The 72,089-nt window shown below is 37.3% G+C and overlaps 6 protein-coding genes across 9 annotated transcripts; 2 read left to right on the forward strand and 4 right to left on the reverse strand.

Annotated features, from left to right (window-relative positions):
- Positions 1-2,961: 2,961 nt before the first annotated feature.
- LOC138872667 (uncharacterized) lies at positions 2,962-3,567 on the reverse strand. The gene is made up of 2 exons (XM_070151065.1): positions 3,393-3,567; positions 2,962-3,299 (listed from the first exon to the last, which is right to left on the reverse strand). Exons 1-2 carry the CDS (start codon positions 3,565-3,567, stop codon positions 2,962-2,964), a joined length of 513 nt encoding a protein of 170 aa, XP_070007166.1.
- Positions 3,568-7,585: 4,018 nt separating this feature from the next.
- LOC104216006 (heterogeneous nuclear rnp K-like protein 2) lies at positions 7,586-13,691 on the reverse strand. 2 transcript variants are annotated; one of them, XM_009765964.2, is made up of 11 exons: positions 13,270-13,691; positions 12,271-12,372; positions 11,296-11,517; positions 10,441-10,499; positions 10,240-10,331; positions 9,937-10,049; positions 9,742-9,804; positions 9,275-9,450; positions 9,113-9,175; positions 8,210-8,620; positions 7,586-8,067 (listed from the first exon to the last, which is right to left on the reverse strand). In XM_009765964.2, exons 1-10 carry the CDS (start codon positions 13,651-13,653, stop codon positions 8,515-8,517), a joined length of 1,380 nt encoding a protein of 459 aa, XP_009764266.1. In that variant the 5' UTR covers positions 13,654-13,691; the 3' UTR covers positions 7,586-8,067; positions 8,210-8,514. The 2 variants fall into 2 exon arrangements, with proteins under 2 accessions (XP_009764266.1, XP_009764265.1); XM_009765963.2 differs by having other exon boundaries at positions 7,586-8,072.
- Positions 13,692-17,137: 3,446 nt separating this feature from the next.
- Positions 17,138-20,731, forward strand: LOC104216007 (transcription termination factor MTEF18, mitochondrial). Of its 3 annotated transcripts, none has more exons than XM_009765965.2 (2): positions 17,138-19,027; positions 20,047-20,731. In XM_009765965.2, the coding sequence occupies exons 1-2, from the start codon at positions 17,315-17,317 to the stop codon at positions 20,083-20,085; spliced, it is 1,752 nt and encodes a 583-aa protein (XP_009764267.1). In that variant the 5' UTR covers positions 17,138-17,314; the 3' UTR covers positions 20,086-20,731. The 3 variants fall into 3 exon arrangements, with proteins under 3 accessions (XP_009764267.1, XP_009764268.1, XP_070022532.1); XM_009765966.2 differs by having other exon boundaries at positions 20,086-20,731; XM_070166431.1 differs by lacking the exon at positions 20,047-20,731 and adding an exon at positions 19,990-20,020.
- Positions 20,732-22,474: 1,743 nt separating this feature from the next.
- On the reverse strand, positions 22,475-22,981 carry LOC138872668 (serine/threonine-protein phosphatase 7 long form homolog). Its single transcript, XM_070151068.1, has one exon. It carries the CDS (start codon positions 22,979-22,981, stop codon positions 22,475-22,477), a length of 507 nt encoding a protein of 168 aa, XP_070007169.1.
- Positions 22,982-26,484: 3,503 nt separating this feature from the next.
- On the forward strand, positions 26,485-29,982 carry LOC104216008 (putative late blight resistance protein homolog R1A-3). Its single transcript, XM_009765967.2, has 2 exons — positions 26,485-29,289; positions 29,533-29,982. The coding sequence occupies exons 1-2, from the start codon at positions 26,607-26,609 to the stop codon at positions 29,559-29,561; spliced, it is 2,712 nt and encodes a 903-aa protein (XP_009764269.1). The 5' UTR covers positions 26,485-26,606; the 3' UTR covers positions 29,562-29,982.
- A 27,686-nt stretch (positions 29,983-57,668) lies between these two features.
- On the reverse strand, positions 57,669-60,400 carry LOC104219061 (transcription factor DUO1-like). Its single transcript, XM_009769697.2, has 3 exons — positions 60,228-60,400; positions 59,041-59,284; positions 57,669-58,330 (listed from the first exon to the last, which is right to left on the reverse strand). Exons 1-3 carry the CDS (start codon positions 60,395-60,397, stop codon positions 57,821-57,823), a joined length of 924 nt encoding a protein of 307 aa, XP_009767999.2. The 5' UTR covers positions 60,398-60,400; the 3' UTR covers positions 57,669-57,820.
- Positions 60,401-72,089: the final 11,689 nt, after the last annotated feature.

A 72,089-nucleotide genomic window follows, 5' to 3' on the forward strand; every position in this document is an offset into this window, starting at 1 on the left:
TTTGTAATTTCAAATTATTATTATTTTCGTTTTTTCTGTCCACATCTCGGGAAAAAATATTTTTTATATATATTTTCAATAATAATTACAAGTTCAACTGAAGTCATAACTTTCGATGCGGAGTAAAAATTTGTATATAAAAATTTATTAAAATTATAAAAAAATAGATATAAACTCATAACCTTTAAAAATATAATGAGTTCTTTTGTTCCACTTTGACATAAAAACTTTTATCCCAAGTAAAAATGCAGCGCGGACAAATACCCAGTTGCTACCCCCATTGCCCCCCACCCCACCCCACGTAACTTTTTTTTTGTAATTTCAAATTATTATTATTTTCGTTTTTTCTGCCCCCTCCCGTGGAAAAAATATTTTTTTATATATATTTTCAGTAATAACTACGGGTTCAACTGAATCCATAACTTTCGATGCGGAGTAAAAATTTATATGTAAAAATTCATTAAAATTGTAAAAAAAAAAAAGATATAAACCCATAACTTTAAAAATATAATGGGTTCAATGTTAAAAATATTAAAATTGAATCCATATGATTTAAATTCTGGATCCGCTTCTACGATGGGAGTATGAAATTTGGCTGAAAAAATGGCTCTCACGTGCCTACAAGGGTGAGGCAAATCACGCATGGATCTAGTCATGTTTTGTGTCAAAGTGGAACAAAAGAAATGGAGTTGGAGGGCCAAATGGAACAAGGCTGAGTTAAAGTGCCAAAATAAAAAAATGGGCCAAATTTAATGTGTTGTCTATGTATTTGGCCTTTTTTTTGTAGCTTGTTTGATCAAACTGGAAAACTTAACTTATTTTGAGAAGTTTTTTTTTTAAAAGCACTTTTCAAAATAATATTTTTGGAGAGAAATTGCTTCTGTTTCTTTCCAATAGCATTTTCCCCCAAAAAAGCTTGGTCAAACACCTAAAATTGATAAAAAATATTTTTTAGGAAGAAAGTATTTTTTCTTCAGGAAAAGCCTGGCCAAACAGACTATTAACATGCCCCATCACTATATACTTACCGTAAAAACAAAATAACAAAGAAATTACAAATCATTTCAACTTCATGTAACTATCGATATCTTTAGATGTGATAAATAAGTAGTAGAATAAAACAACAACAACCCAGTGAAATTCCACTAATGGGGTCTGGGGAGGATAGTGTGTACGCAGACCTTACCCCTACCCCGAAGGAGTAGAGAGGCTGTTTCCGAAAGACCCTCGGCTCAAGAAGACAAAAAGACAAAAGAAGACAATATTAGTACCACCACAGAAATAATATGAAAGAAAATACATATATATATATATATATAAGAACAACGTGAAATCAAGAAGAATAATACAAAGCAAAAGCAAAATAGTTTCCCTATCAAACTAGTCTCCCAAAGTTATAGCATAAGACAAGACTCAACTACCTCCTAACCTACAACCCTAATACTCGACCACCACATGTTCCTATCAAGTGTCATGTCCTCGGAAATTTGAAGCATCGACATATCCTACCTAATCACATCCCCCCGATACTTCTTAGGCCGCCCTCTACCTCTTCTCGAGCCCTCCACCACCAGCCGTTCGCACCTCCTTACCGGAGCATCTGGGCTTCTCCTCTGAACGTGCCCGAACCACCTGAGCCTTGTTTCCCGCATCTTGTCATCAATGGGAGCCACACACACCTTCTCCCGAATATCATCATTCCTAATCTTATCCATCCTACTATGCCCGCACATCCACCTCAACATCCTCATTCCTGCTACCTTCATCTTCTGGATATGTGATTTCTTAACCGGCCAACACTCAGCCCCATACATCATGGCCGGCCTAACCACCGCTTTATAGAACTTACCTTTGAGTATCAGTGGCACTCTCTTGTCACATAATACTCCAGATGCTAACCTCCACTTCATCCATCCTATCCCGATTCGGTGTGTAACATCCTCGTCGATCTCCCATCCTTCCTGGATAACCTATCCAAGGTACTTGAAGCTGTCTCTACTCGGGATGACCTGTGATTCAAGCCTCACATTCACGTCCACTTCCCTTTGTTCAACGTTGAACTTACACTCCAGGTATTTCGTCTTTGTCCTGCTAAGCTTGAAACTCTTATATTCAAGAGCTTGTCTCCAAACATCCAGCCTCTCGTTAACACCGGTTCGCGACTCATTAATCAGAACTATGTCATCGGCGAATAGCATGCACCATGACACATCCCCTTGAATGTGATGTGTTAACCCGTCCATCACTAGGGCGAATAGGAACGGACTAAGCGCAGAACCTTGGTGTAACCCCATAACAACCGAAAAATCCTTAGAGTCGCCTCCTACTGTCCTAACCCGAGACTTTGCCCCATCATACATGTCCTTAATCGCCATAATGTAGGGAACCGACACGCCTTTTGCCTTCAAGCTTCTCCAGAGAACTTATCTAGGAACCTTGTCATACGCTTTTTCTGGGTCAATAAACACCATGTGCAGGTCTTTCTTCCTATCTCTGTACTGTTCAACCAACCTCCTAACAAGGTGTATAGCTTCTGTAGTGGAACGACCCGGTATGAAACCAAATTGGTTGTCGGAAACGGACACAGTCATCCTCAACCTTGCTTCAACCACCCTCTCTCATACTTTCATAGTATGACTCAGTAATTTGATACCCCTATAATTGTTACAACTCTGGATATCACCTTTGTTCATATACAGTGGGACCACCGTACTCCGCCTCCACTCATCTGGCATCCTCTTCGCCTTAAAAATAACATTCAACAACCTAGTCAACCACTCCAAACTTGTTTTCCCACACACTTCCAAAATTCTACCGGAATCTCGTCAGGCCTGGTCGCTTTGCCCCTACTCATCTTACTCATAGCTCTCACGACCTCCTCAACCTTGATGCGCCTGTAGTACCCAGAGTCACTGTGACTCTCGGAATGCTCCAATTCACTAAGCACAATATCCCGATCCCCTACTTCATTAAGAAGTTTTTGAAAGTAAGTCTGTCATCTCCTCTTAATCTGGGAACTTCCATCAATACTCTGCCATTGTCGTCCTTGATGCATCTCACTCGGTCTAAATCTCGTGTTTTCCTCTCTCTCAACTTGGCCAGCCTAAATAACTTCTTCTCCCCTCCTTTCTCCCCTAGTTCCTCGTACATACGACTATAAGCCGCAGTCTTAACCTCCGTGACAGCCAGCTTCGCTTCCTTCCTAGCTACCTTATACCTCTCCATGCACACTCGCCTCTCCCCCTCACCTATGCTCCCCACTAACGTCTGGTACGCCTCCTTTTTCACTTCCACTTTACCTTGTACCACTTCATTCCACCATCAGTCTCCTTTGTGCCTGTCGGGAACGCCCGTCGAGACCCCTAACACCTCTCTCGCAGCCTCTCTTATACAGTTTACTATCGTTGACCACATAGTGTTCTCGTCACCACTGCTCCTCCAAGCTCCCATAACCGACAACCGCCCTTCTAACTCTTGAGATTTGTCTTTAGTTAAGGCTCCCCACCTGATTCTCGGTCTTCCTCGAGCAGACATCTTCCTCCTCTTCACCATAATACCAACGTCCATCACCAAGAGCCTATGTCGCGTCACGAGTATCTCACCTGGAATCACCTTGCAATCCTTGCACAACCCTCTGTCACGCCTCCTAAGAAGGAGATAGCCAATCTGAATCTTCGCCACCGCATTTTAAAAAGTAATCAAATACTCCTTCCTCTTCGGAAAGCAAGAGTTAGCAACCACCAACCCAAAAGCTTTAGGGAAGTCCAGTAACAAGGTTCCTCCTTATAAATTCGTTGTAAATCGGAAAATATCAGAGCAAAGTAGCCATCCACATTTCTTGATTTCCTTTAAACGTATTGTTAGGAATGTGTTGGCACACATTTGGATCTAGCTAAGTTGGTCGGCCGACATCACACGTGGAGTTGGTTAGTTGTCGCACGTGTGCATGGTCAAACAATATATTGCTTTGTTTCAAAAAAAAAAAAAATCAAAATACACACTTTAATTTTTAATATTCATCATAAAAATAATGTAAAATATAGTAGTAATAGTTTTCGTACAAACAAATTACAGACATGTAATGGCGTCAATTTAGGGGATATTAGAGTATGTGCACGTGCAATCATCAGCATTTTGTGTCAGATTAAATCAATAATTAGTTAAGTGAAGAAGAAAAAAAGAAAAGAAGAAGAAGATCTAATCCCAAATTCTGGAATTACACGTGGGGCTGTTTGCGGAACTATGCAACTACTAACAAGCGTCGTACGCAAGTGATAAATACTCATACATTCTTAATTAGAAGTCTCAAGTTCAAGTTTTTATTGTGAAGTCATCTTCATCATAGAATTTTACTTCTTAATATAGGACTTTTTGGAACGAACTCAAATTTAGTTGGTATTTGGACATAAATATTATAAAATTCGAAAAAAAGTAAAAAAAAAGAAAAGAAAATCAAGTAGAAAATTAGAATTGTGTTTGGACATGAATATAACTTTGGGTTGTTTTTGAATTTTTGTGACTGATCTAAGTGAATTTTGAAAAACGGCTTTTTAAAGTTGTTTAAATTTTCAAAAAATTACAAAATTCATCTTTAAATAAAAATTAAAAATTTCATGGCCATTCTAATTTCAGAAAAAAAGAAAAAAAAATATGACCAAACGGGCTCTTAATCGGGTTTTAATACGGCTAATAGACACCAAATTGAGAAAAAAGGAACATGCAACTATTCATTGAGTAATATCCATGTTATTTGCAGTGAGTGCCAACTACACAACTATACAATTTCTTTAAACAGAAGTGACCAGACATTTTTTCTTTCGACAAAGAAATGAGTAGATTCGAATTTGGTTATTAGGACATACTAAAACAATAGCAATAATTCGTCTGAATATGCTTCGGGTAGCCTGAACCATATATATATATATATAAAAGAACCAAATCCACCATTTCAGTGATCAGTTGGTGCTCAAACTTTCAAACCATCTCCATTTGACCATAAATAAATAGAAGTATTAATCCAAATAGTCGCCTACTCAACCGGTTAAACCCATAAATACTATATGCATAATTTGTATATTATATATGTATAATCTATGTATACAATTATAAAAAAGTAAACAATGAATGGAGCCGGCTATTTGTGTATAGATCCCAAGTAAATACCTTTTTATTTCTGTACTTAAAAATACTGAAGTTCATTATTTGCAAGGAGTATTGATTTAGTCATCAGCATCTACATAAATACTGAACCTCGTTACTTGAAATATTGATAAATTTGAAGTGAAATATTATTTTTCTCTAATAAAATTTTGATTTTATTCCACGTGAAATTAAAGTTGAACTTCCAAATATTTTTTTCAAACGCTACTTTTGCAATGCTTCAGTTCAGATACTGGATTGTACTTGAATTGTTTATCTACTTATCCTAAAATTGGATCAGGGAACAAACTGATCTGTAGCTGTAATCAAAGAGTCGTAAAATACGGTAATTGATTAACCGATTCTATCGTGCAATGTTACTTTTAGATTTCTTGGATTACCAAGTTTGGTTTTGGTTTTGGTTCTTGCAGCTGCAAAGATTGTCAATTTCATAGCTCCTCAGCCTGTAAATCTCTTCCACCAAATTGTTCACCCATAGGACAATAAGACTCTTGCATTAGGCCCCAAATCTTAAAGTATTCTATTCGATATAATTCAAAAGATTATTACTCTCTAATATTTTAACCAATTCTTGTTAGCTCCTTATAAATCAACATTCACATAATTCTTTCTTTATACTGTTTTTAGTGACTTGGTTGAGGTAATTATGGATAAAAATGGTAGATAATTAAAACTGGAAGTCACTTGTTGCTTCTCTGCTCTTATTCACTAAAACTTAATGGAATTTTTACCTCATATAGCAAAGGTTAACACCTTATTTATTTTAAATAAATACCATTTAAAAAAATTATATTCTATAGATACCTTTTAATGTTTATAGCAAAATATCTAATTTTGGTTACCTCCAAACCCTAAGCCACTAAATACGTTATTCGGTTACACTATTTTCTTTCTCTCTCTACTTTGATACATGCCATTCTCTTCCCCCATTCCCTGAAAATACAATGCCCAATCTCAAAATTCCTCTCACCCACATCACCTGCGTTCTCTCCAATCCCAATTTCCTTAATTCCATCGGAGCATGCATATATGCTACCACGTCAAATATGTTGACATATGGTTTCGACAATTTGGACAGATAGCACTAGGGTCATCGGTTGCGTAGGAGCTGCTGCAACTGCAAACACATCTATATAAAGTTTAACAGATTCAAGCTCGGCGGTCATTTATCACTATATTTATGTTTGTTAAGAATACAACCAATTTGTTTCAGTAATGGATTCTTTCACACCTCTACAGCTTCAATACAAGATTCAAGTTTTAACAGAGTCCTTATTCTGCCACCATTGCTCTACGACGAATTCGCCGAAAATTAGGGTTTATTTTCTAACAAAGACGACGGAGTTTCGGGCTGAGCAATTTGAATTTTCTGTTAATATATTTCAATGTATCTCGCAGTATTTCAATGTATTTCATTGTATTCATTGTCTTTTTTTTCATTGTATTTCAATGTATCTCGTTGTATTTCATATATTTCATTGTATTCAATGTCTCGTTGTATTCCATGAATCTATTCATATATTTTTTTTAATTAATATAATTTATGTATTCAGATGTATTATATAATTTATCTGAAGATTGCTCTATTTTGGGGTGTTTTTCGGTTGAGAATCTTTTTTATAACTAGAAATACAAAATTTATGTGTTATAATTGAGTTTGTTGAGTTATATTAGGAGTTTATTATGTTAATTGATTCACTTTCCATTTAAAAACAATGTAATCCCCTGTTTCACGCCGTGAATACAGTCGAATACAATAATTTGTCCAGCTGTAGTCCCATGTTTCACGCCATGAATACAGTTGAATACACTCGAATACAACAACTGATTAGTTGTACTTCTCTGATTCACGCCTATTTTTGATATTGTATTCATGAATACAGTAGCTTAAATACATCTAATACATCTAATACATCTTATAACAACAGAAAACATATCTATAATCCATAATATAGCAAATTGTATCTATAGATAGCTAATTACCACTAAAAGATAGTGCTTTATAAAAATTTCTCAAACTTAATTGAATCAATTTTCTTTATAACTTTGGCTTTGTAAAGTTTCTTCTTCAAGGTCTCCGTAGACCCACTTCATAGATATCTCGGATCATCAATTACATATTCTTACTTTATACTGTTTTCACGAATTTGGCTGAAATAATTACAAATGAAAGTAGATAAGTAGGACATAATTAAAATTACAGTTAAAATAATTAAAATTACAGTTATTTCCTGTTTCTTCCCTCTAATTCATTTAAACTTAATAGAATAAATTTTTTCCAACTTTGAATTTTTTTAAAGTTTCTTCTTCATTAGACAAGCTTCAACTTACTTACATTACGAGTATTTAAATACTTAATACGATAAAAAGACTTCATTATTTTCAAATGCCGACATTGATTATAGAATAATGTTAACTGCCTCAGTTGGAATAAAAGTTTTTTTTTAATTAATAACATCTTACTTAAGACGAGCAATATTTCAAGAAACTTGAATTAAATATATTACCAATTGAAAACATTAGCACCCTAGTTTCTAACGGGGGACATACAAGGGGGCAAAACTGGGCAGGTTTACGGGAATGATATGCATAACGGGGCTGGGCCGGATGGGGGCAGGGAAAGCTCTATGGCACGGGGTAGGGAGTAAGTGGGGTGGTTGGGATATGATATGGTGGTCTTGGCGCCAAAAGAAAAGTAATTGAACCAATGAACTAGGGTCCAATCTTTTTGCTGCTACAGCCACTTCTCCCAAGCTCTGCTTCTCCGTCAGCCCTCCCTCAGCCACCATTCCCGATCATCTCATTTCAAAATCATTCGCACAAAATGTTTTTAAGTTCTTCCTTAGAAATCAGTTCAACGAGAGGTGACCGCGACTGACGTGCAATGCATATGTCACATCCTTGTTTCTGTTCTGATGGAAACAACAGAGGTAAATGAAAATCAAGCAGCAAAGGTAAACCAGGGCGGGGTTTGGGAGCTTTTCAGGGTCGGGGCAGGGTTGAAGCAGAGGGGAACAAAGGGACAGAAAGCCAAGGGGCTGTGCTGTACCTTCACTGCAACTGCTACTATAAGCTCCCTTCACTAGATCTGCTGCTCCCAGAGGCGCATGCTAGATTCCATTGATCATAAAACTTTAAGCATTAACTTTTCCATCAATATCCCAGAATTAAGTGATCTCATGCAAACTATGTCGCAACTGATCAACAAGAGACATCCTGGCCAAATCGCAACCATCTCCAATGCGACATTACATGATAAATCAAATTAATGACACAACAAGAAATTGTCACCACTTTGTATATAAATCATCTGATTCAAAAGCCGATGTACCAAAAAGAGACCCCCTTTAACCTCTACATTTGTGGAGCTGGATAAGACTGACCATAGTAAGCAGGAGCTTGAGGGGTGCTCGATGTGTATACTTGTGGGTATGATGACATCATTTGAGCTTCTTGGTTACTGCAAATATAGAATAGACTATTGTCATTCCATGACAACCAAAATAAATAGCTTATCACCGGTGTATAGACATCCTATCATGTCAACTAAGTCAACAATAACAACAACAACAGACCCAGTGTAATCCCACAAGTGAGGTTTTGGGAGGGTAGTATGTACGTAGACCTTACCCCTACCTTCAAAAAGGCATGTCAACTAAGTCATTGATCTAAAAATAAACTCTGACAAAGCTAATAATTAAGTCCAATTGAGCATGAGAAAGATATACCATAATCACCTTAGGGTTAAGTGTCAAACTACAACGTTAGCATAGCAAAAATTTTGCTTATTTTACTATGACAGATCGAAAATAATAGCAACTCTGTGATAGTAATAATGGAGCTAAGATTGTTGGGGCAAGGAAATGATAATTAGTATTCTGAAGGACAATTAGAAGTGCAGTGATAATGGGATAACAATCAGGTTTTAGAACAACAATTGGAATGCAACTACCTGCTCATATAAAGTCCATGACCGTGACTATATCCTTGCATCAGAGTAGCAGATGGGTCTGGTCTGCATCAAGCAACATAATAGTTAAGACACCACACAGAAGTCCCAATTATTCATTTAAAAGTCTAAACCAATTACAAGTTATACGGTACATAAAATTACATTTGTTGTTGCAACTGCACTGACTGCTGCAGTTGCATTGACTGTTGCAGGTGCACTGACTGCTGCAGCTGCATTGTCTGCTGTAGCTGCATTGTCTCCTGCAGCTGCTCACCACCAGCTTGTAACATCAACTGGGAATAGACATATTCATCAACTCGTTGCTTGGCAAGGGTGACCTGTCGAAAAGAAAATTAAATTCAAGCATATGCTACAGGACCAGAAATCCTTGATATCCCATCATTCCCCTATTTCACAGGTAAACTAGTGAAAATTACAAGACGCCAACGGAAAATTTTTACAGTTATTCTATAAGATCAAATCCTCCAAGACAGTTTCATTTTAGAAGTGAATGTTAGCAAATCTAGGAATGTACACAACCGCGTATCACAAAAAGATAACTAAACTAAGATTACAAGAAGTCAGCATAAACAAACCAAAAGAAGCGAGAAATAAAAATTAAGCTTCACCTGTTGTGCATTACCACCTAGATGGACTTGTCTTTGTTTCTGTTCGCCTTTCCCACCATGTACCTAACATACAAAACCAAAAATATTAAAACATAAAGCAAGTAGTTCATAAAACTCTATATACCTGAAAGATTAGGACGGGCCATAAAACCATCAGAGTTGAATCTAATAGATCTTACAAGGCTATTTATGCACCTTAATTGATGCTCCAGACTCTGCTCGGATCCTTGAAATATTGGAGCCACACCTTCCAATCAACCCACCAGCTAATGATTCGGGAATTAACATCGTCAGATTTACATAATCAGCTGCAAGAGTAGTCGCCAAGGATGACATCGTTATGATAAATATATTAATTTTTTTAGTCAAGGTGATAAATATATTGATATAAAAATATTAGTAGTTTTTTTATCAAGGTGATAAATATATTGAATTTCATACAGCAGAAAGTGCATCAATCCAAAAGCTCAAAAGATACAACGAGAGAGATTGATTAACCTGAAGATGGATCCACATATGGTTGAGATGGGCGAGAATAGCCATGATTGTATGTTGGGCTGATTGAAATTACTTGTTTAGGGGGATTATCCCTGTAACAATATACATTAAGGGATTAAATAGCTTTAGAATCGTCAATAAGACCTAATTAAGCCAATTAAAATTACTAAACCTCCTTTATCAAAAAAAAAAATTCTAAACCTCAATTGACAGCCGATTTCTACCACAGCTCTCAAGACCGCAGGAATGTCTCCTGATACCTGAATGTAGGAGGCAAAAGGGAAACAAACAAGTTTAAAATGCTAAATCTCTTAAAAGTAGAAACAAGTAAAGGAGATAGGTCCAAGATAAAACGCAGATCTCCCTACACAGACAGTTGATATCTCAAATGCCTGACAAAGCCAAACTAACAACAGACTCATAAGCAGATGATATCCCAGACACAAAATTTTTTTGATGAAGTAATTGGCTTCATTAATGGCATCACGAAGATACAAAATATTACAAGAAGAAGCAAAAGCTACATGGTAGCAATCAAAAGCGAGCTACATAGTAGCAGCAAATATCAGAAACCAACATATTCAAGAGACAAATTCAAGCTAACAAACAAATGAGCAGTAATTAAAGTTATATGCCCTATAGATCTGTTCAGAACAAGGCAGAAGAGCACAGAACCCTGAAAATATGTGATAACTCGAATAGCTGCACGTGCAAATAATGCTACACGAAGGGTAACTCTTCTTTTACAAGGTAAAAAAACTTTATTGATGATGGGAAAATACTCTTATACAAGTAGAACATTAATGAATAGACCATCTACATGATTATATTGTTTTCTGCGAAAGAGACCCAATCTTCCATGCATATTGTTTAACATTTGACTGCTAAATACTAAAATATCCACATCAGAGAAGTATAGTTTAATACGAAATCGATCAGACAGTAGTCTGTCGAAAAGATCAGTATACTCGATGTGCGAAACATAGACATGCAAAGATTTTAAGAAATGAAGATCTTCATTTGCCTCGCTGCTGGCCAATAATACCAACTTCCCACCTGTACTACACGATCAGACTCATGAGCAGATGCACACAATGGCAACTGATGTTGAGCAAGAACTGTGATAGCAGCTCCAGAAGAATTCCTCAAAGTTTCAATATTTTGACCAGACACTCCTATCAAACCACCTGCCTGAGAACCAGCAATCAAGAACCTTATTGTGTTTGCTGCCACATGGCCAGCACCAACTTTCTGTGCATCAATGTTGCCATCATCATCCTATCATGGAGAGAACAATAGTGCAAGGATCAGTTCCACTCTGGCAAATCTCTCATGGGTTAACCTTAAAAAGCAAGCAGAATCACACATAGGAACTGTGACACCATTGTTCAAGAAGATGATGATTCAATTTTATTTTAATAAAAGGGAATGGAAAACCCAAGACAACTAGTATAACTGTAAGATCCAGGAGTATATCATACAGTACATAATCACAATCTCTCAAAATCATTGGTTGCCAGAGAAGCCCCCCCCCCCCCCCAAAAAAAAAAGAAAAAGGAAAGGAGGAATTGCCAAAAATATAATCCGAAAATAGCTTTCATTTTTGAGAAAGAGTCCAGAAATTGCTGCTGACCCGATTCTTTTTTTTTTTTTTTGAAATCAAGTTGTACATCTGAGATTATTGCAGCAATTAAGGTAAAACTGGAAATAACTGAGGAATGAGAACCCAAAATCTGCCATTATGCCTCCAAAAACAGACAAAAGGCTTCCTTTTTTTGGATGCAGGAAGAAATTCATTGAATTGTTGCAAAGACACACCATTTATAACAAGGATTAGATGATATAAAACATTTTTGTGTAATTGACAGACAAAAGGTCATATGATGAAATGTGCATTCTCAAAAAAGGGTCATATGATGGAATGTAGGAAAACTGACGAGAAAATACTGTATAAGACATTTCTTGCTAATATAAACAAGAAAACGTTCAAAGTAAATGACTTGCTATGTTTTCACTCAGAAGAAATGTTACCTTTAAAATAAGTGACACGATTTGATGAAGGGCATTCTCCGCGTCACTAAACATATCGTCATTGTCTTTCGAGCTAATGATGATTACTCGCTCTTCATGGCGCTGCAAATATCAAATCCAGAAGTAAGTTCACTATGCTTGGTCTCAAAATCAATATGACATTGAGTGAAAAAGAGAACCAACTCAACTAAACATTCGTAACTACGAAAATGACCAGCAAGGGTGTGACCTAGTGGTCAATGAAGCGGGAGGAGAACCATGGGTTTCAGGTTCAAACCCCAACAGATGCAAAAAACACTACGTGATTTATTCCCATCTGTCCAAGCCTTGGTAGGCAGAGCAGAATTACCTGATACTTGTACTGGTCATGATACCACCATCATTTTTTATTAAAACCACGGAAAACGACCAACAAAAACAAATGAGGTCAATCAAGAAGCCAGCAAATCCAATTTCTCAATTCAACAAAGTCACTTTCAACAACAACAACAACAACAAAAACAACCCAGTATAATCCCACTTAGTGGGGTCTGGGGAGGCTAGTGTCTACGCATACCTTACCTCTACCGTGTGATAGAGAGGCTGTTTCCAAATAGAAACCCGGCATCCTTCCCGAACTCCCACCTTGCTCTTGGGGAGACTCGAACTCGCAACCTCTTGGTTGGTTGAAAGTTGCTTTCAGTTTTTCTCAATTAAATTCTAGCAGTCCTAATATTCCTGAGCAAAAATTTCCAAGAGAAAGAATTTCTACTTTACACCTATATGTCATTTTCAAGCTTCCTGGAATTCAGCCAGCATTAAAAAAAAGATCAAAATTCATTCAATTCAACAACGTTCATTCAAATTCTCTCAATTAGGTTCTAAAAGTTCGAAAATTTTCTACAAATACAATTGCCAAATATTGCCCTACTTTACCCTAGAGAATTAGTTTCGACTTTCAGAACTTCACAAACAATATAACAAAATCAATAACGATAAAAAAAAATTGCATTAACTCACAGCGATGGCATCAGCAATTTTAACCGTAGCTTTAGTTTCTTCACGAATCTTCTGTATACGATGCCCTACTTTACCGATAACTTTTCCGATCTGTCTTGACGGTACAACTATACGGTACACTACATCTTGGGCAACCTTAACCCGCTTCTTCAGCGGCGGGTCAGCGTCAGCCGACGACCCTGCCTCGTCCGTCGCGGTGGTGTATTCCTCCCGCGGACGTTTAGCGGTGGCAGACCTATTGGGATCTTCATTGGACGGTTGAGAAAGGACGGCGGCAGCAGGAGGTGGAGCTCCCGGAGGAGGAGGGTTAGAGCTTAGGTTAGGGTTTAGGGAGGGTTCGATTTGGTGAGAATGAGCCATTGAATTTGGGGGATAATAGGACATCAAGGGGAAGAGTAAAGAAAGAGGGAGGGGAATGAAAGATAAACGTACGACAGAGTTACTTTTTTAATCAAGGGTTTTGAGTTTGCTAATATTACTTTTGTGACCTTGATAGATGCTCTATTGCTCCTTTGCATCACAATTACTCAAAGTTGGATTTTGGAACAAGTAATTTACATGAAAGATATAAAAATTTATTTTAAAGAATAAATACTTATGACAAAAGAAAGTTACTAGTAGTATTTTCCAATTAATGCACCTTGCATTTTTTGTCCGTACTCATGAGAGCTTAGCTAGCGTTTGGACATATATCTAGTTGAAATTTTAAAAAATAAGTTTTTGAAGATGAGATTGAAAAATAGTTTTTGAAAGTTAAAATTATATTTGGACATACATTTTACTTGAAAAGAGTTTGAAATTTTGTGAGTAGAAAACTTCAAAATTTCAAAAACTATTTTACAGTTGTTTTGGGATTTGAAAATTTTATTTTCAAATCTGTCAAAAATAGTTTAAATCTATAAACAAATAGTATTTGAAACAAAAAAAAAGTCCCACATTTTATGGACAAATGGGATCTTAGTATTCAAATGTTATCCACTCATAATATTTGTTAATATGATCATTCATCATTACTCTTTTCATTCGGGTATACAATCATGATCGTGCAATCATCAATTCAATCACTAAATATTGTAGTACTTAATATCAAAGGATTCAATAATGTAAGGCCTCGTTCAATTTTACCTAAAACCCGGAGTTTTGTGGTGCCGAGGTAGACTTACCGTGGTACGAAAATTTTGGGTTGAATAATGCGTTGAGAAGTTGAAGAAATTTTTTGGCTATTCTGCGGTCCATTATGCGATGGCAGATCTGCCACGGAATGAAGTAGAAAGTTGAGATAATTTTAGGACCATTATGCGGCGCATTATACGGCCACATAATTATTTTGCGGGCCGCACATTCATCGCAGAAGCCAGCATGAGAAATTTTAGAAGGAGGTTTTGCGGTCCTTTCTGCGACCGTAGAATTTATTTGCGGATCGCATACCTATCGCATAGTGAAGCAGAAACGCCCTGTTCTGGAGGACCATTATGCGGTCCATTTTGCGGACCGCAAAAGTGTTATGCGGTGGCATAATCTCATCGGGGCTCCATTTTTTCTAATTCTGTAACCCGACCCTATTTCGACATGTAGTTGTTGAAGACCATTTGTAAGGTAAAAACCTGATATTTCGAGAAAGGGGAGGTGCTCTAGAGTGAAGGGGGGGTCCTAAACTAATTGTTTACCAATTCTTGCTCGAGTCTTGAAGAATTCACAAGAAAAAGTCACAAGGTGTTCATCCAAGAGGTAAGGTTCCATACCTTAATCTTCAATTTTGAGTTTGGAGTTGAAGATGGTTAATGGATTGTGATTCTTAGGTGTGGGGGTGTTATCTATGCATGCATGTACCAACAAAATTATAGGAAGGTTGTTGAGCTAAAAAGGGTTGATATTGGGTTGGGGATGAAGGAATCCACCATAAGAGGACCTTAAAACCTTAATGCACCTAGTATTTGATATAATGCTCAAATGAGCTGGAACCATGAACTCCTTCCTAATTTGTGTTCAATTTTGCTATATCCCTAAATAGATCGAAGTTGCTAAATTTTTTGAAATATTGTAGTAACTTAAGGAAAGTTCAAGGCGAGGCATGTTGGCTAAACTCCTCTTTTAGAATCGAACCCCACAATGTCCTGCAAGTCTCGAGTTGCTCATTATAAATTGATTGTTTTGAATAAGCCTTGTGTCAAAAGATATATGTGTTCAATATGTATTCCAAATATTATGGTTATGTTGTGTTACTATTTGAGAATGTGATTTAAGTATGGGTTGTGTGTTATTATGTTATGACTTTAAAACATTATTCTAATGAAAGCTATCATGTCGAATTGTGTAAAAAATCAAATGTGGCTAAGATCCTTATTTGCTCAAATATGTACTTAAAGTCTTGAAATGAAATGTTTGATGTTGACGATATGTGATGATGTTTAAAAGTGAAACAGTATGCATGAAATATGAAATACGGTCAACGTGCCAAGAATGATATTACATTTGTTGCCATTAGTGCCAATGAAACAAAAAGGAGTGTAAAAGTTGTTGAAATGAGCTGTGAATCCTCTTAATAATCAACACTTTGGGAGTATTGTTAGTCACCGAGCAAGGGTGGGTTGAAATGGCCTAACCCTGAAACTACGCATGTCGGTGTAAGAGTGGATTGTAACTTTCCCCCCTCATCTGGAATGAGATGATTGCTAGAAATGAGAGACGTCGATCCACACGATATTGTGGTGAGACGACTTAGCCGGTCGGATCGTGATCGGACGCCATGCCGCACACATGGTGGTGATTGTGCCTAAAATTGTGTCGAGATGATGATTGAAACTATGATAGTGATTGATGTCTCTGGGTGAGACGGCATATCCGATTGGGTCGTGATCGGACTCCGTGCTAAATCAAGGTGGTATATCAGTCCCAACCTAAAATAATGAAAATTTACTTGACACTTATCTTGTTCCTAACTTGATGTTTTAGTATTGCCTGAGGCTTCCATTGATCTATGACTGTTCTTCCTTGTATTGTTATCTGTTCTAATGAGAGGGTGTTTAGTTATACATACTAGTACTATTCCATATGTACTAGCATCCCTTTTGTGTGTGTGTGGGGGGGGGGAGAGGGCACTGCATCTTTAATGGATGTAGGTGGTCCCGCAACATGTGGCATTGATCATTGATAGTAGCACACCCTTTTCTCAGCAAATTAGCCCCACTTCATTCGGGGTCGTGTATCTTTTGTCCCACGTGTATTATGTTTTGAGGTATAGCCGGGGGCTTGTTGCCGGCATTATCATAGTATTCTTTGTATTCATAGAGGCTTCGTAAACACAATATGAGTTGTATATAGGTGTTGGAAAAGTCAAACTAGCCTTGTTATTTTTGAATCACTTGTTTCACTTCAACTATGAATGTGTATGTATTTTGAGACTATAAAATGAAATAACCAAGTGTAATGGAATTAGTGTGTTTGTGAATCCTGTTGGAATTAATTTATGAAATTTATCCTCTCTATTTATGGGTGAGTTGGGAAGAAGGCAATCCCACAAGCTTGCTCGGCCGTGTTATCTCGGTTGAGCGCCGATCGCGCTTCTCGAGGTTGAGGCGTGACAAATAAGTATTTTATATTTTATCAACAAAAAAAAGATGATATTTCGAAGTATAAAAGTCAAAATATATATACACTTTAAACTAAAGGAGTATATTATTATTATCTTAATTATTTAAAATAAAATCTACATAAAAGTATCAAATTCATCATATTTTATAATTAAAAACCAAGAAAAAATTCGTAGGAAATTATATTTTAAAAAACAAAAAAACTACTCGACTACTCAAATAGTGCATAGGGAAAAGCAAGGTGGACCCAATATACAAAATCTATAGTACAGGGACGAAATTGCACCTTTTTCAACTGTTCCAAAAGGACTCTCAAACCCACAGCGATGCCCTTGTGCAGTTCAGCAAGAAAAGCCGACAAACCCACCGGAAAGTGATCCCAATGTCCTCCGACAACACTCGCCGGAATTAACATTTTCCGACACTCTCTAAACCCAAAAACCCCAACTTCAGATATGCTCTCCCGTTCTAAAACCCCAACACTTCAATCTCTCTATGTCATTCTCAAGCTCAAGTTTTTCTCCACAAACACCAAAAACACACACCAAAAGCTTCCAACACTATACAAGATTCCAGCAAAATATAGGCCTCAAGCCATTTTACAAGCTCAAGAAGTACTCACTGATTACTTCCATAACACTAGATCCTTACCCTTCACTTTTGCTGAATACATTGGTAAAAACTCGAGATTTTCCCTTTTGGGTCTTGTTTCTAAAATCCCTTTTTCTCGTTCTTGTTTTCCCAATTCCATTCAAAGGTTCTTAAGGTACCATCCCATTAATGAATTTGAGTTTTTCTTTGAAAGCATTGGTGTAAATCATGTAGAAATTAGTCCTATGTTGCATACGAATAAATGCTTCTTATGTGAAGATTCTAAGGTTTTTGATGCTGCTTGTGCTCTAGCTTGTTTTGGTTTCCCTTGGAACAAATTGGGTATTTTGTATAAAGGGCAAGTTTCTATTTTTAGTAAAGAGCCTTGTGAACTGAGATATAGGCTTTCACTTTTTGAACAATATGGGTTTGGTAATGTTGCTGTTATTGGTATTTGCCTAGCTTTCCCGCACGTGTTGGGTGGGACTAGTGGTTTCCTTGACGAAATTGATATGCTGTTTGATGATTTGAAAAGGGTGTTTCTTGATTTTGATCTTGCCAGTGAAGTAGAGGGAAATGTGGATGCTTGGTTTGAGATTTGTAGGAAAGTTGCAATTTTTTATGAATTGGGTTGTGAGAAAGGGAAGATTGGTGAATTGATGGGAAGAAATAAAAGCATTTTTGTTGATTATTCTGAAGAGGTTTTGGCTCAAAAGATTGGGTTTTTCTGTAGACTGGGTGTGAGAAAAGCTGAGGTTGGACTTTTGGTTCTGTCGAAGCCTGAGATTCTGAGTTTTGATTTAGAAGATCGTGTGATTTCGACCGTAGGATTTTTGAAACATTTCGGGATGGGTGTAAATAAATTAAAATTGACTGCCCAAACATACCAATACATTATGGGTAGAAATAGAATAGCTAACGTACCTCATGTTTTGAGATCGTTGGATCTAAGTGAGTGGTTCTTTGACAGACTAAAAAATGGTGGTCATGGCCTGTTAGGTAGCTATGTTATTGGCAGTGTTGAAGACTTTGACGAAGATTATGCGGAACAATTGCAGAAAATTCAGGCATCCAGAACACCTGTTTATACCCGTCGAAAATTAAGTTTCTTGCATGGGATTGGCTTTGGAGAAAACAATCTCACAATGAAAGTATTGTCTCAGTTGCATGGTCCGGGTGTTGAGTTACAGGAACGGTTTGATTGCCTACTTTGTGGTGGAGTTAACTTTTCGACACTCTGCAGAATGCTTTCAGTGTCGCCAAAGATTCTGAACCAGAAAGCTCAAATTCTTGAACAAAAAATAAAATTTCTTTTCCTGGATATGGGGTTATCCCAGGACGAGCTTTGTGCTTTTCCAGCCTGTTTATGTTATGACTTGGAGAAGAGGATAATGCCCCGTTGCCAATTCCATAGGTGGCTTCGAGAACAGGATTGGTGTCCGTATGAATATTCTCTTGCAAGCATTGTTGCCACTAGTGATAAAATGTTTATGGATCGTATCTCTGACATTCATCCAGATGCCCCTAAAAAGTGGTTTGACTGTTTCTTGAAGGAAAAACACTCCACAGTTGCAAAGGTACATTAGAGCTCTAATTGTTTGCCAATTTTTAGATGATTATAAAGTGAAAAGATTTTGACTTGTACATTCTGCTTATTTATGCTTTGGATAGCTCATTGTGAGATTGTAAAAGCAATTACGTGGCTTGTGAATGAAACACAAGATGTAACTTCGATTGTTGGCATTATAATAAGAAAAGCAATTTTTGCCATATTTTGTCAGCAGATTGTTTGGGTCAATGCTGGCTTGAAAAAGTAAATTGGCGTCTTCAGTTTCGGACAATCAGAAGTATGAACTGTCCAATGGCTATAAGTTGTTTCCTTGTTTTTTTTTTTCATTTTTCAAAATAATAACAATTCAACCATGAACAAAAGACCGTTTCAGTACAAAAGGGCTGATGTCGATATCTTCTTGTATGATTGTGATGAAACATGTACCAAATCAGATTTTGTCTAACTGGATTCCCATGAATATTTTTTTTGGGTCCGTTTTCAGTTGTATCTTGAGGGCAATTAAGTGAGACTGTTTGGATACAAAGTAACTGCAGTTAAGTTGATCTGCCATTGTTCTTCCTTCAAGGCGAAGAAAAAGAAATCTAAAGAAATCAGAATACTGTCAATGTTATGGAATATTGAATGACTTCAGAACTACAAGACTACTGAAAATGTGCGTTTACTAAATACTAGTAACTGGAAAAGACCCCCCCACCCCCTACCCCACACACATACCAAAAATGAAATTAAAAGTCTTTTAGCATGCAACCTCACAAATCACAATATAGAGTCAGATACCACAAAGAGAATAATTTTATTGGTCTTTTTTAACTCTTTATATGGCCTTGCTTCAATTTTTTTCCATTTTTGGTAGTTGAGAATTTGACTGTTGCAGATTATCAACTTATGGTCTACTCTTTCATAAATGTTCTGGTTATCCACAATAAATTATACTCAGTTGTATGTCGTTATTCAATTTTTATTCAGTTAAAATAAATGGAAATTATGGGCATTTTAGTATAGACCTTTTGTTGCCTTCTTCAGCAATCTATGTCTCACCACCAGACCTCATTGGGTAAGTAGGTGGGTGTGTGATGGTAGAAGTGGGTTGGAGGAGCAAAGAAGAGAAGGAGATTCCTAAAATGCCCTCATTTCAGGAAGCAACAATATCGTAATTTCAGTTGGATCAGGGCTTGAATTCCAACTTCAGGCACAGCTTGAATGATTGGAAAGTGTACACCATGTCCTCGTTATAGCTTAAGCTTCACTGTGTGAAGGGCAATATGTGTAGCAGATGTTCACTATGTGAAGGGGCAAAATAAGGATAGCAATCACCTTTTCTTGCAACACTCATTTACCAAGCAAATCTGAGACCTCATACTAAACATTGTGGGAGTTAACAGGATAATGCAGAGGGTAACTAAGAAGCTGCTGTGATGCTGGTGCATAAAGGAGTGGGAACGTAAAGAATGAAGACATGGAGCTCTATCTGGTGAACTATTTGGAAGGAAAGGAACACAAGAATATACGAAAGGAAAAAATAAATATGTAATTTGCATATAGTACAAATATTTTTTGGTATAACATGGCTATTGCAAATGATACAGAGGCCATGATAGATTTTTTGAGTTCATTACATATCCAGCAGTGCCCCTTTGTAATATTTAACATTGCTGTACATATTTTTACAGCACCTTCTGGTTGCTGGATAATCAATATAATTACCTTTTGATGATAAAAAAAGTAAGCTAAAGAACTGTGACATGTCACATGTTAGAGGGCACCACATTGGTTGTTACATGGATATGTACATATATATAAGGTTTCTGGATATCCTACAAGCTACATGTGCAGTCATTATAGGTTCCTGTTAAGATTTGCTAAAGTTAATTTTCATGTTGTGTTCTCAAAGTTATAGAGCAGTTCACTTCTTTGTTACATTTTTGTCTTTGTTCTTGTTAATGCTAGTGCTAGACCAGCCACCATCTTGAGTTAAAAGCTTGCTGCTCCTGGCACGCTATTGCTCTATATTCTACCAACTTTGTAGAAGCATCTAATTGCACTGTATTCTACCAAAACACCTGCAATTCGCTAACATAACAAACTGGAAGCTCAGACTTGCCTTGGAAGTTGGAACTATATAACAATAACACCAGTAGTTGAGCTTGGAAATTTATAAATGAGAAAATATTGGAAATGAACTTCATATTGTCTGGTTGCAGAATAATGGAGTTAAAAGTACTATGAAAATGCTAAGTAGGAAATGTATGTAAGTCTTTCTTTCTTTGGCTTACATGTGATTGTTGAACCACCCTAGTTAATTCAATGTACTATATATACTCTGGAAATTTGTGTTTTCTTTTACTCTGTTATGCACACTAAAGTTACTGCCTAGATATTTATACTCTTTATGCATTTATAAATGTTTTTTCCACTGGTAAAAGTTCCTACCTTTTTTGCTCAGACAAGAATATACGCATGCTCAGGTAATGCTGCGGTACCAGCCGATATACGCATGCTCATCATCCATAAGATGGGCTTGAGGAGGTGGTGGAATATGGTCATGCCGCTGGTCCCAACTCTCGATTTGCGCCTCTAGCCATGCCTCATATGCCTGGTCAACCTTCGAACGATCATCTCGCTGGTAATGAGTCCTAACCCAAGCGGGCGGTGGAGGTACATGCTGCGGGTGACCAAACTGGCGAAGGACTCGCTCGGTGGCATGATGCTCGACAATATCGAGACATACTAACGGGACGGAAGAGCTCCACATAAGTCACCCGGTTGAGCAATAATCGGGCAAAATAACTATTAGCGCGTCGTTGTAGAGCGTCCAAATGAACTATCACGTAAAAACAGGAACTGTAAGTATATGCAACACATATAAATCCAGACCAAGTAAACTTAAGTATAGAATTACCTGCGTGTCCTCTAGCAAATCTAACAAATCTCTGCAATACGGGAGATAATATCGAGCCTCGTACTCGCGTCTGTATCCCCACCTCTCAACCCACCTCCTAGACAAAGGGAGAAACGATGGAGGTGGTGCATCCTGAGCTATGGGTAGTAGAGGTGGCTAAAACTGCAGGAACCGCTCCCAGGTCCAAACCTAATATACAATTTGGACGTAAAATCTAAGGTATATTTTTATGATGTATGTTATAATGAAGAGAGTATTTGATTATGTTTTCACATGCAGCAGCGGCATAAATCCTGCAACGTCTCGTTGGGTGCCTATGCATACCCGACATATCTGCTGGGACATGTAACCAAGAACAGCAACACCCCAGCTGTACTGAGGTAAATCATCTAGCAGCTCAAGATGATGAAGAAATCTCAAACTGACTAGGTTTCCCGAAGTGTTCGGGAAAAATACGCCTCCAAACATAAGCAGCAATAGTGACCTAGTGTACCACCTAATATGAAGCTTCGGTGTATCATGAGTAATGTCATCATGCATGGCCTCCAAATACTACCGGACGAGCGTCAACGAAATACGACTAGCCCCAACCAATACACCCTCATCCTTTGGCCGGCAACCGGTGAGCCGCTGCAAAGTCTTCGGGTACTGAGCTCCCGTATAATTTCTCATGCCTCGCGGCAAAGCAACAACAAGTCCATCAACCGGCAGCCTATAAAGGACCTCCACGTCCTGCAGCGTGATAGTGGCCTCGCCAATGGGCAAATGGAATGTGTGTGTCTCTGGTCGCCGCCGCTCTATCAAAGCCGTGAGCAACAACCAATCCAGCTGCAGCCGGCCGATCTCAATGATCCTATAAAAGCTCGTATTCTGCAGGAGTCTGACTACACGGGGATGGAGCTGGCGTTCCTTAAGAAAGTCCCAGACATTGTTTATTCTCCTAGAACGTAAAGTCTGGGCCAATAACTCCCCCTCCCATATGTAGGAAGACCTACGCTCGGACTGTAATTGTAGTAGCTCTAGGGAGGCAGGTCCCGGATGCAAAGGCGGAACCTTCATGACGACTACTGTAAATTGAACAAAATTAATTACATTATTTTTCTTTTCCATCAATACCTTGAATATTAAATTTTATTCGATTTTTTTACTATATTGTTAATTAGGTTGATACATTTTCAATATTATACTTTTATTTTTTATACGTTACTTTAATATGTTAGTTTTATTATTTTATATGTTTGTTAGTTATTCACCTATTTTTTACTACACATGATTTAATTATTAAATATTCATATTTTTGTTCCGGATAAAATTTTTGAGGCCCAGTAGCACCAATGTATCCTGAATTCTTATGTTCATGATGAGAATTTTTTTTTTGATTTTTCACTCAACATGTCTATTATTTTATATGTTAGTTTTATTATTGTATATGTTAGTTTATTATTGTATATCTTAGTTTTATTATTGAATATATTAGTTTTATTATTTAATATGTTAGTTTATTATTGTATATGTTAGTTTTATTATTTAATATATTTGTTTGTTTGTTATTGACTTATTTTTTACTATACTAAAATTAAATAATTAATTTTTATAACTATACAAGATTTAATTATTAAATAATTACATTTTGGTTCTGGACACAATATTTGAGGCCCAGCAACACCAATGTATCCTGAATTCTTAAGTTCTTACGTTTGTTGACTATAATTGCAGATAAATTTGTGTTTGAATATCAATTTTTTGACATATTTTTTGGAATAAGAGATACTTAAATGCTTTATTTCTATAACTACAAGGATACTATGTTAAAGAGCGCTACGTTTTACTACGCTAAAAGGTCGAGTACTCCTAAAAGGTCACTACATTACAAATATGAACACTACATTAGGCCACAAGATACCATTGCAGGGTATTAAGTAAAAAAATTATCTAGTTTACTAGTCTTTTAGCAAATTAATAATCTAAACCGGATAAAAATAACAAATCAATTTAATCATTAAACAATCACGAAATTACATATACCACAGTAAAAAGTAACTAATTAATATTTTTTTAACAACTAATAACAAATTATCTATTTTACAAATTATTTTACCACACTAATACTATAGTCTGGATAGAAAATAACAAATTAGTTAAATCGCAAAACAATCACCAAATAACATAGAGCACATAAAAAATAACTAATATGCATTTTTTATACAAGTTTTATCAAAAACTAAATCGGAATACCTCAATTTAAGGTTTTAGGAAAGTCGAAGAATTTGTAATTTTGAGCCGAAACAATCAACAACGTCCGATATAACTCCTTAGCTAGCACATGGGATCGGGAATCTTTACTTTATGTGGGACGGGTGGGCTCCACTCAAGCTTTTAGTGATTAAAAATGGAGGGGAGGGGCATATTATTTTTTAAATTTTGGAGGGGGGGGGGAGGGGTACCGTTCTGTTTTGGGGGAAGGGAAGAAGACGTTATATTTATATATATAGCGTATTTTGTTAAGACACTATAGTATAACGTCTTAACAAAAGACGACGCTATATTTTTTTGCTTTTTTAATTCAAATAACTGGCCAAACGACCGTTAAAGTATATCATCTTTTAAAAAGACGCTATATATATTTTGGTAACTAGCATTTTTTTCCATACATTTCGATCATTTGAGTAAAAAAAAAACACATTTTGATTCCGAATTCGAGGAAACAGAAAGATGAACAACTAAAAGAAATTAAGAAAAGGAGTAGGAAGAAAAGAAAGAAAGGACAAAGGGTAGTAAATTGGTATGTGCATCTAACGAGGCTCGATGCTGCATCTTTTATGTGGGGCTTCAGCACTTTAACCATGGCACCTGAAGTCAATTAGTGACTGTGTGTGCCGATCTCAAGTTATTAGAGCTTTACTATGTAAAATACATACATATATATATAATTTTACCTGAGCGTGTAGATGTCGTGGCGTGGCACCCCAAGCTCCTACATAGATCCGCCCCCTGCATTAATATTCGCTACTAGAAATTCGGCCAAAACTAACCGAAGTCGATCGGTTTTTCAAAATATTTTATTTTTTTACGAAACTGACAGAAGTCGGTCAGTTTTTTTTGGCGCAAAAATGGGGGAAACTATTTTAGCATCCCGCGAAATTTACTTTTTAAGAAATCGACCGAAATCGGTCGATTTTTCATATAAAATAAATTAAAATTAATATTCAAAAAATCGACCGGAATCGATCGGTTATTTCAGTTAGTCATTTTTAAAAATCGGCTGACTTCGGTCGGGTCGGTTATTTTCGCACGAAAATGCAATTAAAAAGTACAAATAAATTAAAAGAAAGTCTTAAACCAAAATGTACCAATAGTCTAGTGGTAGAATAGTAGAGTTCCAGACGGTACATTTTTTAATTACATAATTAAAACTACCGATCGATTCGGTCGGAAAATACCGACCGACTTCGGTTGGTTTTCTCGGCAGATTTTTTTTGGGTCGTTTGTGAAAAATAATTTACCGACCAAAATCAGTCGGAAATTGCGACCGACTTCGGTCGCTATTTTTTACCGACCATGCTAATTTCAACGGATTAAAGTCGATCAGAAATCGGTCGATTTTTTCAATTTTTCGACCGATTTCGGTCGGTATTTCTGGACGGTTTTAGGCAGTTTTCTAGCAGTAAATGTACTCTCTTTTAAACTTGTTTGTCTTTAAACAAAAATAAATTTAATATGTTAAATCTTTTTAAGAGCTAATGTATGAGAAATATTTGAATGATGTAAAATAGGATTAGATTCAAGTATTACATAAAATTAGAAAGAATGGAGGTTTTATATAGAAATATGATTCTAAAAGGTTGGATGTGAGGCATCGACGGATAAACAAAATTTGTTATCCAAGAGAGTATGTAATATAAGAATTAATGAAAAAGCTTACATATGCTAATGAACTTAATGAAAAGGCTCATATATGCCACTCGTAAAGGGGGTTGAAAGGTGAAGGTGATGGTAAGTGATGAAGGGTTTAGATGATGCAACGTGACAAAATCTAATATTAATAGGGTTCTATTAGTGAAAAATAACATATATGATCGAATAGTATAACGTTAGCGACATAAATATATGACACTTTTTAAGGAATGGCAGACCATTTCTTAAAGTTGGATGAACCTTTTCGGTTGTTAAAATAACACACTAGTAATACACGAAATTAACATATCCATGCGGCCATGCGTTTACTTTTCTATATGTTAGTCAAGAAAAAGACAGTAGTCTTCTCAACCCCTTCTCCTCTCTCTGCATCTCCACTCCGGCGTGCCTTGTCATTTATTTACTGTGAATTTTATTTATAGTAAAACATATGAAGGAATTAAGGTAGTAGATTTTAGTATTTCTTTGTTCAAGTGTCGTTATCCACATATGTGTGGTGTGGTGACGAAATTGAATTCCTCCTATGGTTTTTGAGATCTCCAATTAGACATAGACTTGAAATTCTTGCTATATTTTTTGAAACTGGGTCTGTTTTGGATAGAATTCTATTTGGAGGTTTTGTCACTATTCCCTTCTTTTGTAGTTGTGGTGGAGCTTTCTAGGGTCGCATTGCGCAATTAATCCTTGTGTTGGTGTTACTATACTTGCCCCTGATCTGAAAAGTGCTAGAGGTAATAAACCTTGGCAGATCCGTGAGTTGTTGAGAGTAATGGCTTATGCTGCCGTTAACTCTCTAATTCAAACTTTGGAGCTATTCCAGAGGACTTACCCAGCTATAATCAATGGTCAAGTTGCTGAGATGGTCGACTCCTTACGTGCTAATGCTGAGTATTTCCAAAGAATTCTTGAGAACACTAGCCACCAGAAGCATGAATATGAAAAAATCAAGGATTTGGAGGGAGGGATGAGAGCTGCGGTGCAACATGCTGAAGATTTGCTTGAATCAAATATTGTTGGATTTTTGAGAGAGCGGTACAATCAGCAAAAAGAGAAGAATAATGGGGCCAAATGGACTATTCAAGATGAAGCTAGGGTTCTGCTTCGGGACTTGCCTCAAGTAATGGACAAGATTGATGCAATAAGGAAAGACTTGGCGCAGGTTATGGAGAGTAGCACCTCCACGATCAATGCCAATGGCCCTAGCATTAGACAGGATCATTTTGTCAAACCAGGAGATTCTTCGTCTCCGAAGCGTGATTCTACTGTCCTCCTACAGGAAGCTACGGTGGGTTTGGATGATGCCTTGACAGAGATTACTAATCGTCTACTTGGATCAGCTTCTGAGCGGGAAGTTATTACTATTTTAGGGATGGGCGGATGTGGGAAAACAACGCTTGCCAAAAAAGCTCAGGATGATCTATCAATCATGTCTCGTTTTGACATCCAAGTGTGGGTTACAATATCTCAGGAATATCACTTGAGAGAAGTGCTGCTAAGCCTTGTATGTTCTGTTGCAGGGAATAAGTTTCAAGATATGAGTGACGACCAGTTAATGGAGAAGGCATATAGAGCACTGAAGGGTCGGAAGTATCTTATTGTAATTGATGATGTTTGGAGTACAAAAATCTGGGATGTGATGGCAAGAACTCTTCCCAATGACAACAATGGGAGTCGAATCATTTTGACTACGAGGCTTAAAGATGTAGCTGAGTATGTGAACTCTGATATTCCTCCTCATGAAATGATGCCGTTGAGTTTAAATGACAGCTGGAAGTTACTTTGCGATAAGTTACTCGTGGAAGACCATACTTGTCCTTCTGAATTGCAGGAAATTGGGAAGAAAATAGTAGGAAAATGTCAAGGACTCCCTTTAGCAATTCTGGTGGTTGCAGGGCATCTCTCAAAAGTTGGCATGACGAAAGAAAGCTGGGCGACTGTAGCTAAAAATGTGAATAAAGTTGTTACAAGTTATCCGGATAAATGCCTAGCAGTACTTGCTATGAGTTACTATCACCTGCCTATTCACTTGAAACCTTGTTTCCTCCATTTAGGAACATTCCCCGAGGATCATGAGATTGATGCTTGGAGATTGATCCAATTGTGGGTTGCAGAGGGGATTCTAAAGAGTAGCAAGTTAAGAAGCCTGGAAGAAGTAGCACAGGATTGTTTGGAAGATCTGGCTAGTCGAAATTTGGTAATGGTCACACGGAGGAAGCTCAATGGTCAGATCAAAAGATGCGGTATGCATGATCTGTTGCGGGATTTGAGCGTGAGTGAAGCTGGAAAAGAAAAGTTTTTGAATGTGATTAGGAATATTAATCGAGCTCCTAATTTTCCAACACAGAATTGTAAGGTTCCTCGGTTTAGTTTGCATGCTCACTTCTCATTGGAAAAGTTTTCAGACTTATCACAGGGTGTGCGGTCCTTGTACATTTTCAAGCAACTTCTTGGGCCGACTGGAAGAACTGCAGGATTCAAAGCTTTAAGAGTGTTGGTTTCCATTCCTAGGCCTATTTTCAAGTACCGCCATCGCTTAACATCAGATTCAGCTTTCTTGAGATACCTTGAGATTCATAGAGGCAATGATTTCACTGAATCACTTCCATATTTGTATAATCTGCAAACCTTTATTTTTAAGCATGATAAATTAAAGTGTGATGCAGTTATAACTTTACCTGACTATATCTGGAATATGAAGCAGTTGAGGTACATCCATATTCAACATTGCATTCATTTACCCAATCCTCAAAGTATTTCAAGCGCCAATGTGGTAGACAGTAAAAGTGATTTGGGTCTGCAACATCTACAGGAGTTTTCGCGTCTATGTTTTGCTAGCTGTACAAAGGAGGTACTTTCTTGCCTTACTAATCTAAAGAAGTTGAGGATTGCTAATATTCAAGAAGACATCAATGGTCTTGAGGGAACACCTGGCAGCCTATTCAATCTTGTCTACTTAAAGAAGCTTGAATCGCTCTACCTGTCTTGTGAGATGTGGGAGCTCTCGTCTCCCCTTGCGGACAGTTGTTCTTTCCCAATATCTCTTAAGAGGTTGACCATATTCAGTGCTAGGCTTTCGTGTGAAGACATGACAGTTCTTGCGAAGTTGCCAAACCTCGAAGTGCTCAAACTCAGATGGGTTGAATTCAGACCTTCAGTATGGAAACTAAATGATGAAGATCAGTTCAAGCAGCTAAAGTTTCTCCTACTTGTTGATAACACATATATAAAGCAGTGGGAGGCTAGCAGTGTTAACTTCCCAAATCTCCGACGCTTGGTGCTCCATCAAATCAGGAATCTGAAGCGAATCCCTCTAGCCTTTGCAGAAATTTGCACCTTGGAGTCAATTGAGTTGTATATGTGCCCCTGGAATCTTGAGAAATCAGCAAAAGAAATTCAAGAGGAAGTATCTTCTATTGCGGGGAACGATTGCCTTCATATTGGCATCTATAATGGTAAGTTTCAAATTTCAATTTGTGTCAAAATAATACTTAGAGTGCTTCTTATTTACTTTTCTTTGCTCCTGAGATGTATCTATATGTTTCTCCAAACTAATTATTCAGGTTACATTTCTCACAATATGCTGTTTTTTTTAAAACTTTTACTATTAGTTTCTCTGCCAAGCATTATGTGATTTCTTTGCTAATTAATAATGTTGAAAACGAAGAAGAATTATTGGTTTCTCTTCTCCTATGCAGATTATCACACTTATAAAAGACGCGTTTGAATCGCTTTTGCTTCCATCAAGTAACATGAAGCAATATCAGTCCCGATGATTTCACGTTAAAATCAGAGTGGTTTCTCTCTATGCTCTTCTTACTGCTATAACATTTTAGGATTGTAGTAGTAACTGTGTTTCTCTCTTTTATCCTTCTTCCTCTTCTAACGATTTAACTCTCCCTTTGTTCTTTGAACTTTTCACTCTTCTTATTTGTAGCCTAAATCTCCTTAGACTTCATTTTGAGATGTACTAATTTGTAGTATTAATCAGATATGCTAGCTATTTTAATTAGCTCTCCTTCCTTTTTCACTCTTTCTATTTGTAGCTCCTTAGACTTCAACTTTGACATGTACTAAGTAACTTTTATTGATCAGATATGTTATTGCAGCACATACTGCAATCTTCTCTTGTGTTAGAATCTATTTTTCTTTCCTTTGTCTCTTGGTCCAAATAATTGTTAACTGCCCTTCCCCTCTAAATTTTTTTGTGGTCAATTTGCAAGTAGCCTCTGATCTTCAGTTAGTTCCTTCTTTCTTTTACTTATTCGCACTCTAATAAACCAGGAGATGAAATATATCTTTTTGGATCTTTCATCTTCCCTTTTCCAGCTTCTGGCTAAAGCTATGGCGACACATTAAATCGAAATACCATTCGTGTTAAAATCTATATTATATAGTTCATTACCACATAGCTTATCTCGTATGTTCAAGCTTATACAGAATATCAGCAAAAGCGGAATTAAGCCTTCACCTGGACATTGGATGTTCAAGTTTATTCTACTCGTCTACATACGTGATTTTTAGCAATACACTTAAATTAAGAAGGCAACTGTCTGTGATATTGAAGTTGTCAAACTCCCGCATCGGTTGGGGAGAAAAATTGTTGGGATTTTTCTCTTATAAAAAGAGGCCTAATGTTTAGGATTTAAACACACCTCTCATTCGCCTTCTTATCTTCTTGAGTCATTTGTATCTTCTCTCCTTAGTATTATTTCACTTGTATTTTTGGAGTGGAATAAAATATTGGTTGTGTCCGAGGAAGTAGGCAAAATTGGCCGAACCTCATAAATTCTGGTGTTCCTTTTATTGTTGCTTTATTGTCTTATTTATTATTTGGTGGCTGCCATAATTTTTGGTATAGTATTTGTGACTCATTCACACTATATACATTTGGCTTCCGCAACAATTGGTATCAGAGCCAAGGTACTGTCTAAGTATGCTCTGTGGTTGCAGCATAGTCTGATCTTCCACATCAGAAAAGATTTATCTTGGTAACTGAGTCAAGGTTCTGTCTGAGTATGCTCTGTGGTTGCAGCTTAGTCTGATCTTCCACACCAGAAAGGAAATAATCTTGATTTGTGTCGTCAGCTATTAAATAATATTTGTGTCAAAGATGGGAGACAATAAACAAGAAGAATCTACATCAAGTGTCAACAATACGTCATCATTGGCATCTTCGCTTATGACAAGAATTGTGTCAAATGCGAAATTTGCGGTAGAAATTTTTGACGGATCAGAACATTTTGGGATGTGGCAAGGTGAGGTTCTAGATGTCATTTTTTAACAAGGGCTAGATCTTGCCATTGAAGAAAAAAAGACCAGATGTTATTGGAGAAGAAGATTGGAGAATTATCAACCGTGTTGCTTGCGGTACCATTCGATCCTACCTTGCTAGAGAGCAGAAATATCCATACACAAAGGAAACTTCTGCAAGTAAATTATGGAAAGCACTGGAGGATAAATTTTTGAAGAAAAACAGTCAAAATAAATTGTACATGAAGAAGAGACTGTTTCACTTCACCTATGTTCCTGGTACCACGATGAATGAACATATCACCAGTTTCAATAAGTTGGTCACAGATTTGCAAAATATGGATACAACTTATGATGATGGTGACTTGGCCTTAATGTTGTTGGCGTCACTTCCTGATGAGTACGAGCACCTTGAAACTACTCTACTCCATGGAAATGACGAAATTTCTCTCAGAGAAGTTTGTTCAGCTTTGTACAGCTATGAACAAAGAAAGCGAGAAAAACAGAAGGGCGGAGAAGGAGAAGCACTGTTTGTGAGGGGTCGTCCTCAAAATCAAACGAGGACAAAGAAGGGAAGATCCAAGTCAAGATCCAGACCCAGCAAAGATGAATGTGCCTTTTGTCGAGAAAAAGGGCACTGGAAGAAAGACTGTCCGAAGTTGAAGAATAAGGCCAAACATAACAATGGAAAGGCCATTATGGATTCAAATGTAGCTGATTGTGATGATTCAGACTTCTCATTAGTTACAACAGAGTCATCAACATCATCAGACATATGGTTGATGGACTCGGCTTGTAGCTATCATATGTGTCCCAACATGGATTGATTCGTGGAATTTCAAGAAGGAGAATATGGAGTCATCCACACAGCGGATAACAACCCTCTTACCTCATATGGCATTGGTTCAATATGATTAAGGAACCATGATGGAATGATCAGAACATTAACAGATGTTCGATATGTACCGGATTTGAAGAAGAATCTCATCTCTGTAGGAGCCCTAGAATCAAAAGGGTTCAAAATCATTGCAGAAAATGGAGTGATGAGAGTATGCTCCGGTGCACTAGTGGTAATGAAGGCCAATCGGAAGAACAATAACATGTACCGTTATCGCGGTAGTACAGTTATTGGGACAGCGACAGTAACATCCAGTGACGAAAAAGAGGCAGAAGCAACCAGGCTATGACACATGCGCTTGGGACATGCTGGAGGAAAATCCTTAAAAACTTTATCAGATCAAGGATTGTTAAAAGGAGTAAAGGCTTGCAACTTGGAGTTTTGCGAGCATTGTGTCAAAGAGAAACAGACAAGGGTTAAATTTGGTACAACGATCCATAATACTAAAGACATTTTGAATTATGTACACTCTGATGTTTGGGGTCCTTCCAAAACACCTTCATTGGGTGGGAATAATGGTGCACTGTGGGCCGGTCCTGAACCGGACCGGACCGGACCGGGCCCGCGGTCCTAACGGGCCTAACGGGCTTGGTGGGCCGGGCTTGGTGGGCCGGTTTTAACGGTTCTTTAAAGCTCATGGCGGGTCGATTCTTCCTAGAAAGCACACGAGCCCGGAACCGCTAAGCCCGGGACCGACTGGCGGGCCTGGGCCGGGCCTAATGGTTAGTTTTTATTTATTTATTTTTTTTTAAAAAAAAATTTCAACGGTCAAAATTTAAAAAGTAGCCGTTTGGGCTGCAATTTTGATCGTTTGGATGTTTAGAAAATAGCTATTTGGTCCCCAAACTTTATTTTAACCCCAAACTTTATATAATTACACTTTTTCCCAATTCTCAACTATAAATACCCCCTCATTCTTTCATTTTTACTCACCAATTCATCAATCTCTCTCAATCTCTCTACTATAATTGCTTGTTTTATTGTTAAAATTTCGTGAAAAATTGTGAAGTTGGTGAATTGAAGTATTCAAGTCTTCAATGATTTTTAATTTTCAAGAAGTTGTTCGGCAATTCGGTAAACGCGTTCCAACTCTTAAGTTTTAATATTATAGTTTTGTTAGTTTTATTTAGTATAATTATAATTAATATGGCATTTTCTTTGAAAAATATTTTTGGTGGTAAGGGTAAAGCTAAAATTGGTGAAAGTAGTGGCCAACCTACTACCCTTCCCCCGGCTCCCCGACCCAGACCTGGTAGACGTCCTGCTGCTCCTATTATTCTTGATAGTGATAACCCCTGTTTTCAATTTTCCGATAGTCAATTTTGCCATAATGTTGCACCAGGTCAAAATTTAGATGATGAAACTATGAATGCTCTTTATCCTAATGAAACTATCTTTGAAAATGATGAGGAAAATGAGGATGAAGATGAAACCCAACCGGATTTAGATGATGCACCTACTAGTCCTGTTAATAACCCAACTGATGTACCGTCCGACCCACCTGTAGAAACCCCTAGTTTTAATAGACAACCTTCTAAACGCCTAGAAACATCATTAGTTTGGAATTTTTTTACTCAAGTAAGAGAACAAAATAAGGCTAAGTGTAAAACATGTGGGAAATTACTGGTGCATAAATATACTGGAGACCATAGCGGCACAGGTAGTTTGACTAGGCACATAAAAACACACCCTAGAGATAAAGCTAGATATTTACAAATGAAAGCGCAGCTAGAGAGAACACATGTAGATTCTGATGTTAACCCTAGTACAGGTTCAAATCTAGTTCAACCAGGAATTAACACTGTGACCGGAGGTATTTTATATTACGATCCAAATAGAGATCGTGAAGAATTAGCAAAGATGGTTACCGTTATGTGCTTACCCTATTCTTTTCCCTCTAATCCTAATTGAGTGCATTATATTAGAAGAGTTTTTAATTCTACTTATAAAGGTTGGTCTCGCGCAACAATTAAGAACGATATTTATAAATATAAACATGAATATGAACAATATTTGCGGTATTTATTTACTCATATAAGTAATCGGATTTCTATTACTACTGATATTGGTAGAAGTGGTAATGATTGTGATTATCTAACTGTTACAAGTCATTGGATAGATGAGGAGTGGACAATGCAAAAACGCATTATTGCGTATAGAATAATTAATTCATGTCACACAGGTAAGTTTATAGCTAACACTGTTGCAGATATTTGTAGATATTTTTGCTTTAGAGATAAAATAATGTCAATTTCTATGGATAATGCTTCTAGTAACACTAGTGCTATAGGCATACTTACAACAACACTAAATCCCGCATTTAGAAATATATTCCATGTTAGATGTATTTGTCATATTTATCATTTAATTGTCGGTGATGGTATGCGAATTTTAAATTTAGAAATTGAAAAGGTTAGAATGGCTCTTAATTGGCTTTTTTATTCAAATCGTAGAAGTAGACTAAGAGAATATTTTAAAAAATGTGATGAATATGGCCTTAGAGAAAGAAAGGTTCCTAAACCTTGCCCGACTAGATGGAATTATATGTACGAAAGTTAGTAGTTGCATATGAATATAGAAACCCAATTAATGCAACGTTTAATGCTCGGGTAGGTGGTGAGGATGATGATGAAATGCTTACTACTCAAGAATGGACGAATGTTAAAATTCTTATAGATTTTTTAGAACATTTTCAAATTGCTACAAATGCATTTTCTGGGCAATATTATCCTACTATTTCAAACTGTTTGTTTATATTGCAGCACTATGTGATTTGTTTGTTGAATTTTCGGAGGGTGGAGAAATTTATCAACTTGCTATAAATGCAATGAAAGAAAAGTTTAAAAAATATTTTTTCCATATCCCTCCTATTTATGGTGTTGCTGCAATGTTAAATCCTACAATGAAATTAGGAGGTCCTCATTTTTTGTACTCAAATATTTATAAGGCTTTAGATCTTTCAAATGAAGAATTTGCTACACTTGCAGATGCAAAAGGCTCAATTAAAATTAATGCTCAAACAATTTATAATGATTATCAACTTGCCTTAGAGCATGCTAGGCCAAATGTTCCAACCTCTACTTCGTCTAGTTCACAATCGTCTAAAAGAGCTGCGGGCTTAAAAACACTTAAATCTTGGACGGAGTTCAGGGGTTCTCAAGGTGATAGTTATGCTGAAACTTCACATCTAAATGATTTTCAAGTTTATTTGTCGCAGGGACTTGAAAAGGAAAATCCATACGGCACTTTTGATCTTTTGGAATGGTGGAAGGCAAGGGAAAAATATTTTCCGGTTCTTGCAAGGATGGCTCGAGATATTTTATCTATTCAAGCTTCAACTGTTGCATCAGAGAGCGCTTTCAGTCAAGCAAGACTTCAAATAGGTGATCATAGAGCGTCAATGAGGGAGAGCTAGGAAAAATCTGTACTGTTCAGAGATTGGATCCGCTCGGAAAGAAGAAACTTTGGAATTGCGGAATCACAACCGGCGATAGATGAAGCTTATGAAGAAATGATGGTGGAACTTGCGGAGGATGCTGCTTCGCCCGGAAGTGGTGATGAACAAGCTTCTTTTCCACCACCACCAACGCAACCGCCTCCGAACCTTGAAGGATTTATAAATTTGTTAGAGATACAATGTAGATTATGGTGTAACTTGTACTTTGGCATATCTTCTTAAGGTTTTTTTTCCTTTTAATGGTGGTATTAGTACCTTGTTGTGCTCATTCCATTGGGGGAGGAAGACTAAGAAAGATATGCCATTTTTGGTAATAAAAATTATAATACATGCCCTTAAATATCTTTTTGCAATATTTTTTTGTCTTTAACTTGCAATTATTTATTAGCTATAATATATATACATAACATACAATATATACTACAAGAAAATATATAAGGTAATATATATACATAACATACAATATATACTACAAGAAAATCTCTCTCTCTCTCTCTCTCTCTCTATATATATATATATATATATACATAACATACAATATATACTACAAGAAAATCTCTCTCTCTCTCTCTACAATATATACTACAAGAAATATATATACATAACATAACATATATATACTACAAAACATTATAAGAAATTATATTTGGAAATATATATACATAACATACTATATATAGTATACTATACTAGTATACTATATATATATATATATATATATATATATATATATATATACTATACTAGTATACTATATATACTACAAAACAAGATTTTTCAGAATTCAAAATGAGGGTCCCACCCCCAATGACTGCCAACGGCCATATTGCACAAATAACCGTTTTTTTAATTTACAAAACTAACCTTCTCTAACACTATAAATACTCCCTCCCTCTTCTTCATTTCAATACTCAATACTCATTTCTCAATCTAAATTTCTCTCAATCTCTCAATCTCCAATTTTCAAGACTTCAAGTCTCAATCTTAATTTTCAAGTTACATCATGCCTCGTTCGGAAAGAGTGCGCTTATTTGTTTCGCACTACTATGAAGTGCTTGAAGAAAATGAAGAAGGCCAAATATTAAAATGCAAGAACTGTGGAAGAGTCTTAAATTTTCGTTCAGGGTGTACCACAGGCATTTTAAGGAGGCATATAACGTATTGTGTTGATGGTATTTATCCGCAAATTCGTCTTTAAGATATTTCAACAATTTGTGTTATTTTAAAATTATTAGACGTATTTATGCTTCATGTTGTACTTTCTTATTAATTTATTATGCATGACAATTTAGTTTTACTATTGTTTTGTTATTTTACTTTTTCGTCAAGCACTTTAATAATTATATTTCTACATATATATTACATATATTTTTTATATAGCCATGATATGGTTTACAAGAAATTGCCTTAAACAAAAAAAATTTAAAAAAAAACCCGTTAGGCCCGCTAAGCCCACGAGCCCGACCCGTTTAGCCCAGGACCATATGGGCTTAGGCCCGTCACGGGCTGGTTCCACCCGTTGAGACCACGAAGCCCGGGAACGTGAGGCCCGGGACCGCCAGAGCCCAGGACCGCCAAGTCCAGGCCTGTTAAGCCAGGCCCGTTTGGCTCATTTAGGCCCGGGCCCGGCCCAGAATACAACACTAGGTGGGAAGCACTATTTTGTAACCTTTGTTGATGATTTTTTCCGAAGAGTGTGGGTGTATACAATGAAAAGCAAAGATGAAGTGCTGAGAATTTTTCTCAAATGGAAGACGATGGTGGAGAATCAAACAGACAGGAGGATCAAGTGTATTCGCACAGACAATGGAGGTGAATACAAAAATGATCATTTCAATAAGGTCTGTGAAAATAATGACATCGTCCGACACTTCACTGTTAGACATACACCACAACAGAATGGAGTGGCAGAATGTATGAACCGGACCTTGCTGGAGAAGGTAGGGTGTATGTTGTCCAATGCTAGCTTGGACAAAGAATTTTGGGCTGAGACAATTACATATGCATGCCACCTCATTAATCGTCTACCATCTGCTGCTATTGATGGCTAGACACCATTTGAAAAAAGGTATGGAAAGCCTGCTGTAGATTATGACTCTTTGCACGTGTTTGACTCAACTGGATATTATCATGTGACAGAGTCAAAAGTGGATCCAAGGGCAAAGAAGGCTATTTTTATGGGAATTACTTCTGGAGTCAAAGGATATCGCTTATGGTGTCTTATGACAAAGAAAGTAATATCCAGCAGGGATGTTACCTTTGATGAATCTGTTATGGTAAATAAGGTAACAGAAGATACCAAACAAAATGAAGATGCTTCTAAGCAGGTGGAGTTTGAGGGAAAATTTATTTTTCCTACATAAGAAGCAGAGGAGGAAACAAATGAAGATTACCCTCTGGAAGGAGAGCCAGTAGAGGAGATTCCAACTCAGGAATCTCAACAACAACTTGAATCAATAGCAACCAGCAGGCCAAAAAGAACAATAACGAAACCTGTTCGTCTCATAGAGACGGTTGCTTGTGCAACCTCAATTGTAGCTGATGATGTTCCTACTACTTATAAAGACGCTGTCCAAAGTTCAGAAGAAGATAAGTGGAGGATTGCCATGAATGATGAAATACAGTCCCTTCATCAGAATCATACATGGAGATTGGCCAATCTCCCGAAGGGAAAGAAAGCAATTGGGTGCAAATGGGTATTTGCAAAGAAGGAAGGATTTCCTAACCAAGTAGATGTTCGCTACAAAGCAAGATTGGTGGCCAAAGGATATGCTCAAAAGGAGGGAATTGATTACAATGAAGTATTTTCTCCAGTTGTAAAACATTCCTCCATTAGAATTATGTTGGCTTTGGTAGCACAATTGGATTTGGAACTAGTTCAGATGGATGTAAAAACTGCGTTTTTACATGGAAACTTGGAGGAGGAAATCTACATGACTCAGCCAGAAGGATTCAAAGTTGCTGGAAAAGAAAATATGGTGTGCAAACTTGAAAAATCGTTGTACGGATTGAAACAATCTTCTAGACAATGGTACAAGCGATTTGACGAGTTTATGTTGCGGCAAGGGTACAAGAGAAGCAAATACGATCATTGTGTGTATTTGCACAAGCTTAAAGATGGTTCCTTTGTATATCTTCTCCTATATGTTGATGATATGTTGATAGCTTCCAAGAATTCGGAAGAAATTGATAAGTTGAAGATTCAACTGAAGAAGGAGTTCGAGATGAAGGATTTGGGTGAGGCAAAGAAAATTCTTGGCATGGAGATAATTAGAGATAGACGTTCAAAGAAACTCTGTTTATCTCAAAAGGAATATTTGAAGAGAGTACTTCAACGTTTTGGCATAGATGACAAGACTAAGCCAGTTAGTACTCCACTTGCTTCCCATTTTAAGCTAAGTACTACTATGTCGCCAATGGATGAAGCTGAACGAGAGTATATGTCAAAGGTACCATACGCAAATGTTGTTGGTAGCTTGATGTATGCAATGGTTTGCACAAGGCCTGACATTTCACAAGCTGTTGGAGTTATTAGCAGATATATGCACAATCCAGGGAAGGAGCATTGGCAAGCTGTGAAGTGGATTCTACGGTATATTCATAATACTGTAGATGTCGGGTTAGTTTTTGAGCAGGAAGACAATCAGTCTGTAGTTGGATATTGTGACTCAGATTTTGCGGGTGATCTGGACAAACGAAGATCAACTACTGGTTATGTGTTTACTTTTGCAAAGGCACCAGTTAGTTGGAAGTCTACTTTGCAGTCAACAGTTGCTTTGTCTACAACAGAGGCAGAGTACATGGCTATTACAGAGGCTGTGAAAGAGGCAATTTGGCTTCAAGGATTGCTAAAGGAGCTTGGTGTTGAACAAAAAGGTATCACAATTTTTTGTGATAGTCAAAGTGCTATTCAATTAGCGAAGAACCAAGTTTATCATGCAAGGACGAAACACATTGATGTTCGGTATCATTTCGTACGAGAAATCATAGAAGAAGGTGGAGTCACGGTGAAGAAAATTCATACTACAGAGAATCCTGCTGATATGCTGACAAAAGTGGTGACTGCGGTCAAGTTTCAACATTGTTTGGATTTGATCAACATTGTTGAACACTGAAGATTGAAGATGAAGACACAACCAAAATTTGTTATTAAGAGAAAATTGAAGATGTGGAATTTTGCCAAGGTGGAGATTTGTTGAAGTTGTCAAACTCCCACATCGGTTGGGGAGAAAAATTGTTGGGATTTTTCCCTTATAAAAGAAGGCCTAATGTTTAGGATTTAAACACACCTCTCATTTGCCTTCTTATCTTCTTAAGGCATTTGTATTTTCTCTCCTTAATATTATTTACTTGTATTTTTGGAGTGGAATAAAATATTGGTTGTGTCCAAGGAAGTAGGCAAAATTGGCCGAACCTCGTAAATTATGGTGTTCCTTTTATTGTTGCTTTATTGTCTTATTTATTATTTGGTGGCTGCCATAATTTTTGGTATAGTAATTATGACTCATTCACACTATATACATTTGGCTTACGCAACATGTGACACCTTAACGCGGTCACTGACCCATGCGTTAAAGGCTTCAGCCGTTAGTGACTGTAAAAAAATTCAAGAGAGAGCAGGGAACTCCAACTCCAACACTGGACAGTACAAATTTTTTAATTAATATTATCGGCAATATCGAAAGCCTTTCACGTGATATTGACCTTGTCTGTGGATCTACAATTAATGAATTGAATGTCAAATTAGAAGCTGGCCTAACATGATTTAGCAGCCATTAATGACTGCAAACAAGTGGTACTCAAAAGCAAAAGAGAGCACCGAGTCAAACAATTATAATTCTTTACTCAAAACATCGGCAAAAGCGGAAGACTTCATGCAAATTTATGGAAGTCAACTCCCAAAGCTGGATTTGTAAGTTTTTTATTCATGAAATCGGAAGTCTTTTCAATTTTTGTGATTGTTTCTTGATCTCTGTGGACGAAGATAACCATTTGGCATTAGTGTTGGAAGAGTTTACAGTTAATCTTGAAAGCGTTAATTTCCCTCCATCTGACTATTGAGAGTGATGGCCTATCCTGCAGTGAACTCTCTAATTCAAACTTTGGAGCTATTCCAAACTACTTGCCCAAATTTGATCCATGGCCAAACTGCAGAGATTATTGACTCTCTTCGAGCTAGTGCTGAATATTTTCAATATATTCTTGAGAACACTGTAGACCGTGTGATTTTTGACCCTCCCCAAGATTTTTCATATTTTTGGCGTAAAATATTTAATTTAGCCTTAATAGAGCTATTTGAGCTAATTTTGACTCTTTAACTTTATTTCGTTACAAAATGAAAAACTACAAAAAAAAAAGGTATATAAATTTTAGTTTATGTATTTCTCATAAGCTTGAAAAATACAAAAAAAATAGTACCTTATTTTTATTTTTATATAATTTTGAAAATTACAAAAAAATAGTTTCATTATTGTTTTGTAGTCATTTTAAAGTTAAAAAAATACAAAAAATAGTATTTTATATTTTTATCTTTATATAAAAACGAAAATTGCAAAAAATAGTTTTATTAATATTTTGTAGTTATTTTAAATCTTGAAAAAATACCAAAAATAGTTTTGTTCTAATTGTCAGTCTTATTTTGATAGTTATTTTGCTTATGTAGGATTGATTAAATAAAATCATGTTCTTATTCTAGGTTCCGGGCAAAGAATAACATTTGGGTTCAAACGACCCATTTTTAGGCCTAAAATTCATACCTAGCCCATAACAATCCTAACTCAGCACACCTTACACGTAACACAAGATAATGGGGGACAGAACTCTTGGACACCCGTGAGACACGATCAGATTTTTAGGAAAAAAAGCAAAAAGACTCTCAATTCACGGACACTGGGACATCTTTTCATGAAAAATGGGAGGAATACACGGGAACACTGACTTTTCTGCTTTTTCTTCATTTTAAAAACACAATACACGAATGAAATGAGAGGGGAAAAAAGATATTCTTGGTGGGAGATTTTTGAAAAAACTTAGACATATACACACACCTAACTACTGTTCGGTCATAGTTCTCCATTTGGAGAACAAAGAAGACGTGCTCTTCGTCTTCTTCGTAAAGGTTGACGACGGAAAAGAACCAAAAGAAACCCTGCTCTTCGTCTTCTTCGTAAAGGTTAACGACGAAAAAAAAAAACCCGGCTCCCTCCATCGCGTCCAGCCCCGTCGACCAAACAGTCCACCAGCCTCATCGTCCCACACTGTCACCCACCAGCGAACACCGCCGGAAAACCACGACCACTGCTGCTTCACCATCTCCAGTCTAGCGACGCCTCCAGCCAGCGACACACCCAGCCATACCCACGTCGCCATAACCAACCAAACGACCACCCTGTGTCGTCTCCTCTTCGGTCGAGCAACAACCACAACCGGCGTCACACTGCCTTATCGTCCACCAAACCTCCAGCTCAACCTCACGTCAGTCATCGCCCAAACAACCAACAACCCGTCAAGGTCGTCGAGAGAGAGAAGGTGAGCGTCGAGGTCGTTGACAATGTTGGTTCGAGTTTTCCGTTTCCGTTGAGGTCGTCGTTGTTCGTCGAGGTCCGGTACGTTGAGGTCGAAGAAAGGTCCGTTTCTGTCCCTCTCTTTTATTGATCCATAGATATATTACATGATTCCGTGAGTTTTGGAACCTACTGTGATTCTAATGTTGGTCATTGACTGTATTTTGTTTAAGTTGGGTTTTAATGGTTGAACTATGTGTTGAAGGTTTTATTCAGTATATTTCAAAAAAAAAAATGAAAACATCACAAGTGTGAGGTCCAGTTTTATTCTCTCTTTGTTCTGTTCTTGCATGATTACATTTTTAGTTGGAGTGATACTTGAATCTCGAATGAATACATGATATTGCTTTAGTTGTAAAATTTCCATCTTTTGATTCTCTGTTTCGGGCTTTTCCTTTAGCATGCTTCTAAACTTCTGTGATTGAGTGATGAAGCGTGAATTTAGGTTGTGAATGAATTATGAAACTGTTAATTCTCATGAACGAATGAGCCTTGATCGTTATTTTTACTAATTATTTTTCGTCATTATAAACATTCGTAGCTTACTTTAGGCATGTAGTTAAATCATCATCGTGATTAGGGGTACGGTTCCCGTGACATGGTTACGATGCCTAAAATTAGGGGTTACATTTTATGTAACCCGATTATAATGACTTTAGATAATCTTAGTGAATAAATTAGGATTTTTTTTAGAGACAGATAAAGTAGATAATCATAGTTGTTTTTAGGCTTGCCTTTAATAAAAATGAAACGAGCCTCATCAAATAAAACACACAAACTGCGGGGCCCTCATAAATGTATATATTAAAATACTTAGGTTTCGGGACGGACCGTTTAGCGAATTTCACGGCTTTTCTCAGAATAATAATGCGTTAGTATCTTTAGGTGCGTATTTTAATAACGTTACCTTCCTAAACTCGGGTGCGCATTTATGTGACCCAAATCCAAATCTCAACGGAGTCGAAATGTGTCAACAACTACGGGTGCATTGATGTGACGTGGTTTGAGATGCGTTTTCACGATGTTGCAATTCTCTTTTAAAAATAATAATAATAAAAGCGGCGGAAAGTTAAAATTTGCACATAAGTTCATAAATGTATTAAAATCAGATAAATAAGCTAAACACGACAGTTGAGCGACCGTGCTAGAACCACGGAACTCGGGAATGCCTAACACCTTCTTCCGGGTTAACAGAATTCCTTATCCAGATTTCTGGTTCGCGGACTGTAATACAGAGTCATTTTTTTCCTCGATTCGATATTAAAATGGTGACTTGGGACACCTTAAATCTCCCAAGTGACGACTCTGAAATAAAGAAACAATTCCCGTTTCGATTGTCCTTTAATTGGAAAAACTCCCCCTTCACCCCTTGCGGCGCGGGCGAAAAAGGAGGTGTGACAAACACTAGCCACCAGAAACATGAATTTGAAAAAATTAAAGACGCTGAGGGAGAGATAAAAACTGCGGTGCAACATGCTGAAGATCTGCTTGAATCAAACATTTCTGAAATTATGAAAGAGAAGAATAATGGGGCCAAATGGACTATTCAAGATGAAGCTAGGGTTCTACTTCGGGACTTGCCTCAAGTAATGGACAAGATTGATGCAATAAGGAAAGACTTAGCGCAGGTTATGGAGAGTAGCACCTCTACCAATGACAATGCTTTTGGCAATGCTGCTGCTGATGATAACATATTCAAAACGGTAGATTCTTTGTCTCTGAAGCATGCTTCTACTACCCTTCTACAGGCCCCTACGGTGGGTTTGGATCATGCCTCGATGAAAATCACTGATCATCTACTTGGATCATCCTCCGAACGAGAAGTCATTCCTATTTGGGGAATGAAAGTGGGAAATCAACACTAGCGAGAAAAGCTCATGATGGTGCTTCAATCATATCTCGTTTTGACATTCAAGTGTGGGTTACAATATCTCAAGAATATCACTTGAGAGAAGTGTTAGAATATACTATAAGCCATGCGTATTGTTATAGTATTCTTTATGAACAATTATTTATTTACTTGTTTAAATTCAATAAAGTTTCATTTTAAATAGATCATGTGTTGGTTTGTGCGTCCATTGCTTACATAGTAGATGATTTAGTGTATAGAGTTTAGCTTATACACGGAAGATTAAATCATCGGTTCTTGTAAGACATAAAAGTTAATGTTCACAATCTAATGATGGAATTGGACAAATCATCGGAATGATTGTAGCACAAGATTAAATATAATTTATCTTGATTATGGGAATGGTTTAATTCCAACTTCTTGTGCTAGTACATTTTGTATGTATTGAACGGATCAAGTAGAGATGAGTATTTTATACTGACTTTATAAAATAATTTCTCTAGTCCATTTAATGTACTTATACTCTTAATCCTGATATAATTATTATTAGCTGTGTATGTCACTTGTTGTTTTGATTTATTAAAAGGCGAGATTCTTTCGCGAGTCAATAAGCCTGGTAAATTGGATAACAATGATATACATTGGCGAAGTAATAATTAGTTGATGGAATCCATGTCTCAATTTTGAGATTGATGATACTCCTTTATGAAAGCTTATAAGTTTTCATGTGTAAACCCGGCCGGTGGATTTTGTATCCGACACATGAAATAAGTTAAGTGTAAGTCTAAAGGAAGTAATCAATAAATTAAATAGTCAGTAATTTAATTTGATTGATTAGTATCTGAATCTTAACATGGGGAGTTAAATAAGGTTTTATGGAAGAATTTCGAAATTGAACTAAGGAGTGCAATTACGAATTTTTAGTGGAATAATTCGTAATTTATTATGATGGAAATTAGTTTCAGAATTTCGAAATTAATATCATAATAGGAAGCCTTGTTAATTAAATTCTGTGGTCCCTACTGTGCCTAAATAATAGAAAATAGTGGAAACTGTTACTTAGTGGGAAAGAAAACGTGGAAACCGTCCCTTAGTGGGAGAAGGAAACCTAACAGGTTTTGAAAACGGTTTTGACCTAAAAAACGCAGCTATATATATGGATATAAGGGCTGGACGTTTTTTACATGATTCTGACTGCGGTTTCTACTAGAATTTTGCCCACCCAAAATTCTTTTTTTCGGTTATTGTTTGGGTAACACAGTAGAAGACTGTGGAAATCTGCTAGTGTGTTTTCAACTGAGGAACTGGAGAACGACCTAGATTTGTTGTGTTTACGCTTCAAGAGGTAATCCTAAAATCTCCATACGTGCTAGTTGTTTAGATTACATGTGAATAAGATTCTGTTATTGCTTCCGCTGTGGTATATATTCCATCAATTGGTATCAGAGCTTACTCACGTCTAATTAAATAATTAGGATAAACCATAAGGATTAATATCATGTTCTATATGCAAGTTTTGAATTACATGCAAAGTTTGTTTTTCTGAAAACCTGCACTGTTTTTTTTGGTGTGATTATCTGTTATGGGTTGTGTTGATTATTCTGAAAACTTGATGTATCCTTTTAATATTGGTGATGTTGAGTTAGAATAATCTGAAAATTGAATTTTATCATGTAAAACGGAAAAACACGTTTTGCTGAATTAGGGCAGAAAATCGGAGGTCAAAAAGTTGACGGACTCCGATTGACCTGAAACTTGGCAGGTCCATGCGAAACGGCCCAGTGAGCAATACACATGGCATGACTGAAGTCGTTTTTGGGCGTTCGGGGTCGTTTAGATGGTGTTTTTGCTGTTTTTCTAAAATTCTGAATTAGTTGTTTTTAATTCCAGAAATTGTGGGGATCAATTCCCTTGGTCCTCGGGCTTAAAAAATTAGTGATATAATGTTTTTACACGTTGACGTAGGTCTTCTTCCATATCGGATAAAAATATTATGAATAATCACTATGTTATACTAGTCATTGATTATTTGTATTTACTCTCCATCTGAGTATGCATGTTGGTTCAATGGGACTAATATATGTTGAATGTTGATATTCACTTGGCTTAAATTAACAGTTTACTCTCCATCTGAGTATGACATGTTTAAGTTTATGGAGTGAAAATCTGTCATTATATATGTATATTGCAAGAATAGCTTCTTTCCCATCGAAATTTGTTGTTCAAGGTGCATAGATTGTATATATATAATGTGTTTTGAATTTTAATGTTCATAATACAAACTGATTTGATCTATTTAAATATTTAATGTCTCCCAGATTAACAATGACTGCTTTTAATCCCCTTACTGCCATTCTTACCCAAAACAAACTTGAGGGTCCAAATTATGTTGATTGGAAACGAAATTTGGATATTGTTCTAATTGCTGAAGAGTACAAATTTGTGCTCGATGAGGTGTGTCCAGAAAAACCTGGAGATGATGCCACAGATGATGAACAGAAGGCTTACCAGAAATGGATTAAGGCTGATGAGATGGCGCGGTGTTACATTTTGGCATCCATGTCGAATGTTCTGCAACATCAGCATCAGTCGATGGAGTCTGCTTATGACATTCTGGAAAATCTCAAAGAAATGTTCGGAGATCAGAATCGTGCGGCTAAGCAGACTGCCATGAAAGCCCTTCTGAATACCAAAATGGTTGAAGGTTCATCGGTCAGGGACCATGTTCTGAAGATGATGAGTCTTCTGAATGAACTGGAGGTCCTTGGAGCTAACATTGATAAGGACACGCAGGTTGAAATGATCCTGCAGACTTTGCCTGACAGTTTTCAGCAATTTCGCCTGAATTATAACATGAACAAAATGGATTTGTCCCTTGCGAAATTGTTGAATGAGCTGCAGTCGGCAGAGACTATTATCAAGTCCCAAGCTCCTCCCGTGGCATTGAATTTTGAGGCAGGTTCTTCTTCTAAGCCGAGAGGCGGGCAGAAAAAGAAAAAGGCTCAAAAACCCTCTGTTGGTGGCGCGACTGCTGGTGTGAAAAAGGCTAAGGGCAAGTGTTATCACTGCAAGCAGCCCGGGCATCATAAGAAGCAGTGTCCAACTTATCTGGCCAAGCTGAAAAATAAACCAGGTGATTTACATCTACTTGTCGTTGAAACATTTTTAGCGGCTGTTTCTACCATGTCATGGTGTGTAGATTCGGGAGCCACTAATCATATCTGCACTTATTTGCAGGGGTTTCAGGTAACGCGGCGGCTAAGTAAAGGAGAAATCAATGTTTATCAAGCAGACGGTTCAGCAGCCCCAGCTTTAGCATTAGGAAATATTAGTATTTCGTTTGGTAGTGGTAGAGTTTTAGCTTTAAAAGACACATTATATGTACCTTCCGTTAGAAGGAATTTAATTTCGGTTTCTAGCGCTATGAGAGATGGTTATGATTTTAATTGTCATGACGTTGATAAATGTGTTATTACTCATAATAAGCGTTATCTCTCTTCGGCTACATTGATTAATGGTCTTTTTGTTGTTGACTCTATTCCTAAACCGTTACCACCTAAAGAACTGAATAATGTTGATTTACCAAGCAAGAGAAAACGTTCTTCTGAATTGAGTGAAACATATTTATGGCACTTGCGTTTGGGTCATATAAATCTGAACAGAATTTCCAGGTTGGTCAAGGATGGACCTTTAAGTTCATTGAAAGTGGAGGCACTACCAACTTGTGAATCTTGTTTAGAAGGGAAAATGACAAAACGAAATTTCCCCTCAAAAGGAAATCGGGCAAGTGATAAATTAGAATTAATTCATTCTGATTTGTGTGGTCCAATGAATGTCCAAGCAAGAGGTGGTTTTGAGTATTTTGTGACTTTCACAGATGATTACTCAAAATATGGATATATTTATTTGTTGCGTCGAAAGTCTGAATGTTTTGAAAAGTTCAAAGAATTCAAGACTGAGACTGAAAAGCGACATAATAAACATATCAAGACACTACGATCTGATCGTGGTGGGGAGTACCTCTCTACAGACTTTATTGGTTATTTATCAGAATGTGGAATTACATCTCAATTATCTGCACCTGGAACTCCACAACAAAATGGTGTAGCTGAAAGAAGAAATAGGACTCTTATGGAAATGGTTAGATCAATGATGAGTTATTCCGATTTGCCTTCGTCTTTTTGGGGACATGCCTTAGAAACGGCGAATTATGTTCTGAACTTAGTTCCTTCAAAGTCAGTACCCTTGACCCCTACAGAATTGTGGACTGGGCGCAAGCCTAGTCTGCGGCATATTCGAGTTTGGGGTTGTCCGGCACATGTGCTAAAGGGGAAAACGGATAAATTGGAGGCAAGAACGGATGTATGCGTGTTTATAGGTTATCCAAAAGGGACGAAAGGTGGTTTATTCTATTGTCCTAAAGAGAAAAAGGTAATTGTTAGCACAAATGCCAAGTTTCTAGAAGAGGACTATTTGATGAACCATGTTCCTAGAAGTAAACTTGTTTTACAGGAACTCAACAAAGGAATGGAAACTCAGTCATCTGAAAATCAAAACGACCATATCCAAACCCCGGAAGTCGATTTTGACATACCATTGCACTTTAGTAGTGGGAGAAATGTCAATAGACTTAATGTACCACAAGAACAAGTGCCCGCACTCATACTACCACAAAGTAGTGGGAGTCATGTTGAGCAGACTGCACAACAGGAAGAAGTCGTTGATATCCCTGTGGATAGCATGGAGACTCAGGTTCCTGATGATGTTGTGGTTCAACCACAAAATCAACGTGATGTAGTTGCAACTGATGTAGTGCGTAGTCGTAGTGGGAGAGAAATAAGACAGCCAGTTCGTTACACGCTCTTGGGAGAATCATATGATAGGATCCCTGAGGAGCCTACCTCCGAACCTGTCAATTACGACCAAGCACTACATGATAAGGATGCCGATAAGTGGGTTGCTGCTATGAAATCAGAGATGGAGTCTATGTACTCTAATCAGGTTTGGGATCTTGTAGAACCAACTGATGGGGTTAAACCCATTGGATGCAAATGGATCTATAAGAAAAAGAGAGGTGTAGACGGAAAAGTACAAACTTTTAAAGCAAGGCTTGTAGCGAAAGGGTTTACTCAGAAAGAAGGGATTGACTATGAGGAAACCTTCTCGCCGGTAGCCATGCTTAAGTCTATAAGGATTCTCTTATCCATTGCTGCTCATTATGATTATGAGATTTGGCAAATGGATGTCAAGACAGCTTTCCTTAATGGAAGTCTTGATGAGTGCATCTATATGATGCAACCAGACGGTTTTATGGAAAGTGGCAAAGAGCACATGTTGTGTAAGCTTAAAAGGTCCATTTATGGACTAAAACAGGCATCTAGGGCATGGAACACTTGTTTTGATAAGGCGATTAAAACTTTTGGTTTTGATCAGTGTCTTAACGAATCTTGTGTATACAAAAAGTGGGATGGGGACAAAGTGGCATTTTTGATCTTATATGTAGATGACATACTGCTCATAGGAAATAATGTGGGCATGTTGAATTCAGTTAAGCAGTGGTTGTCCACACATTTTGATATGAAAGATTTGGGAGAAGCGGCTCATATCCTTGGGATCAAACTCTTGCGAGATCGCAAGAAAAGGATATTAGGCTTGTCCCAAGGTCTTTATATTGATACAATACTCTCCAGGTTTAGCATGCATGATTCCAAGAAAGGATTCCTTCCTTTCAGACATGGAATTTCTCTATCTAAAGATCAGTCTCCTAAGACTGATGAAGAGATAGAAAAGATGAAGGCGGTCCCTTATGCATCAGCTGTGGGGAGCCTCATGTATGCTATGTTATGCACTAGGCCTGATATCTGCTTTGCCGTTGGCGTTGTTAGCAGATTTCAGTCTAATCCTGGGAAAGAGCATTGGACGGCGGTTAAACATATAATCAAGTACCTGAAAAGGACTAGGGATTACATGTTGATCTACCAATCGGATGACCTGGTACCTATTGGGTATACTGATTCGGATTTCCAATCAGACAGAGATTCTAGAAAGTCTACCTCAGGTAATGTGTTTACTCTTGGAGGTGGAGCCATAAGTTGGAGGAGTATCAAGCAAACTTGTGTTGCTGATTCCACCATGGAAGCCGAATATGTGGCAGCCTCTAAGGCAGCCAAAGAGGCAGTTTGGCTCGGTAACTTCCTGAGAGAGTTGGGTGTGGTTCCTTTGATTCAAACACCAATTACGCTTTACTGTGATAATAGTGGTGCGGTTGCAAATTCAAAGGAGCCACGAAGCCATAAGAGGGCAAAGCACATTGAGCGTAAATATCATTTAATTCGTGATATAGTGCAGAGAGGGGATGTAGTGGTCACCAAGATTGCGTCAGAGAACAACTTGGCAGATCCGTTTACTAAGAGCTTACCACAGAAGACTTTTGATAAGCATGTAGAAGGAATGGGTGTCAAAATTGTAGACGCATGGTTATTAGTCTAAGTGGGAGATTGTTAGAATATACTATAAGCCATGCGTATTGTTATAGTATTCTTTATGAACAATTATTTATTTACTTGTTTAAATTCAATAAAGTTTCATTTTAAATAGATCATGTGTTGGTTTGTGCGTCCATTGCTTACATAGTAGATGATTTAGTGTATAGAGTTTAGCTTATACACGGAAGATTAAATCATCGGTTCTTGTAAGACATAAAAGTTAATGTTCACAATCTAATGATGGAATTGGACAAATCATCGGAATGATTGTAGCACAAGATTAAATATAATTTATCTTGATTATGGGAATGGTTTAATTCCAACTTCTTGTGCTAGTACATTTTGTATGTATTGAACGGATCAAGTAGAGATGAGTATTTTATACTGACTTTATAAAATAATTTCTCTAGTCCATTTAATGTACTTATACTCTTAATCCTGATATAATTATTATTAGCTGTGTATGTCACTTGTTGTTTTGATTTATTAAAAGGCGAGATTCTTTCGCGAGTCAATAAGCCTGGTAAATTGGATAACAATGATATACATTGGCGAAGTAATAATTAGTTGATGGAATCCATGTCTCAATTTTGAGATTGATGATACTCCTTTATGAAAGCTTATAAGTTTTCATGTGTAAACCCGGCCGGTGGATTTTGTATCCGACACATGAAATAAGTTAAGTGTAAGTCTAAAGGAAGTAATCAATAAATTAAATAGTCAGTAATTTAATTTGATTGATTAGTATCTGAATCTTAACATGGGGAGTTAAATAAGGTTTTATGGAAGAATTTCGAAATTGAACTAAGGAGTGCAATTACGAATTTTTAGTGGAATAATTCGTAATTTATTATGATGGAAATTAGTTTCAGAATTTCGAAATTAATATCATAATAGGAAGCCTTGTTAATTAAATTCTGTGGTCCCTACTGTGCCTAAATAATAGAAAATAGTGGAAACTGTTACTTAGTGGGAAAGAAAACGTGGAAACCGTCCCTTAGTGGGAGAAGGAAACCTAACAGGTTTTGAAAACGGTTTTGACCTAAAAAACGCAGCTATATATATGGATATAAGGGCTGGACGTTTTTTACATGATTCTGACTGCGGTTTCTACTAGAATTTTGCCCACCCAAAATTCTTTTTTTCGGTTATTGTTTGGGTAACACAGTAGAAGACTGTGGAAATCTGCTAGTGTGTTTTCAACTGAGGAACTGGAGAACGACCTAGATTTGTTGTGTTTACGCTTCAAGAGGTAATCCTAAAATCTCCATACGTGCTAGTTATTTAGATTACATGTGAATAAGATTCTTTTATTGCTTCCGCTGTGGTATATATTCCATCAAGAAGTGCTGCTAAATCTTGTTCATAGCATTACAGGGAATGAGTTTCCAGAAATGAGTGATGACCAGTTAATGGATAAGTCATATAAAGCACTTTTCAGGTCGGAGGTATCTTATTGTCATTGATGATGTTTGGAATACAGATATTTGGGATCTGATGTCAAGAACTCTTCCAGAGGACAGAAATGGCAGTCGAATCATTTTGACTACGAGGTTAAAAGATGTGGCTGAGTATGTTAATTCTGTTATCCCTCCTCATGATGAAGACATTGAGGTTAGATGATAGCTGGAAGTTACTTTACAACAGGTTGTTTGGGGCAGCACATGATAATTGTCCTTCTGAATTGGAGGAAATCGGGAAACAAATAGTAGGAAAATGCCAAGGACTACCACTGGCTATTCTGGTAGTTGCAGGGCATCTCTCCAAAGTTCCCATGACAGAAGAAAGTTGGGAAAGTGTAGCTAAAAATGTAAGTAAAGTTATTACAAGTTATCCGGATAAATGCCTAGCAGTACTTGCTATGAGTTACCATCACTTGCCGATTCACCTCAAACCATGTTTCCTCCATTTGGGGATATTCCCCGAAGATTGTGAGATTACTATTGCGAGATTGATCCGATTGTGGGTTTCAGAGGGATTCCTCAAGTGTGATAGGTTGAAAAGTCTAGAAGAAGTGGCAGAGGATTGTTTGGAGGATCTAGTCAGTAGAAATTTAGTAATGGTTAAAAGGAGGAAATTTGATGGTCGGATCAAGAGTTGTGGCATGCATGATTTGTTGAGAGATTTGAGTGTGCATGAAGCTAAACAAGAATTTTTTTTTGATTTTTCAGCAACAAATCATGGGACTTTTCGCTTTAGTTCTCATACACGCATTTACGTGGAAGAATTTGAGAAGTCATCTCAAGTTATGCGTTCCTTGTACCTTTTCAAACATCATCTACCAACGAGTAAAACTTCGAAATTCGAAGCGTTGAGGGTGTTGGCCCTTCCAATGTTTTATCCCCCCTCTATTCCCATAAGCATATATTCACCGATCTTGAGATATGCTGAGATAATGGATATCATTAGTTTCATTAAATTGTTTCATTATATGTGTAACCTCCGAACCATTACTTGTTTGATTGTTGGTCAACCCGAAGTTTTACTTTTACCCAGCAAAATCTGGAATATGAAGCTGTTGAGGCATCTCCATTTCAATGGCCAAACCATATATTTACCCAATCCACAAGACGTGGAAAACAGTAAAAGTGATTTGGGTCTGCAACACCTACAGGAGCTGGACTCACTTTGTTTTCTTTGCTGTACAAAAGGAGGTGCCTCACTAACCTAAAGAAATTGACTATTTCTGGTTACACTAGAGGAACCTGCACTAACTATAAAACTTGAAATCTTGTCTACTTAGAAAAACTTGAATCACTTAGCCTATATTTGGAGCAGAGAGTATTTCTTTCCCACCATCACTAAAGAAGTTGAGCTTGATCCGAACTCGTCTTCCCTGGGATGACATGGCAATACTTGCCAAGTTGCCAAACCTGGAAGTACTCAAACTAAGTTGGAATGCATTTAGAGGTGAAGTATGGGAACTGAATGATGAACATCAGTTCATCTCCTACTTTAAAAGACACAGCCATATAGGTGGGACAAATCTTCAATGTCTGGTGCTCTCGGAAATAGGGGTGCAGCTTAAGGGAATCCCTCTAAGCTTTGTGGATATATGCAGCTTGGAGTCAATCGAGTTGTATCAATGTTACGGTCGTCATCTTCAGTGGCAGGATGCCTTCATGTCCGCATCTATGAAGGTAAGTTTATAACTTTGTATAATGCGAGTCAATTGGTTTTTTTGTCACTTTACAAATTTGTTTTTAGCTATATGACCCTACCCTTTTTTTTTTTACACGTGAGAGATTTACTTTTACATTTAAGAGATTTGATTTTTACATATAAGAGATCTAAAAAGGTCTTTTTCTTAAATTCAAAATTATAAAGGAACATGATATACACATAGCACGGGACTATGTGAACAAAAGAAATATGTTTCTTTCTTTTATAGTATTAGGAAAGCTATTTATCTTTTGTTATTTAACGCATCAAAAGATTACTCTTCTTTCATTTGTATCAGAAAATCACTTGTCTTTTGCTATTTCACATCAAAGGTCGCTAAAATCAGAAATTGATACTTATATCGGTACACTTTAAGTAATTTTTTGGTTTTTTTTACATATATTAAAGAATTCACATTTTAGTATTAATTAACTATGAAATTGACCATACTAAATTTAATTTGCTCATTGGAAATATTACAAAATACTCTTAGACTGTTTACTCCAAGGGTAACTTTAGAAAGGAGAAATTAAAAAAAATTAAGTATTGTGGACCACAAAAAAATATCAAAAGATCACTTAAAGTGAACTAGTGGGAGTATATTCAACTACTTTTTAATGACGCGACACCTGATTTTTTTAATTTAAGAAAGTGTCACGTTTATTTAAAAATGCCTAGATATATTACTTTTCGGCTAAAGTGATCTTTTGAATGAAATAATAAAAGATTAATGGCTTTTCAGATTCAAAAGAGAAAATTGAACCTTTCAGTGGCATAACAAATTAAAAGAAAAGTGACTTTTCTACAAAATGAAAAAGATTAATAATATTTTAAGTCAAATACAAAAAAATAACTTACGAAAGAAAAGAAAATAAATTTGTTCGCCTATTTCAAATAGTTGTTTAAGCAATGAACCTGTCAAACTAGCTAATATACTGAGCTTGCTGGTTTTTTATTTTACTTTTCTTTGCTCCTCAAGTATTTATATTTCTCCAGATTAATTACTCCAAGTTACACTAGCTACGCATCATACTTTAAACAGTTTTATAATAAGAATTATTTAGATTTCGTATCGTTGAAAAAGAAATTAAAGAAACAAGTTATATATTGAGGTTGCTTTCACTTTGCAGATACTTACAAAAATGTTAAAAGAGGCGTTTAGTGAAGTGCATGATCATTTCATCCGAAAATTTAAAACGTCGAGACAACCACACGTCTCCTCGGATGCGAGTTTGAGTTAATTCATGAGGTGCAAATTGTTATGAACCAACACCAACCCAATCTCACACAAGTAGTTATTGGGCTAACACGAACTATTGGACCGAGTACAAGCAATAGGGCCAGGTTAATCCCATTTGGGATCAAGGTTGAGTAATAGGCGTAAGACTGCTTCTATTATAAGGGGCAATGGTCTGTGTTATGGAATATTGTTGAGAAAAAATGTGGGAGTCCTCTCATCCCCAATTCTGAATCTAGCTTCTCATCCCCTTCTTATTTTCCAATTTCACGTCCATTAGCGTTCTTCCCATCCTTTTTGTTTTACTATATAAATTATATTATAGGGTTTGGAATAGCACTATGTCCTTTATTTCATCCTTCTTTTTTCTCACTTCATATTTTATTTTCCTTTTCTGGTAATTGCATTTGTAGGATATTCAATTTTGAATTGCACTAATTGCTATTGAAGTTAGAGGTGGACCTACATAATAAGATAAGATGGGGTGTATTGGCACCCGAAAATTTCTTCCTGTATGCATGCGAATATCTGCAAGAATTATCCTTCATATCAATTTGGTTATTTATAGATAAAATATCTGTTACACCAAACTAATTAACTCATCACTAACTAAATGTATGCGATAATATCAACTGTATATATGATCAGTGACAAATTTAAATTGGGTAATGTGCACCTTGATAGTTATTCATTTTGTCTCAATTTATATGTCTTACTTTTCTTTTTAATCTCTTTAAAAAAAGAATGCTCTTTTTATATTTAGTAACTCATTAACTCCAACATTCCACGTGACATATCTAAGACCACAAGATTCAAGGATATTTTAGTACATTACACACGTCTTTAGTTTAAGACTGTAAGATTTAAAAGTCTTTATTACTTTTCTTAAACTTCCGTGCCCAATCAGATTAGGATACATAAATTAAAATGGAGGGAGTAATATATTCCAATTATATGACATCATTTGACTGGGTTCGAATGTTAAGAAAGAAATGAAATTTTTTTATAACTTGTGGTCTAAAACAAGTCTTAATTCTGAGTTAAATTATTTTTAAATATAGAAATTTGACATTCTTTTCAAAATAGTCTTAAAAAAAGTGTGTGCCATATATATATATATATATATAGAGTAATATTTTGGCTTTGCAATTGTACCATTTTCTCTCAATCTCGCCCTTTATTATTATTAAATTATTTTATTTTATCATTTACCCTATCTTTTTATATAGTAATTTTACCTTGTATCATAATTTTTCTTTATAATATTGCAAGTTTCTTCTTCATATTGCTGGTGCGTAATATCATGAAACGATGACAAACGATACAATCTATCCAAACATTGTATTTATCAAACGATACAATACAATACAATACAGTACGATACGATCCATTATGAAACGATGCGTAACAACCATCCAAACAAGCTGTAAAACTCTCCTAGACTTCAACTTTGACCTGTATTGATTTTTTTATTGATAAGATGCTATTGTAGTACGAACTACGGTACTACAAATCTACAATATTGACTTGAATTAGAATGTCATTTTCCTTCCGTTGACTCTGAAATAGTAACAGACTTTTTAACCCTCTAAATTATGTGGTCCTTAATTTGCAAATGAATTTAAAGTTAAAATAGCAAGGTCTAGCCAGTTTTTGGATTGGTCATTCAAAAATAGTCACTATTTTGCTGCAACAAAGACCGGTCCAACATAATATACTGGAGTTCGGTGCACCTGTGTATGAACTTCCAGCATATTATGCTGGACCGGTATACTTTGCTGGCTCCAGTATAATATACTGGAGACTGGAGCACCGGTGCTCCACACTCCAGTATATTATGGTGGACCGATATATTATACTGGAACTCCAGTATATTATGCTGGAGTATTTTTCCGAATTTTGAACAGTGTTTTCGTTCAGATTTATCTTTACACGAAAAATGGCTAAATTTTGATTACTTTTGAAACTGTGGCTATTTTTGAATGACCACTTGTACATCTGGCTATTTTTTAATTTCTCCCAAATATTCACTACCGACTGTGATACAATGGTCAATAAAAGCATTTAATTTCATGATGAACTCAGATATTATTTATATTTTTTATAGATGTCACTGAGTAATAATTTCTTATTATTAATAATTTCAAAAAGAATGTTTAAAAAGATCGTAATCGAAGGAAGAACTATGTTAATTTCACATAGCGATAGATCTAAAGCAGATAAACTTTGAATAGGTCTAGTTCATTAAAAGAAAAAGAAAACCCCGTGGATATCATGTTTTAAATTTTGAAACAGAAATGATATAGCATCGATGGAACTGCCAAATAGCAATAAAGCATTAAAATCACCTAAAACAAAAGGGGATAGATGAACAACACATCTTTTCTAGTTTTGAATTGGATCAAGATAAAAAAATGTATAGAGAATTTAACTAAATCCTTTTACAGCGTCAACAAATAACAATTAAATTAAATATATTATAAGGGAAGCCTTGTAGTAACTGATAAAGTTGTTGTCATGTGACCAGGAGGTCACGATATGAATAATTTTATAGTTACCAAAATAGAACTGAGAACCGAAGGAGATTAATTATAACTTAAAACTTTAAATTCCCTATATGAAATGATTTATGAAATGCTTGCAGTGATATAATTAGCTTTACCATGCGACTTAATCATTCATTCAACAATTGTAACTAAAAGCTTATCCAGTATATGCATTGATCAACAATTGGCAAAAACTGAACTCGGTCGTATTCGTATTAGGCCCATTGGAGTAAAGTACTCTCTAATAAAGACGACTTCATATTCAGGATTCGAATTCGCGTGAGACCTCTGGTTTAGAATTTTTCCTTTATATTGTGGAAGATACAAAAAACAACATGCAAAATCTTCCATCAAGCCATCAGAGAACACAAATCTACCAGATGAAGAACTGTTAGAAGCAGTTAAGCACTAGGTCAATTTGTCTGTAACAAAGAATAGCTAAATGGCAATATTCATGTCACATAGAACACTACATATCTGTCCAACAAGCTAGTAAGAATGCCCTTCTTCCTGTCCGAAATAGACTAATTACTACATCACCAATTGAATGGACTTGGCAGTGGATCGATATGATCAAACATATCCATAGGGAAGTCATCGATGAAGCTATCTGGTGTAAGGGGGACGTCAATTTCTCTCTTCATAGTAATAATCTCAGAGCTTTTCTCTGGTCCTGACCATGATGCTGGTACAAGAGGGACTTGCACATCTCCTATGTCTGAAGCACTGAGCTGCCCGAAAAAATCTAAGAAGTCAGATTCCTCAAGTTTCATGGGTAATATTTGACTTTCCAGTGGGTGACCAAAGTCAGCTTGCCGCGGAATCTGAGGAAAGGGGAGTGTAATCTGTGACCCGAAGCAGGTTCTTTTCTCATTAGGAATGAACTCAGGTTGAAGCAAATCTGGCTCGAAAGGAAGTGAAGTTGAATTCACTAACTCTGGCCATTGGACCATGTTGATTGTATCAGGGTTATTCATATAGGATGATGGGCAATACTGGGACATGGACAAAGACCTTTCCTCTGCCAATGAGCTCAATTTTGGTCCCTGAAAATTCAATAAAAAGAAAGAGATAATCCAATCCACAAGCTGAAAATGACAAATTGTGGGGATAACTATTCAGTGAAAAGGCATAAACATGCAACCTTATTCAGAGGCGGATCTAGGATTTTTAGAATGTGGGTGCACTACCGAAGAAAGGAGAAAAAAATGTGTTAAGTGGGAATTGATCCCCTTTTCTTTTAGTAAATAATTAAATATTGAACCAAATGCACCATTAAAACTTTATGGAGCATGGGTGCCTCCACATAATATTAGACCAATTCTAGGAAGTACGTACATAAAATACTTAGTTTGGCGGAAGGACCATGGGTTCACGTGCCCCGTAATTTTAGCTATAGATCGGCCCTTGACCTTATTGACTGGTTAAGAGTAAGACAACTACAATTAGAGCTTTTTTACTTATCTTAACAATGTTTCTTTCTATCTGAGAAGTTTTGACTAAACTGTCACAGACGGTCAGTCTGTGACTAAACTGTCACAGACTGACCACAAGTGAGGAAGCTGAGAGATACAATGTCCATAAGTTTTCAAATGCCCATTTTACCAGATCTTGAGAAAAATACCAGTCAAAAATGTCTCAATGTCTCAGCTAAACCGATATAACAGAAGATTCATTTAAATAAGTCCGGTAAAATTTGACAACACTAGAGGATAAACCAGAGAGCAGTATAGGGATGAGAAGAATATAGAATTACCTCTACTGAAGGAAGTTTTTGAAGAGCAGGAGGTTCCCTGTTGTTACTCTTCTGGGGCTTACTAGGCTGTGGTACTGAGGTCCGCATAATTCTAGCCAATTTCTTCTGCCGGCTACTCCAAAAATTCTTGACATCATTGTCAGTTCGTCCAGGCAAATAGGTTGCAATTGTAGCCCATTTGTTCCCAAATTGTTCCTGAAGTTCAATCACAGTCCTCTCCTCCTCTGCTGAAAACTTCACTCCACTACTCATTCAAAAAGAAAAGAAAATGAATAATTAACAAAAGAGGTATCACCTTCATTTCATCAAATACATTTCCAGTTTGACAGAAGCAGATGCTAACACTAAGCATATAATCAAACATCTGATACGCATTGCAACATCATCACTGCTATAGCAGCAAATCTCACATTTTGAATTCTCCGTCCAAGTTCAACAATTTAAGCGAATTTACAAGAAGAAGAGAGTAAAAAGCAAACGGCATATCTTCATAAAGAAATATAGTAAAAACAAAAAAAAAATCCAGTTTGACAGAAACACAATGCTAACACGAAGCATATAAACAAACATCTGATGCGCATAGCAGAGTCATCAGTGCTATAGCAGTAAATCTCACCTTTTGAATTCTCCATCAAATGTCAACAATTTAATCGAATTTACGGGAAGAGCAGAGTAAAAAAAGCAAATTGCATAACTTCACAAAATATTACAGTAAAAACAACAAACCCCACCATGCAAAATACTTGAACACAATTTCCACAAAGTCTCAGCAAATTGTTAAATTCTATGAAAAATAAAAGCAGAAAAAGAAACAATTTTTTTGGCAATTATAGTAAGATAAAAATAGCAGAACAAAGAACCCATAACCGAAAACCCTTTCTACAAGCAATGCATTAAGTAATTCCAACTCTTCCCAACCCCAACAATGGGAACCCCACGATGAAATGCTTCAACATAGAACTGAAACTCCACAAAATCTCAGCAAAATTGCAACTTTAACAACAAAAAGAAGAGCAAAAACAAAAAACCCTCAACCAAAAACTCAGTTTTGCAAGCAATGCAACAAGAAGTTCCCACAATGAAAATACTTCACTTACAACAGAAATTTGGCAACCCAACAAATGATGAGTACAAAGAAGAGTGACGACAATTGAAAGCAATACTGTAGAATGAAAAGATGTACTAACTTTTTCAAGTTGGGGCGAAGTTTATTGACCCAACGAAGACGACAAGACTTGCCAGTACGCTGTAAAAGGCCTTTGGATCGAATGGAGCTCCAATCTCTTGGCCCACATTTCTTCACATGCTTTCTCAACACCTCATCTTCTTCCGCTTTCCACGGCCCTTTCTTTATCATCGAATCACTCATTGAAATCTTTCGTTATCAATTCGAAGTTGTGATTTTGTTTACATTATATATTAGTAATGGTAATAGTAATTAGTAATGTGTTTTATGGGTAGTGACAGTTAAGGCGGTTACAGGCACTATCTTCCCACCATTTACCCCTGTTCCCGTATTTTTCTGTCGAGTTCAAATGCGGGGTTCAAATTACTTTAATGCCCATTATTTCATTATTGCATGTGTACATAAATACTTCGTGAAAACCATGGGCTTTTTGGGAATTTCAGGCTTTATTGGATAGGTTTCCGACCAAAAACCCTAAGTTGTTAGAAAATTATGACTCGACAAAATTTGTAGAACTTTAATTTGGAGGAAAGTTTCACGTCGAAAAAATTTAAACACTTTATTCACATCTACTTGCCAAATGCACAATCTTTGAAAAATAAAAGATTATTACTATAAAACTATTTTTAGATAGTTGTACATTTTTTAGAGACTTATGAGTGTTAAAACTCCATTTGTTTACATTGTCAACCTCTTCAATTGGAACAAAACTTAAATTGAAAATGATAGTTTGCCTCTCAAAGGGCTTATCGAGAAATGAAGTTGCTGGGGAAGTCAAGGATTTCAATCCATCTTGAATTCCTTATTTGAAGTTGCAATTTTCTTTTGTCTTCTGGTGTTGCTAGGAATGCAAAATGGTTTGATTATTGCATGCAGTTGCAGCAAACTGTTTTTTTTGTGACCCTTTTGATGTATTTCAGTAATCTCAGCAAACAGTTATATGATGTAGATCGAAACTCTTCTTGATTTATATTATTCTAGATATAAGGTTGGATGAATTTATTTTGTTATGATGATGCCATCAGACTACGTTATAAGTTTTTTGTTATATATATGTGTTGCAAGATGGTTTGGCTACTTGGAGTTTTGTTATAAGCTTGCATATTATTGTTGATGTTACTATGCGATTGGTTAAGGATTTGTTTAGCGAGTCACACTCACTTGGTGCCACTCACGACTCTCTAACTTTAAGTTGTAAAAAATATTACAGAAAACCCAAAATTAAATGTGTAAAACAAACAATAAATGTGCAAGAAATATCTTTTGAGGATAAAGCTTATAATAAACAGTGCTATTATTGCCATAAATACATACTCCTATACTATGTTTTTTGGGCAACTAATTTATATAAACATGATCGCTAGTCAGTCATTTCATAGTAATTGGAACATAGATGATGCCATTATACCCTCTGAACAACATCCCAGGCTTAAAACCATCCTGAAATACCGATCAAAATCGATCGAAAAATTGAAAAAGCTGACCGATTTTCGACTGACTTTAATCCTTTGAAATTAGGCTGGTCGATAATAAATAGCGACCGAAGTCGGTCGCAATTTCCGACCGATTTTGATTGGTCACTTATATTTCACAAACGACCCAACTAGAAAAAATCTACCGAAAAAATCGACCGAAGTAGGTCGGTATTTTCTGGCCGAATTCAGTCAATATTTTTAATTAGGCAATTAAGAAATTGTACCGCCTGAGAATCAAACCAGGATTTGTACTGTGGCAGGATACTATTCTACCACTAGACTATTAGTACATTTAAGACTTTCTTTTATTTTATTTGTATTCTTTAATTCATCTTCGCTCGAAAATAATCAACCGATTTCGGTCCGTTTTATTAAAAATATAAAATTATCGACTGAAGTCAGTCGGTTTTTTAAAATGATTGACTGATACTTCAGTCGCTTTCTTAAAAAATAAATTTCGCAGGACGCTAAAATAGTTTCTCGCATTTTTGTGCATAAAAAAAAAATAACCGAAGTTGGTCGATTTCATAAAAAAAATTAAAAAATAAAATATTTTAAAAAATCGATCGACTTAGGTCGGTATTTTGATCGACCGAAGTTGGTAGGTTAGCCGCGATCGATATTGGCCGAATTTCTAATAGTGAATTATATTCATAAGAGAGATTTGAATCTATTAATGTCTAGATAGTTGTAATCCCATAAAGAGAAAAAACATACTTGGAATTCAAAAATCAAAAAACAAATTTTATAGATAATCCAAACAAGAATGTGATTTTGAGTTGTTTAATGTTCTCGAAGATGTATATAGTCTTAAGTTATGCAAATTTTTAGTTTGAATTAAATATATTCTCAATCGACGAAAAAATATAAGAAAATAGAAAGATATTTTCTTGAAAAACACTTATATCTTATTAGGATTAAAAAGATATTTGAAGCACAAGTTATATGTTTTGTGGTATGAAGATTTTACTGGGAAAGAATCCGAAAAAACTGAAAACTCGAAAAAAATCGTAATTGAAAAACCCGAATTTTGTTGGTTTAGTTTGGTCTTTAAATTAATAACCCGACACAACTAATTTAATTTGGTAATTAAAAAATCTGAGCCAACTCGACCTATGTACAACCCTACCAAATTAAAATAAAAATCGAATTCAATTTCAAATAGAAAAGAAAACCAAAAGAGAAAAGAATTAGACTATTGGATCTTTGGCTAGACAACATGATCATGAGCCGGACATCATTTTTTTTTCAAATTTTGATTAAAAGAATAATAAATTCTTAGTAAACTATGATATATGTTAATAGAAGGTACTTAAGTGATAGAATTATTAGAATCACAGATAATATATTAAATTATATATGCTTTCTTTTCTACGGCTACATGGTTCCTCTCTTTACTTTAATCCCATATAATTATTTTTTTTTTTTGGAGGGGAACAACAACCACAATAACCACAACAACAATAATAAACGTAGTGCAATCCCACACAGTGAGATCTGGGGAGGATAATGAATACACAGATCTTGTGTCACGACCCGGATTTCCCACCCTCGGGAGTCGTGATGGCGCATACTCGTGAAGCTAGGCAAACCGCGTAATACAGAATCACTAACTCTTTTATTTAGCCTTTTTACCAATTTAAGTTAACAATGAAATATTAACGATAAATGAATACATGCAGAAGACTTAATATGATAACTAGCCAAAACAGTATGGCAATACCAACATACATCTCTACCCGGAATCCGGTGTCACAATATCACGGACTGTCTATGAATACTACATACAAATGTCTGAAAAGAAAGTAAAATCTATCTCGGAAGCAAATGAAAACAAAATACACATAAAGATAGAAGAGAACGTCGGGCTTGCGGACGCCTGCAGCACTACCTCGGGATCTCTAACTGGACTGAAGGAAGCCACCCAATGCTACGGTCCAAAAGCTGCCGCTCTGGGATCTGCACATAGTGCAGAGTGTAGTATCAGCACAACCGACCATGTGCTGGTAAATGCCGGGCCTAACCCCGGCGAAGTAGTGACGAGGCTAGGACCAGACTACCAAATAAACTTGTGCAGTTATATAATATGTAACGGAGAATAAAACAGGAATAACAAGTAAAGATGAGAAGTGGTACATGATGTGGGGGAATATCAGTACCAACAGTAAATTAAGAGAAAAGCATAAGAACAATTTAGAATTTTACAGCCAAACAATAAGGAACCCGTAACGAATCTTTGAACACTTCGTATTATCAATTGTTGCGGCGCGCAACCCGATCCCAAAACATAATAACTCTGTTGCGGCGTGCAACCCGATCCATATCATTTATCACTGTTACGGCGTACAATCCGATCCATATCATTTATCACTGTTGCAGCGTGCAACCCGATCCATATCATTTATCACTGTTGCGGCGTGCAACTCGATCCAATTATATTATTGTTGCGGCGTGCAACCCGATCCAAATATAGTATTGTTGCGACATGCAGCCCGGTCCATATATAATATTTTTGCGGCGTGCAAACCGATCCACATATACAGTTCAACAACAATCACAACAAGAGTCCCGACAAGGGATCAATAAAGAAACAACGCTATCCCGACAAGGGAATCGATAGTATAAGTAACTACGTCCCAGCAAGGAAAATCAGCTATAACCAAACTTGTTCCAACATCTAACTACCTCAATTAGCACCAATACTCAATCATAAGTAATTCCCATGAGAATAATCATAATCTTTACTCAACACAGAGAATCAACAACTTAGGCATTCGAATGATTTATCAAGAACACAAATATTTCATTTAAAACTCACGGTCATGCTTGAAGTTACAGGTAACATTACAGCGGTTCAAGGAGTGGACATTGCAATACGTACCTCGGGATCAAAATAGCAAGGTTGATACCCTTGCAAACTTAGGGTCATCGGTCGAGGACGATGAGCTCAACTCGGGGGCAGTAGTACAACTCATGAGATCGGTAGTGGAAGAGGTAACTCCAAAATAAACTCTACAAGCTTAACTTGGGATTGGAGAAAAAAATATGTAGAATATCTGAAGACTGGGAAACTACCCTCGGATCCAAAAGAATCAAGGGCCCTACATACAAAGACAGTCGTGTTTAGCTTGTCCGAACACGGAACCTTGTTCAGAAGAATGTTCGATGGCCCACTAGCAATATGTCTAGGATCAGGAGATACCGAGTATGTTCTGAGGGAAGTTCACGAGGGCACCTATGGAAATCATTCAGGCGCAGAATCATTGTTTCGAAAGGTAATTAGAGCTGGTTACTACTAGATCGACATGGAAAAGGACGCGAAGGAATTCGTACAAAAATGTGATGAATGCCAAAGACATGCTCCAATGATTCACTAGCCCGACGAGCTGCTGCATTCGGTTTTGTCACCATGATCATTCATGAAGTGGGGAATGGACATCGTTGGCACTCTTCCATGGGCATCCGGTAAGGCTCAATTTATATTATTTATGACTGACTATTTTTCTAAATGGGTGGAAGCTCGGGCATACGAAAAGGTCAGGGAGAACTAAGTCATTGATTTCATTTGGGACCACACCGTATGTCATTTCGGAATTCCATCTGAGATCGTATGCGATAACGGGAAACAATTTATCTGTAGCAAAGTAAGCAAGTTTTTAGAAGATCATAAGATCAAAACGATCTTATCAACACCCTAGCACCTTAATGGGAACAGACAAGCAGAATCGACCAACAAAACCATACTCCAAAACCTCAAAAAGAGGTTAACCGATGCCAAAGGAAAATGGAAAGAAATCCTACCCGAAGTCCTATAAGCATACCATACGACCTCAAAGTCTAGTACCGGGGCAACCCCGTTCTTGCTAGTTTATAGTGTCGAAGCTCTAATACCGGTAAAAGTCAGAGAACCAAGTCTCAGGTTCCGATATGCAACCAAAGAATCAAATGACGAAGCAATGAGTACGAGCCTGGAACTATTAGATGAAAGGCGAGAATCCGCCCTTGTCCGGTTGGCCGCCCAAAAATAGCAGATCAAGAGATACTACAAAAACGCCAACCTTCAACATTTTAATATTAGGGACTTAGTACTAAGAAAGGTCACATTGAACACCCAAAACCCGAACAAAGAGAAACTGAGGCCGAACTGGGAAGGGTCGTGCAGAGTTCTCGAGATCACCGGAAAGGGATCGTACAAACTCAGGGCAACGAACATGGAACAACTGCCGAATCAGTGGAACATAAGTCACTTGAAGCGATACTATTGCTAAGGTATGACCCCATTCATTCCTTTTTACCTATTTTTGAACTAACACTTGCAGGTAACCAGCAAGGAGCGGTACAGATTTTATGCTTGAAAGCACGCGTTGTACTCTTTTTTCCTTGAACCGATTTTTTCCCAAATAGGTTTTCCATCAAGGTTTTTAACGAGGCAACAGTGGATTGTGATAACTTAGAATAGAAGGTTGGTCATGAATCGGTGTCAAAGATCGCATATCAGTATCTGAGGCTTCTCTCTATGATCAACCTCAAATATTGGGGGGCATTACCCTCGGATATCGACTTTAGCAAGGAAAGAAACTTCGTAATTGAAGGGTTTCGATCGATAGGAATTATTGTAAGGTCCAAACGGTCAAATGAAATGTGCCCTCTTGGCAAAAAACATGTACACTTGTATAACTATTATGCACAAGAATAAAAAGAAGTCTCTTCCTTGTGGATAAATATCTTGTCTTTTAAAAAATTTCTTGCATTTGTCATGAAATTTCCTACATCTGATCCCCTAAAGGTATCGATCCCATGGTCTACCTTAATACGAGTTCAAATAATCACTCTCTCTCGGGGACTGCCGTCCGACAACAAACTCGGACGGTCCAAGCCATCGGAGCTCAGGGGCACAAGACTTATTAGGCAGCGCCCGAATTTTAAAGGATACGGCCATCCCCACTAGGGGACTGTTATCTAAGACAAGTCCGGATACCTCAGGGTGAAACACCCGAATTGAAAATGCTACGGCCAATTTAAAACGGTTCAGAGGTATCTGAGACCCGTAAATAAAACAACAAGGCCTTAAAATTTCTTAAGTCTTAGGAAAAGAAGTCTCTTCCTTCCGGATTAATATCTTGTCCATACAAATTTATACAAAGGCCAAACGGCCTCAAACAAAAGGTAATACAAAAGAAAAAAAACAACCTCAAATACTGGGGGGCATTACCCTCGGATATCAACTTTAGCAAGGAAAGAAACTTCGTAATTGAAGGGTCTCGATCGATAGGAATTATTGTAAGGGCCAATCGGTCAAATGAACTGTGCCCACTTGGCAAAAAGCATGTACACTTGTATAACTGTTATGCACAAGAATAAAAAGAAGTCTCTTCTTTGCGGATAAATATCTTGTCTTTTAAAAATTTTCTTGCATTTGTCATGATATTTCCTACATCCGATCCTCTAAAGGTATAGAGCCCAAGGTCTACCTTAATACGAGTTCAAAAAATCACTCTCTCTCGGGGACTGCCGTCCGACAACAAACTCGGACGGTCCAAGTCATCGGAGCTCAGGGGCACAAGACTTATTAGGCAGCGCCCGAATTTTAAAGGATACGGCCATCCCCACTAGGGGACTATTATCTAAGAGAAGTCCGGATACCTCAGGGTGAAACACCCGAACTGAAAATGCTACGACCAATTTAAAACGGTTCAGAGGCATCTGAGACCCGTAAATAAAACAACAAGGCCTTAAAATTTCTTAAGTCTTAGGAAAAGAAGTCTCTTCCTTGCGGATTAATATCTTGTCCATACAAATTTATACAAAGGCCAAACGGCCTCAAACAAAAGGTAATACAAAAGAAAAAAACAAACTCAAATACTGGGGGGCATTACCCTCGGATATCGACTTTAGCAAGGAAAGAAACTTCGTAATTGAAGGGTCTCGATCGATAGGAATTATTGTAAGGGCCAAACGGTCAAATGAATTGTGCCCGCTTGGCAAAAAACATGTACACTTGTATAACTATTATGCACAAGAATAAAAAGAAGTCTCTTCCTTGCGGATAAATATCTTGTCTTTTAAAAATTTTCTTAAATTTGTCATGAAATTTCCTACATCCGATCCCCTAAAGGTATCGAGCCCAAGGTCTACCTTAATACGATTTCAAACAATCAGTCTCTCTCGGGGACTGCCGTCCGACAACAAACTCGGATGGTCCAAGCCATCGGAGCTCAGGGGCACAAGACTTATTAGGCAACGCCTGAATTTTAAAGGATACGACCATCCCCACTAGGGGACTGTTATCTAAGACACGTCCGGATACCTCAGGGTGAAACACCCGAACTGAAAATGCTACGGCCAATTTAAAATGGTTTAGAGGCATCTGAGACCCATAAATAAAACAACAAGGCCTTAAAATTTCTTAACCGGTTCTAAAAGCTACCCTCGGCAAACTATAATCTAGAAAAGTATAAGTACTTTTGGGTAAAATTTTCAGTCACACTGAACAAAATAATGTTGAAGGCAAGGCTTGCTCGAACCTTCGAGCACAACCTAACTATTTCATGCTAAGGCATTTTAATCTTTGTGAATATAAATGGCAAAGCAAAAGGGGAAACTCAGAAATTGCTGAAGGGAAAAAGCTTATGCACATATCAAAAGATTTTTACAAAGGCCACGACCTCCATACAAATTTATACAAAGGCCAAACGGCCTCAAACAAAAGGTAATACAAAAGAAAAAAACATTTGCATAGATCCTAAGTGGCTTGGTCTTTGCCTCATCATCCTCGGGGTCTTCTCTATCCCCGAATCCGCTTAAACCCTCGGAACCATCATCATCCCCAAGATAATCCAACTTTTTGGCCTCGTCTTCGAGCTCCTTGGCATTTTCAATCTCAACCGATAAGTCGAAGCCCCGAGAATGAATTTCCTCAAGGGCCTCCTTTCGAGATTGCCGCTTCGCCTGCTCGATAATATCCTTTGCTCAAACCTGATCCGCCTCAGCATCGGCCTTATAAATGGCCACCATCTCATTAGTGTGAACTTTGACCACCTCGGCATACAACTTGGCCATATCAAGCTCCTTGGCCAGATTTTCTCGGTCGGAGACGACCGAATTTAGCTGAGACTGGAGCTCCTCGATCTTTTTGGCCTGCACCAAGGTTTTTCCTTTACAGCTCGAAGCTAGACCTCAGCCGAAGCCAATTTTTCCCGGGCAGACTCCTTTTTCTAGGCCAAGCAATCCATGTTTCTTTTCCATTCTTTAGCCTCGGCCTTTACTGTGTCCACCTCTACCGGGAGCTGCTTGATCTGATCAAGTTTCTTTTGGACTTGAGGGTTTGGACCATTAGTCACTGTGTCCGAATCATCATCACTAACCTCAAATACTCTTCTTACATGCTCAACCAGGTCGACGTGCTCCTTCCAAGCCACCTCTAGCTCAGCTCGGGGACCCTTTTCCCCCCTCACTTTGCTCGCTGAGAAACTTGTACGCATCTCTCTTCTCAGTAACCCCTCGAATCTCAGCCTCATATTGGTTTAATCTTCCCGATACCGGAGAAAAGTCTCATGGTGAAGCACCGAGGCCTACAAACACAAAGAGGAAGATTATGATCATCTATAAATTAATCTAAGTACAAACTAGAAATCATCAAAAGGTATCTGAAGTTACCTGATTTAGCACCTATTGAGCTTCATTGAACATGCAGGGCGCTCCCACCTCGTTCATATTGGCTTAATCTTTCTCGGTTACTAAGCACTGAAGGTAACCGTCCACCCCTATGGGGATAGAAAGCACTCGGGCATCCTCCGTAATATACATAATGAGCGATCTCTTCTGGTCAGGATTCACACTCGGAGCTGGGAACCGATTGACTAGTTTCGGACTTTAGGAAGGCCCACTCGTTCCCAAGGATGGACTCTTCCTTGGCACCGCTAATTCACCTAACCCAGTGACATCCTCCGTTACGGTAGAGTCTACGCCATCGAAGAAATTGTGGAAAGGGTCTGTCGCCCCCTAAGGCCCCTCAGTGGGAGGGGGGTCCTTTCAGTATCTAAGCCTCGTTGAACATGGACTCACATAACGAAGGCAACTAGGAGATGTCTATCACACCGAGTACATCCTTCGGGGCATTTCCCTCTGCCTAGGAAACCTAAGCCAAGGCTCCTTCGTCGGCCTCCCTAACTTGAGGAAAAATAGCCTTGCCTCTCTCTGGCTCGGAAGCCTCGCTCATGGCTTCCTCGTCGGCCTCCCTAGCCTGAGGTAGACCGGCCTCGCCTCTCTCTGGTTCGGAGGCTCCTTGTCCCTCGAACTGCGACTGCACGCGGGCCACCAGTTTAGAGGCTTCTTCTTCTTCTTTGGATTTGTCCCTCAGCAGGCGGAGAGAGCCCGATAATGGTGCTTGAGAATTGGTTCTTTCTTTAGATGTGCGCACCAGACTCCTCCTCGGTTTTTTATTCTCTAAGTTCGGAGAACTCGGAGCCCTTTTTCTCTTATTCTCCTCATCTTGTCTCGGAGTAGGGGACTCGGTGGGCTAGACACGGTCTGTAGACAACCCTAGGACAGAACTGCTCTGATACCAATTTTTTCATAACCCAAACCGAAGGACCACGACGGGTGCCGGAGTCCTACCTGTCAAATACCTCTAAGCATGCGTCTAAGCTATAAACCAAATTAACATCTACTGAATTACGAGAATAACAACATGAAGGAAACCTGCCCAAAAGACATATGTACATATACGTGCGAATTGCACGAGGCGAGCCGACAAGGCTGCTACAGACAACTATATATCAAAAACTGGAAGTTGGCAAGGCCACATACTATCCAACTATACATACTATCAACAAATCTCTAATAGAAATACATCTGTACAAAGATGGGACTGAGCCACATTATAACCATATATATATATATACACACACACACACACATAAAATCATATCATACCAAAATCAAAAGCAGCTCCGTATCAAGTGGAGCACGCCAACTCTCGCTGACCAAGGATCCTAAGAAGGGGGATCTTCAGCTTGCCTACCTGCACCTGTGGGCATGAAACACAGGCTTTGGGAAATAGGGCATCAGTACGAATAATGTACTGAGTATGTAAGGTATTAAAATCAGTACATAAAAGACATAGATGAAACATGAGAATGTGGCTCCCACAGCCTTTTGAAAGTTCACTCCATGCGCGCTCGGAATATGGTTTTTGAGAGACAATGCCCTCGACCCACTCCTTGAGTCGAGGGACTGCATTCGGGACCCGAGCAACAGCAGCATCGCCACCAAACACCGATAAGAAAGAAGGAAAGTAAAATAAAATGTTGGAAAAAATGAAATTTTACTTACGTTTTGTGTTTCACTTCTCGGGGAACGACATGCAATCTGCTGGGATCAGGTCCGACGTCCTCACTCGAACTAAACAGCCTAGATAGTCTCTGTCCTGATCTTTGTCGATGCTCAAGAATGGGGATTTACTAGCAAGGCGCGTGAGTTTGATCAGCCCCCCCCCCCCCAAGAGTCGGGGACTGTATAGGTGCATGAGGTGGCCGATGGTGAACGAGCATCCATCCATTTTGCTCACGAAGAATCGGAAGATGATCATGATCCTCCAGAATGAAGGGTAAATTTGGCCAAGGCATACCTCATATCTTTTGCAAAATTGGATGATAGCCGGGTCCAATAGGCCCAGCGTAAAGGGATAAGTGTAAACACTTAAATATCCTTCAACGTAGGTAGTGATATCTTCCTTACCACCACGTGCTTATCAACCCAATTGTAGTCCTTTTTGACCATGGGGAGAATTCTTTTTATGATCGAGCAGATGTACCTCGATACCTTCTCACACCGACTCGGTATGGATTGAGGTTTCTCAATCTTGAAATCGGCGGTAATCGAACACCCGCCAGGAATGAAAGTGCTCATAGGAGATTCCACCGATGGTTCCTCGCCGGCCGGCCACGATGTAGAAAGAGTTTCTTTTTGGGGAACTATTTTCGAAGTTTTCGCCATTTCTTTTAGAGATAGAGGAAAAACAAAGAAGAGGAAGCTAGAGCAGTACGCTTAGTAATTTAGGGTGGAGACAAACAAAATTCTTCACAAAGGATCTCAAGAAATCAAAGTATAAGTGCTACAAAAATAGAGAAATTTCTAAGAAGCAATGGGTAGGAAGTTTGGAAGTAAAGTTTGAATGGATAAGGAATGGGGTATTTATAGTTTTCAAACGACGGTTCAAATCCAAGAGTGACCAACCAGCAATTGACAAGCATTTAATGCCTTTAAGACGTGATTGATCAGACGTTTCGTCCATTTTGTCGATTTTGACATAGAGTATCGAAGTGAAAATCAAAAGCTCATATCGTTTCTCGCCATTTACTCTCCGAAAAAGGGGACAATTTGTATAT

The sequence above is a fragment of the Nicotiana sylvestris genome, chromosome 1 (assembly GCF_000393655.2).
Source record: "Nicotiana sylvestris chromosome 1, ASM39365v2, whole genome shotgun sequence".
In the NCBI taxonomy this organism is placed as follows: domain Eukaryota; kingdom Viridiplantae; phylum Streptophyta; class Magnoliopsida; order Solanales; family Solanaceae; genus Nicotiana; species Nicotiana sylvestris.

Coding starts and splice junctions, on each gene's coding strand:
- LOC138872667 (XM_070151065.1), bottom strand. CDS start 3,567: ATGGACGTTGGTATTATGGTGAAGAGGAGGAAGATGTCTGCTCGAGGA. Junction 3,300..3,392: donor GTGGTCAACGATAGTAAACT/GTATAAGAGAGG, acceptor AAGTGGTACAAG/GTAAAGTGGAAGTGAAAAAG.
- LOC104216006 (XM_009765964.2), bottom strand. CDS start 13,653: ATGTCCTATTATCCCCCAAATTCAATGGCTCATTCTCACCAAATCGAA. Junction 9,805..9,936: donor AGTCTGGAGCATCAATTAAG/GTGCATAAATAG, acceptor TTTGTATGTTAG/GTACATGGTGGGAAAGGCGA. Junction 9,451..9,741: donor TAGGTGGTAATGCACAACAG/GTGAAGCTTAAT, acceptor TCTTTTCGACAG/GTCACCCTTGCCAAGCAACG.
- LOC104216007 (XM_009765965.2), top strand. CDS start 17,315: ATGCTCTCCCGTTCTAAAACCCCAACACTTCAATCTCTCTATGTCATT. Junction 19,028..20,046: donor AACACTCCACAGTTGCAAAG/GTACATTAGAGC, acceptor TGCCTTCTTCAG/CAATCTATGTCTCACCACCA.
- LOC138872668 (XM_070151068.1), bottom strand. CDS start 22,981: ATGAAGGTTCCGCCTTTGCATCCGGGACCTGCCTCCCTAGAGCTACTA.
- LOC104216008 (XM_009765967.2), top strand. CDS start 26,607: ATGGCTTATGCTGCCGTTAACTCTCTAATTCAAACTTTGGAGCTATTC. Junction 29,290..29,532: donor TCATATTGGCATCTATAATG/GTAAGTTTCAAA, acceptor TCTCCTATGCAG/ATTATCACACTTATAAAAGA.
- LOC104219061 (XM_009769697.2), bottom strand. CDS start 60,397: ATGATAAAGAAAGGGCCGTGGAAAGCGGAAGAAGATGAGGTGTTGAGA. Junction 59,285..60,227: donor CTTCGCCCCAACTTGAAAAA/GTTAGTACATCT, acceptor TTGAATGAGTAG/TGGAGTGAAGTTTTCAGCAG. Junction 58,331..59,040: donor AAAAACTTCCTTCAGTAGAG/GTAATTCTATAT, acceptor TTGAATTTTCAG/GGACCAAAATTGAGCTCATT.